We start from the raw sequence: 55,342 nt of genomic DNA, 5'->3' as shown, positions 1-55,342 counted from the left end.
CAGATTTTCATCAAACATTCACCTTGTTTGTTGTCTATTCTGGACAGAGGAGAGGTCAAAGGACTTCAGCAACCTCTCTGTCTTTTTGGTTAAAAAGCATAATTCATTTAGCTTATGAGACTGCTGGACAGCAGCCTCCTGAAGGGATTACAGCTCATTCTACTAGAGCTGTGGTTTTCACTTGGGCCTTTTTTAAATGTGGCTTCTGTTGAACAGATTTACAAGACGGAGTCTTGGTCTGCGCTTCATACTTTTTCAAATTTAACAAATTTGATACCTTGCTTCTTCGGAGGCTATTTTTGGGAGAAAGGGTTTTTTACAGGCAGTGGTAACTTCCGTTTAAGTACCTGCCTTGTCCCTCCCATCATCCGTGTACTTTAGCTTTGGTATTGGTATCCCATAAGTAATGGATGATCCGTGGACTGGATACACTTAACAAGAGAAAACATAATTTATGCTTACCTGATACATTTATTTATCTTGTAGTGTATCCAGTCCACGGCCCGCCCTGTCACTTTAAGGCAGGTAATTTTTCCATTAAACTACAGTCACCACGGCACCCTATGGTTTTCCTTTCTCTGCATGTTTTCGGTCGAATGACTGGTAATGGCAGTTAGGGGAGGAGCTATATAGCAGCTTTGCTGTGGGTGGACTCTTGCAACTTCCTGTTGGGAAGGAGAATATATCCCATAAGTAATGGATGATCCGTGGACTGGATACACTACAAGAGAAATAAATTTATCAGGTAAGCATAAATTATGTTTTTTTTTTTACAATTTTAAAAGTTATGTCTATTTCCACTCCCCCTGTACCATGTGACAGCATCAGCCAATCCCAGATGCATACACGTTTATTCTGTGATTTCTTGTACATGCTCAGTAGGAGCTGGTGACTCAAAAAGTTTAAATATAAAAACACTGTGCATATTTTGGTAAAGGAAGTAAATTGGAAAGTTGTTTAAAATTGCCTGCTCTATCTGAATAATGAAAGTTTAATTTTGATTTGAGTGTCCCTTCAATAGTTTATTTTGCGCTAAAATATTTTAAATAGGTATAATATACTTTATAACATTAAAACCTCTAAATATCTGCTTGTTTCTAAGCCACTACAGACAGCCTCCTATCACATGCTTTTTTTATTTGCTTTTCACAACAGGAGACTGCTAATTCATGTTGGCCATATAGATAACATTGTGTTCTCTCCCGTTGGAGTTGTGCAGGACACTGCACTAATTGGTTAAAATGCAAGTCAATAGATAATAGCCATATGATCAGGGGGCTGTCAAAAGAGGCTTAGATACATGGTGATCACAGAGGTAAAAAGTAAATTAATATAACCATGTTGTCTGTGCAAAACTGGGGAATGAGTTATAAAGAGATTATCTTTTTTTAACTATAAATATTAAGGAGTAGACTGTCCCTTTTAAGGAAAAAGATAATCCGCTGCAGAAGAACTGATTATGTTTTGTTACCATTTTTTCAGGTCTATACACCTCAAGCTTCAAACGATTGTATTGTAATTAAAGGGCGAACATTTGTAGTTTTAAAACAAATTGGCACAGGTGGATCTAGTAAGGTAAGACATGTAGTTTTCTTCTTACTATGTAATATTATATAATATGTTGTGTTTTTGAATGAAATGTTAGTTGTCCTGTTTTTTTTTTTTTTTTTTGTGGGTTATTAAGCTGCTTTCAAAAATGTTTATTCAATGTATGTATATAAAGATACAAATGTAAAGAAAACAGGAAATAAATCAAAACAGAGTTGACATGCACAGCTATTGGTTTAAAGGTGGAAACATCACCTCATTGAAGAAAGTGCTGTGCCATGGGTGGCAGGATGCGTGGAGTTAGCGATATACGTTCCTCACAGATAGGGTGAGTTTAATGCCGTTTTTTAGGAAACTATGACAGAAACTGTTTATTCTTAATGATGGTAAATCCAAACGTATAACAATTGCCAGGATTTACCATCACTTTTAAGCAACCAGTTAAAAGAATTTATACATTTTTAGGCATCCCCCCAAATAGCTATCTTTCTCCAACATAGGTGTGTCCGGTCCATGGCGTCATCCTTACTTGTGGGATATTCTCTTCCCCAACAGGAAATGGCAAAGAGCCCAGCAAAGCTGGTCACATGATCCCTCCTAGGCTCCGCCTACCCCAGTCATTCTCTTTGCCGTTGTACAGGCAACATCTCCACGGAGATGGCTTAGAGTTTTTTAGTGTTTAACTGTAGTTTTTATTATTCAATCAAGAGTTTGTTATTTTGAAATAGTGCTGGTATGTACTATTTACTCAGAAACAGAAAAGAGATGAAGATTTCTGTTTGTATGAGGAAAATGATTTTAGCAACCGTAACTAAAATCCATGGCTGTTCCACACAGGACTGTTGAGAGCAATTAACTTCAGTTGGGGGAACAGTGTGCAGCCTCTTGCTGCTTGAGGTATGACACATTCTAACAAGACGATGTAATGCTGGAAGCTGTCATTTTCCCTATGGGATCCGGTAAGCCATGTTTATTACGATTGTAAATAAGGGCTTCACAAGGGCTTATTAAGACTGTAGACTTTTTCTGGGCTAAATCGATTCATTATTAACACACATTTAGCCTTGAGGAATCATTTATCTGGGTATTTTGATATAATAATATCGGCAGGCACTGTATTAGACACCTTATTCTTAGGGGCTTTCCCAAAGCATAAGCAGAGCCTCATTTTCGCGCCGGTGTGGCGCACTTGTTTTTGAGAGGCATGGCATGCAGTCGCATGTGAGAGGAGCTCTGATACTTAGAAAAGACTTTCTGAAGGCGTCATTTGGTATCGTATTCCCCTTTGGGCTTGGTTGGGTCTCAGCAAAGCAGATACCAGGGACTGTAAAGGGGTTAAAGTTTAAAACGGCTCCGGTTCCGTTATTTTAAGGGTTAAAGCTTCCAAATTTGGTGTGCAATACTTTTAAGGCTTTAAGACACTGTGGTGAAAATTTGGTGAATTTTGAACAATTCCTTCATGTTTTTTCGCAATTGCAGTAATAAAGTGTGTTCAGTTTAAAATTTAAAGTGACAGTAACGGTTTTATTTTAAAACGTTTTTGTACTTTGTTATCAAGTTTATGCCTGTTTAACATGTCTGAACTACCAGATAGACTGTGTTCTGAATGTGGGGAAGCCAGAATTCCTATTCATTTAAATAAATGTGATTTATGTGATAATGACAATGATGCCCAAGATGATTCCTCAAGTGAGGGGAGTAAGCATGGTACTGCATCATTCCCTCCTTCGTCTACACGAGTCTTGCCCACTCAGGAGGCCCCTAGTACATCTAGCGCGCCAATACTCCTTACTATGCAACAATTAACGGCTGTAATGGACAATTCTGTCAAAAACATTTTAGCCAAAATGAACACTTGTCAGCGTAAGCGCGGCTGCTCTGTTTTAGATACTGAAGAGCATGACGACGCTGATATTAATATTTCTGAAGGGCCCCTAACCCAGTCTGATGGGGCCAGGGAGGTTTTGTCTGAGGGAGAAATTACTGAGAACATTTCTCAACAGGCTGAACCTGATGTGATTGCATTTAAATTTAAGTTGGAACATCTCCGCATTCTGCTTAAGGAGGTATTATCCACTCTGGATGATTGTGACAAGTTGGTCATCCCAGAGAAACTATGTAAAATGGACAAGTTCCTAGAGGTGCCGGGGCTCCCAGAAGCTTTTCCTATACCCAAGCGGGTGGCGGACATTGTTAATAAAGAATGGGAAAGGCCCGGTATTCCTTTCGTCCCTCCCCCCATATTTAAAAAATTGTTTCCTATGGTCGACCCCAGAAAGGACTTATGGCAGACAGTCCCCAAGGTCGAGGGAGCGGTTTCCACTTTAAACAAACGCACCACTATACCCATAGAGGATAGTTGTGCTTTCAAAGATCCTATGGATAAAAAATTAGAAGGTTTGCTTAAAAAGATGTTTGTTCAGCAAGGTTACCTTCTACAACCAATTTCATGCATTGTCCCTGTCGCTACAGCCGCATGTTTCTGGTTCGATGATCTGATAAAGGCGGTCGATAGTGATTCTCCTCCTTTTGAGGAGATTATGGACAGAATCAATGCTCTCAAATTGGCTAATTCTTTCACCCTAGACGCCACTTTGCAATTGGCTAGGTTAGCGGCTAAGAATTCTGGGTTTGCTATTGTGGCGCGCAGAGCGCTTTGGTTGAAATCTTGGTCGGCTGATGCGTCTTCCAAGAACAAGCTACTTAACATTCCTTTCAAGGGGAAAACGCTGTTTGGCCCTGACTTGAAAGAGATTATCTCTGATATCACTGGGGGTAAGGGCCACGCCCTTCCTCAGGATCGGCCTTTCAAGGCAAAAAATAAACCTAATTTTCGTCCCTTTCGTAGAAACGGACCAGCCCAAGGTGCTACGTCCTCTAAGCAAGAGGGTAATACTTCTCAAGCCAAGCCAGCTTGGAGACCAATGCAAGGCTGGAACAAGGGAAAGCAGGCCAAGAAACCTGCCACTGCTACCAAGACTGCATGAAATGTTGGCCCCCGATCCGGGACCGGATCTGGTGGGGGGCAGACTCTCTCTCTTCGCTCAGGCTTGGGCAAGAGATGTTCTGGATCCTTGGGCGCTAGAAATAGTCTCCCAAGGTTATCTTCTGGAATTCAAGGGACTTCCCCCAAGGGGGAGGTTCCACAGGTCTGTTGTCTTCGGACCACATAAAAAGACAGGCATTCTTACATTGTGTAGAAGACCTGTCAAAAATGGGAGTGATTCATCCTGTTCCATTAAGAGAACAAGGGATGGGGTTCTACTCCAATCTGTTCATAGTTCCCAAAAAAGAGGGAACGTTCAGACCAATCTTAGATCTCAAGATCTTAAACAAGTTTCTCAAGGTTCCATCGTTCAAGATGGAAACCATTCGAACTATTCTTCCTTCCATCCAGGAAGGTCAATTCATGACCACGGTGGATTTAAAGGATGCGTATCTACATATTCCTATCCACAAGGAACATCATCGGTTCCTAAGGTTCGCATTCCTGGACAAACATTACCAGTTCGTGGCGCTTCCTTTCGGATTAGCCACTGCTCCAAGGATTTTCACAAAGGTACTAGGGTCCCTTCTAGCTGTGCTAAGACCAAGGGGCATTGCTGTAGTACCTTACTTGGACGACATTCTGATTCAAGCGTCGTCCCTTCCTCAAGCAAGGGCTCACACGGACATTGTCCTGGCCTTTCTCAGATCTCACGGATGGAAAGTGAACGTGGAAAAGAGTTCTCTATCCCCGTCAACAAGGGTTCCCTTCCTGGGAACAATAATAGACTCCTTAGAAATGAGGATTTTTCTGACAGAGGCCAGAAAAACAAAACTTCTAGACTCTTGTCGAATACTTCATTCCGTTCCTCTTCCTTCCATAGCTCAGTGCATGGAAGTGATCGGGTTGATGGTAGCGGCAATGGACATAGTTCCTTTTGCGCGCATTCATCTAAGACCATTACAACTGTGCATGCTCAGTCAGTGGAATGGGGACTATACAGACTTGTCTCCGAAGATACAAGTAAATCAGAGGACCAGAGACTCACTCCGTTGGTGGCTGTCCCTGGACAACCTGTCACAAGGGATGACATTCCGCAGACCAGAGTGGGTCATTGTCACGACCGACGCCAGTCTGATAGGCTGGGGCGCGGTCTGGGAATCCCTGAAAGCTCAGGGTCTTTGGTCTCGGGAAGAATCTCTTCTACCGATAAATATTCTGGAACTGAGAGCGATATTCAATGCTCTCAAGGCTTGGCCTCAGCTAGCGAGGGCCAAGTTCATACGGTTTCAATCAGACAACATGACAACTGTTGCGTACATCAACCATCAGGGGGGAACAAGGAGTTCCCTAGCGATGGAAGAAGTGACCAAAATCATTCTATGGGCGGAGTCTCACTCCTGCCACCTGTCTGCTATCCACATCCCAGGAGTGGAAAATTGGGAAGCGGATTTTCTGAGTCGTCAGACATTGCATCCGGGGGAGTGGGAACTCCATCCGGAAATCTTTGCCCAAGTCACTCAGCTGTGGGGCATTCCAGACATGGATCTGATGGCCTCTCGTCAGAACTTCAAAGTTCCTTGCTACGGGTCCAGATCCAGGGATCCCAAGGCGGCCCTAGTGGATGCACTAGTAGCACCTTGGACCTTCAAACTAGCCTATGTGTTCCCGCCGTTTCCTCTCATCCCCAGGCTGGTAGCCAGGATCAATCAGGAGAGGGCGTCGGTGATCTTGATAGCTCCTGCGTGGCCACGCAGGACTTGGTATGCAGATCTGGTGAATATGTCATCGGCTCCACCTTGGAAGCTACCTTTGAGACGAGACCTTCTTGTTCAGGGTCCGTTCGAACATCCGAATCTGGTTTCACTCCAGCTGACTGCTTGGAGATTGAACGCTTGATTTTATCGAAGCGAGGGTTCTCAGATTCTGTTATCGATACTCTTGTTCAGGCCAGAAAGCCTGTAACTAGAAAGATTTACCACAAAATTTGGAAAAAATATATCTGTTGGTGTGAATCTAAAGGATTCCCTTGGGACAAGGTTAAGATTCCTAGGATTCTATCCTTCCTTCAAGAAGGATTGGAAAAAGGATTATCTGCAAGTTCCCTGAAGGGACAGATTTCTGCCTTGTCGGTGTTACTTCACAAAAAACTGGCTGCTGTGCCAGATGTTCAAGCCTTTGTTCAGGCTCTGGTTAGAATTAAGCCTGTTTACAAATTTTTGACTCCTCCTTGGAGTCTCAATTTAGTTCTTTCAGTTCTTCAGGGGGTTCCGTTTGAACCCTTGCATTCCGTTGATATTAAGTTATTATCTTGGAAAGTTTTGTTTTTAGTTGCAATTTCTTCTGCCAGAAGAGTTTCAGAATTATCTGCTCTGCAGTGTTCTCCTCCTTATCTGGTGTTCCATGCAGCTAAGGTGGTTTTACGTACTAAACCTGGTTTTCTTCCAAAAGTTGTTTCTAACAAAAACATTAACCAGGAGATTATCGTACCTTCTCTGTGTCCGAAACCAGTTTCAAAGAAGGAACGTTTGTTGCACAATTTGGATGTTGTTCGCGCTCTAAAATTCTATTTAGATGCTACAAAGGATTTTAGACAAACATCTTCCTTGTTTGTTGTTTATTCCGGTAAAAGGAGAGGTCAAAAAGCAACTTCTACCTCTCTCTCTTTTTGGATTAAAAGCATCATCAGATTGGCTTACGAGACTGCCGGACGGCAGCCTCCCGAAAGAATCACAGCTCATTCCACTAGGGCTGTGGCTTCCACATGGGCCTTCAAGAACGAGGCTTCTGTTGATCAGATATGTAGGGCAGCGACTTGGTCTTCACTGCACACTTTTACCAAATTTTACAAGTTTGATACTTTTGCTTCTTCTGAGGCTATTTTTGGGAGAAAGGTTTTGCAAGCCGTGGTGCCTTCCATTTAGGTGACCTGATTTGCTCCCTCCCTTCATCCGTGTCCTAAAGCTTTGGTATTGGTTCCCACAAGTAAGGATGACGCCGTGGACCGGACACACCTATGTTGGAGAAAACAGAATTTATGTTTACCTGATAAATTACTTTCTCCAACGGTGTGTCCGGTCCACGGCCCGCCCTGGTTTTTTAATCAGGTCTGATAATTTATTTTTTTAACTACAGTCACCACGGTACCATATGGTTTCTCCTATGCAAATATTCCTCCTTAACGTCGGTCGAATGACTGGGGTAGGCGGAGCCTAGGAGGGATCATGTGACCAGCTTTGCTGGGCTCTTTGCCATTTCCTGTTGGGGAAGAGAATATCCCACAAGTAAGGATGACGCCGTGGACCGGACACACCGTTGGAGAAAGTAATTTATCAGGTAAACATAAATTCTGTTTTTCTTGTGCATAATTCAGTTTCTGAACTAATTTCTAAAGAATGGTAGAAGCCAGGTATTACTTTTCTTCCTTCTGCTAAGTTTAAATTTGTTCCTTCTCTCTCCTTTTTTTTTTTTTATACAGAGATTTGTGAAAGGTAGATGCCGCTATTTTCACTCTTGCCAGGTATGCTACTATTCCTTTGAATGATATTTCCTCTCTTAAGGATCTTTTGGATAGAAAACTTGAGGGATTTCAGATGGTCTTTCAGAATGCAGCTGCAGCCTTTATGTTTAAAACTGCAGTCAGTGTTGCACATGTCACTACCACTACTGCTGTTTGGTATGACAACTTCTCAGAACTTGCTTCTGGGAAAACGACTCTGGATGAGCTTTAGGATTGCATTAATCTCAGTGTCCCTCTCTGCATCAGTGACATTCTGCCCTGCTATTTCTGCACTAAGAGTGGTCTCCTTCAGAGGCAAGGTTACCCATAAATATTCTGGAAGTCTGTATGATCGTCGGGGTTCTCCAGAGGTGACCTGATCTCACACAGGTATTTTTTCTTCGATTCCACTAAGACAATGTCACAGAGGTAGCTAACATCAGCTATCAAGGAGAAACTCGCAGTTCCTTAGCAATGATGGAAGTGTTCCGAATCATCGGTTTGGTAGAACATTTTCAATGCAGGATTTCTGACCTTCACATTTCGGGTATAAACAATTGGGAGGCAGACTTTTAGTCATCAGTCTCTTCACACAGCAGAGTGGTCTCTAAGTCCAAAAGGAAGTTTTCAACGAGATTGTGAGACTTTGGGGTCTGGCTGAGATCTTATGGCCTCCAACTTGAATCACAAAGTACCCCACTGTGCCTGGTCTCGGGGACCCTTAGGTTCCCCCGGATCGTTCAGTCTGATTTACATCTTTCCTCTGTTTGATACTATACAGAGTGATATTCATAACCAAGCAGTAACAAGCTTCAGTAATGTTTGGTTTACAGACCTATTTCAGACGTCCTTGTCCCCACCTTGAAAGCTTCCTCTAAGAAGGGATCTTCTTTTTCAGTGTCCTCTTTTTTTATCAGGATCTCAAAATTCTTAAGTTGGTGGCCTGGTGATTTAACGTTTAGTGCTCTCTCTCTAAGTTTTTCTGACAAAGTTATTGACACCTTGATTCAGGCTAGGAAATCTTTAACCAGATGTATTTATCATAAGGTATCGAAAACCTTTTTCTCTTGTAAGATGTATCGAGTCCACTGATTCATCCTTACTTGTGGGATATTCTCCTCCCCTACAGGAAGTGGCAAAGAGAGCACCCACAGCAGAGCTGCCTATATAGCTCCACCCCCCAGTCATTCTCTTTGCCTACTCTAAGTAACTAGGAAGTGCAGAGCGAGTGTGGTGACAAAAATGTTCGTTTTTTATTTCTCAAGCAAAAGTTTATTTTAAATGGTGCCCGTGTGTACTATTTACTCTTTGGCAGAAAAAGAGATGAAGATTTCTGCAAGGAGGTTTATGATCTTAGCACTTTGTAACTAAGATCCACTACTGTTCTCACAAGGGCTGAAGAGTACAGGAAAACTTCAGTTGGGGGAACGGTTTGCATGCTAAGCTGCATATGAGTTATGTTCAGTCTATGTTTTTCTAGACAGACTGTGTTTATTCTAGAAAGGGCTGGCAATATCCCCATGGAGAAAGGGTAAGCTGTATTTCAGACACTTGGATAGGAATTTCAGCTTGCTTGAAGGGCTCATTTGTTACTGGTGACACTGTTAAAAAAAACAAAAACGTTTTTTGTTTGTTTAAGTAAATGATGCAATTATAACGTTTTTGGAAGGGACTGAAGGGGTCTTTGTGGCTTTTGTTAGGGTTTTTTAACCCACATGGTTAATTAAGAGACACTCAGGTGTTTTTCTAATAGGCCTCAAAACATTGAGTGAGGTGGGAGGGGCCTATTTTTGAGCCTCAGTTGCGCAGTTTCTTTTCCTTAAGAGTCATCCAACGTTCTGAAGGGCAGGTAGGCGCCACAGCAGAGCTGTGGCAAGGTGCTGAAAGACTTTTTTTACCGGTTTTTTAATGTTTTTTCAATCCGGTTTTGCCATTAAAGGGGTTAATTGTTTATTTGCATAGTTGTGCAAAGTTACTAAGGCTGTAAGATAATACTGTAAACATTTTGTTAAGTTTACTGCTTTTTTACACTGTTTTGCAGAACTTGTGCAGCTTTTTTTCTCTTAAAGGCACAGTACCGTTTTATTTCTAAGTGTTATTTACTTTGATTACAGTGTTTTCCAAGCTTGCTTGTTACATTACTAGCCTGTTTAACATGTCTGATACCAAGGAAAATCCTTGTTCAATATGTTTGGATGCCATTGTGGAACCCCCTCTTAGAATGTGTCCCAAATGTACTGATATGTCTATTAATTATAAAGAACACATATTAGCACTTAAAAATAGAGCAATAGATGATTGTCAGTCATAAGTAAATGAGGGTTCGCCATCTAGCTCTCCCCAAGTGTCACAACCAGTAACGCCCGCACAAGTGACGCAAAGTACCTCTAGTGCGTCACATTAATTTACTTTACTGGACATGGCCACAGTTATGAATACAACCCTCACTGAGGTTTTGTCCAAACTGCCTGGTTTAAAAGGAAAGCGGGACAGCTCTGGGTTAAGGAAAAATGCTGAGCCGTCTCACGCTTTAGTAGCCGTTTCTGATATACCCTCACAATGCTCTGAAGGGGCGAGGGATTTGTTATCTGAGGGAGAAATTTCTGATTCAGGAAAGACGCATCCTCAGATTCTGATATGACGGCCTATAAATTTAAGCTTGAACACCTCCGTTTATTGCTTAGGGAGGTATTAGCAACTCTAGATGATTGTGACCCTATAGTGGTCCCAGAGAAATTGTGTAAAATGGATAGATACTTAGAGGTTCCTGTTTACACTGATGTTTTTCCAGTCCCTAAGAGGATTGTGAATATTATTGCTAAGGAGTGGGATAGACCAGGTATTCCGTTCACTCCCCCTCCTGTTTTTAAAAAAATGTTTCCCATATCTGATACCATAAGGGACTCATGGCAGACAGTTCCTAAGGTGGAGGGAGCTATTTCTACTCTGTCTAAGCGTACAACTATACCTATCGAGGACAGTTTTGCTTTCAAAGATCCTATGGATAAAAAATTGGAGGGTCTCCTGAAGAAAATTTTTGTTCATCAAGGTTTTTCTCTCCAACCTATTGCGTGCATTGTTCCTGTAACAACTGCAGCTGCTTTCTGGTTTGCAGCTCTAGAAGAGGCTCTTCAAATGGAGACTCCATTAGAGGAAATTATGGACAGAATTAAGGCACTTAAGTAGGCTAATTCTATTATTACAGATGCCACTTTTCAACTGGCTAAATTAGCAGCAAAGAATTCAGGTTTTGCCATTTTAGCACGCAGGGGGTTATGGCTTAAGTCCTGGTCTGCTGATGTGTCATCTAAATCTAAACTTTTGAACATCCCTTTCAAGGGTAAAACCCTATTCGGGCCTGAACTGAAGGAGATTATTTCAGACATCACTGGAGGGAAGGGTCATGCCCTCCCTCAGGATAGATCAAATAAGATGAGGGCCAAACAAAATAATTTTCGTTCCTTTCAGAACTTTAAGAGTGGTCCCGCTTCAGCTTCCTCTGCTACAAAGCAAGAGGGGAATTTTGCCCAATCCAAGTCAGTCTGGAGACCTAACCAGGCTTAGAACAAGGGTAAACAAGCCAAGAAGCCTGCAGCTGCCTCTAAGACAGCATGAAGGGGTAGCCCCCGATCCGGGACCGGATCTAGTAGGGGGCAGACTCTCTCTCTTCGCTCAGGCTTGGGCGAGAGATGTTCAGGATCCCTGGGCTTTAGAAATTGTGTCCCAGGGATATCTTCTGGAATTCAAGGGCTCCCTTCCAAGGGGGAGATTTCACATTTCTCGATTGTCTGTAAACCAGACAAAGAGAGAGGCGTTCTTACGCTGTGTAGAAGACCTACATACCATGGGGGTGATTCGCCCAGTCCCAAAGGAGGAACAGGGGCTAGGGTTTTATTCAAACCTGTTTGTGGTTCCCAAGAAAGAGGGAACTTTCAGACCAATCTTGGATCTCAAAATTCTAAACAAGTTCCTCAAAGTTCCATCATTCAAGATGGAGACTATTCGGACTATTCTACCTCTGATCCAGGAGGGTCAATATATGACTACCGTAGACTTAAAGGATGCGTATCTACACATCACTATTCACAGAGATCATCGTCAGTTCCTCAGATTCGCCTTTCTGGACAGGCATTACCAGTTTGTGGCCCTTCCCTTCGGGTTGGCCACGGCTCCCAGAATTTTCACAAAAGTGCTAGGGTCCCTTCTGGCGGTTCTACGACCACGGGGCATAGCAGTGGCTCCTTATCTAGACTACATCTTAATTCAGGCGTCGACTTTCCAGCTAGCCAAGTCTCACACAGACATTGTGTTGGCTTTTCTGACATCTCACGGGTGGAAGGTGAACATAAAAAAAGAGTTCTCTCTTCCCTCTTACAAGAGTTTCCTTCCTAGGGACTCTGATAGACTCGGTAGAAATGAGAATATTTCTGGCGGAGGTCAGAAAGTTAAAACTCTTATCCACTTGCCGAGCTCTTCATTCCATTCCTCGGCCATCAGTGGCTCAGTGTATGGAGGTAATCGGACTCATGGTAGCGGCAATGGACATAGTTCCTTTTGCCCGTCTACACCTCAGACCACTGCAACTATGCATGCTCAATCAGTGGAATGGGGATTATGCAGACTTATCTCCTCAACTGCATCTGGACCAGGAGACCAGAGATTCTCTTCTCTGGTGGTTGTCTCAGGACCACCTGTCTCAGGGAATGTTCTTCCGCAGGCCAGAGTAGCTCATTGTAAAGACAGATGTCAGCCTGCTAGGCTGGGGTGCAGTCTGGAACTCCCTGAAAGCACAGGACTTATGGTCTCGGGAGGAAGCTCTTCTCCCGATAAACATTTTAGAACTGAGAGCGATTTTCAATGCGCTTCAGGTGTGGCCTCAGCTTGCTGCGGCTAAATTCATCAGGTTTCAGTCGGACAACATCACGACTGTAGGACTTGGTATGCAGTCCTAGTGGACATGTCCTCGATTCCATCGTGGACTCTGCCAATGAGGCGGGACCTTCTAATTCAAGGCCCGTTCACGCATCCAAATCTAATTTCTCTGCATCTGACTGCTTGGAGATTGAACGCATGGTTTTATCAAAGCGTGGTTTCTCTGAGTCGGTCATTGATACCCTGATTCAGGCTAGAAAGCCTGTCACCAGGAAGATTTATCATAAGATTTGGCGCAAATATCTTTATTGGTGTGAATCCAAGGGTTACTCATGGAGTAAGATTAGGATTCCTAGAATACTGTCTTTTCTCCAAGAAGGTTTGGAGAAGTGATTATCTGCTAGGTCAAATATCTGCTTTGTCTATTCTACTTCACAAACGTCTGGCAGTTGTCCCAGACGTTCAAGCATTTAGTCAGGCTTTGGTCAGAATCAAGCCTGTATTTAAACCTGTTGCTCCGCCATGGAGCCTAAACTTAGTTCTTAATGTTCTTCAAGGGGTTCCGTTTGAACCTATGCATTCCATAGATATTAAGCTTTTATTTTGGAAAGTTTTGTTTTTTGTAGCTATCTCTTCGGCTCGAAGAGTTTCTGAGCTATCTGCTTTACAATGTGATTCCCCCTACCTTGTTTTCCATGCAGATAAGGTGGTTTTACGTACCAAACCTGGGTTTCTTCCTAATGTTGTTTCTAATAAGAATATCAATCAAGAGATTGTGGTTCCTTCTTTGTGTCCTAAGCCTTCTTCTAAGAAGGAACGTCTTTTACACAATCTTGATGTGGTTTGTGCTTTAAAATTCTACTTACAAGCAACTAAAGATATCCGTCAAACATCTTCTTTGTTTGTTGTTTATTCTGGTAAGCGGAGAGGTCAAAGGGCTACCTCTCTTTCCTTTTGGCTGAAAAGCATCATCCGTTTAGCCTATGAGACTGCTGGACGGCAGCCTCCTGAAAGGATTACTGCTCATTCTACTAAAGCTGTTGCTTCCACATGGGATTTTAAAAATGAGGCTTCTGTTGAACAGATTTGTAAGGCGCTGCGATTTGGTCTTCGCTTCATACTTTTTCCAAATTTTCCAAATTCGATACTTTTGCTTCTTCAGAGGCTATTTTTGGGAGAAAGGTTCTACAAGCAGTGGTGCCTTCCGTTTAAGGTCCCTGTCTTGTCCCTCCCTTCATCCGTGTCCTAAAGCTTTGGTATTGGTATCCCACAAGTAAGGATGAATCCGTGGACTTGATACATCTTACAAGTGAAAACATAATTTATGCTTACCTGATAAATTTATTTCTCTTGTGATGTATCAAGTCCACGGCCCACCCTGTTTTTTTAAGACAGGCATATATATTTTTATTTTTAAACTTTCATTCACCACTGCACCCTATTGTTTCTCCTTTTTCTTCCTAGCCTTCGGTCGAATGACTCGGGGATGGAGCTAAGGGGGGAGCTATATAGGCAGCTCTGCTGTGGGTGCTCTCTTTGCCACTTCCTGTAGGGGAGGAGAATATCCCACAAGTAAGGATGAATCTGTGGACTCGATACATCACAAGAGAAATAAATTTATCAGGTAAGCATAAATTATGTTTTTACTTGGTGTGCTTACAAAGGTTAAAGCTGGAATTCTTTTAGAAATCCTAGAGCTCTTGAGTTCTTGGAGGAGTGTTTGTATAAGGAATTGCTAAAATTCCAGGTTTTCAGACCCTTTGTTCAGGCTCTGATCCAACCAGCTATTCATCAGTATCTCCTCACTGGAATCTGGTTTTGAGGGTTTTTCAAACTCATCCTTTTGAGTCTGTGCACGGCTTAGACAGTCAGCTTCTGTTTTGTAAAGTTATTTTTCTTTTGACTATTTCTTCTGCCAGACACATTTTTTGAGCTTTCAGCTTTATCTTGCAAACCTTCTCTTCTGATATTTCATCAGGATAAGGCTGTACTTATCCTGATGAAATATCAGAAGAGATACTTGCTAAAGTAGTATCTATGGATACTATCAGTCAGGAAATTGTAGCTTTCTTTGTGTCCAGCTCCTAAGAATTTTAAGCAGCATGTTAACAATCTGGATGTCGTGGAAGCTACAAAAGAATTTAGATTTTTTTTTCTTCTCTTTTTGTTAATTTTTCTTGGCTTCACAAATGGCAGAAAGCTATGGCTGTTATTTTAGCTGCTTAGCTTGAAGCCTTAATTCGTAAACCATATTTGGTTGCATGAAAGACTCCCCCTGTGCGTATTGCTGCTCATTCTACTAGAGCAGTTGCCATTTATTGGGCCTTTTGTAATGAAGCTTCTGTTGATCAAATTTACATGTCAGCTACCTGGTCTTCTTTGCACACTTTTTCAATGTTTGATTAGTTTGATCTGTATGCCTCTTCTGAGGCTGCTATTGGCAGGAAACGTCTGCGGTCTGTGTATGCCTGATCAGTAATGTACCTGCCTTCACTGTCTGTCCCTACCTATTTCATAGTGATCTACTGGACTTCACTGCTTAGGTATTGATTCCAAAACGTGATGATTTGTGGACTCTCAACATATTATGAAAGAAAACAAAATGTATGCTTACTTGCTAAATTAATTTTGTTCATGATGGTGAGCCTCCATGAGCTCTGCCCTTTTATTTTCTTCAGGTGGTGTCAGGACTTGCTTTGTTTTTCCAGCTTTTTTTTTCCTTGTCTACTTGGCTCTATATGTGAATGAGGATTCAGGGGAAGTAGAAGGGATTTAAAGGGACATGAAACCCAATTTTTTTTTTCTGTCGTGATTCAGATAAAGCATGCAATTTTAAACAAATCTCCAATTTACTTATTTTATCTAATTTGCTTTGTTTACTTGGTATCCTTTGTTTAAAAGAATACTTAGGTAGACTTGGGGGAGCAATGCATTACTGGGAGCTAGCTGCTGATTGGTGGCCGAAAAAATATGCCTCTTCTCATTGGTTCACCTGATGCACTAACTACCTCATAGTAGTGCATTGCTGCTCCTTCAACAAAGGATATTAAGAGAACGAAGACAATTTGATAATAGAAGTAACTTGGAAAGTTGTTTAAAATGTATATGCTCTGTCTGAATCATGAAAGGGAAAAAAAAGGGTTTCATATCTCTTTAAATCTCTGGTATTTTAGGGTGTCTTTTGGCTCTTCCTAGTGGTCAGGGGAATTCTCACAAGTAATGACTCGTGGACTGTCACCATCATGTGTAAGATGAATTTATCAGGTTGCATAAATTATTTAATGCATTAATAACATTATTTACACATTGCTAGTATTTTTGAGCAAATACGTAAATCCTTAATTTTAGTGTTTTATGAGGATAGCTTATTTTGAATATATACTGATCATTAAAGTGATTATAAAAGAAACCACTTTATATTTAGCCATTCACTGTGAAATATAAAAATATTACTTTCATTGATGAAAAAACACATATTTAAAACTTACTGTAGTAACTTTTATATAACTGCTAGATTGTAAGTTCCCATGGGAATAGGGGCCCTCAATTCCCCCTGTGTTTGTCTGTAAAATGTTGTCTCTTATTGTATTGTTTCTCCGTTGTACTTTTATCCTTGTACCCATGGGCAGTGCTGCAGAATCTGTTGGCGCTTTATAAATAAAGAATAATAATAATACTTTGCTACCGCACCCTCTGGCAGCCCTGACACTAAGACACTTTCCTCCCCCATGACGTTTTCACTTTTGTCCAATCAAAATCATGGCATTTTGACATGTTTCACTGGGGGGAAAAAAGCAACTGGATCTTTTGCGCATGCGTTGCCAACGTCATGCGCAAAGATCCATGTGTTGTTTTTTTTTTTACATTGAAGCATACCACAATTTGGATTGGACCACCGCAAAACTTCGGGGGGGGGGGGGGAATTGTCTTAGTGTTGGGGCTGCCAGAGCGTGCAGTAGCAAAGTAGCAGTTATATAAAAATTACTACAGTAATTTTTTTTAAATCTGTTTTTTCATCAATGAAAGTAATATTATTTTTACATTTCACATCGAATGTCTAAATATAAAGTGGTTTCATTTACCATCACTTTAATACATCCCTACATTCGGATTACAGAAATATAAATTCATTTTTAGCTGTTTTCTCCCAAATAGATTTCATAAAACAGCAAAGGGAAAGGAGGACACTATCATGTGACAATGGTCCAAATCGGTTTAAAATAATTTTAGAAATTTTGGGGACAAAAAGTGAATCTGGTTTTCTGATGGGATGAAAAAGGGTTTTTGTGAAAGGTCTCAATTATAAGTAGCAGACGAGTTGTTTTTTTTTGTTTTGTTTTTTTTTGTTATAGATTTTCACACCACAAGGTGAGCTATATATTGATTTAAATGTGTTTGAACAATATTTCATAACCTAAAATGCATTAAAGGGGCATCAGTTAAATGGCCCTTATAGTGCAAACATTACATTCTCTAATTTGTTAGAGTATGTCATTTTATTACTAGCGGCCCTGCAGCACCAGGAGTTAAACACTTTTTTAAAGTATTGCTCTGGAGTCTCAGAACTACTGGTCTCGAGCGGAAATTTCCAGTGAACCTATTAGCAGCGCTAGTTTCACAGCTAGAAACTTTTCCGGAGTTAAATGCTGAGTTGCTCGGCCAATAGGGATGAAATTACATGCTTTAACGAATTAGAACATTTATTTTTTTAATGATGCTTACTTAAAAAAAAAAAAAAAAAAAAAAAAATAGTAGTTTAGGCAATTTAAATCTGAAAATGAGAGGCTGTGTGGATCCTGTAACTTTGACACTAAACATTCTACACAGTGAATGCCAGTTTCATGGCTCCTAATTGGCCACAGCAAAGGAAATAAGATGAACAATATGAAGACAATGCTATATCCATGAACTGTAAAACAGTGCACATTTCCCTAACAAAAGGACAGTTTTAAGTGAATTAAAAACATTAGCTCAGTGCTTAATTGTTGATACATGCCATGTATATGTAAATAAATGCTGTAATGTCACTAATGCAAACTATACTCTCTTATAAATAAAGGTGTTTCAAGTAATGGATGAGAAAAAACAATTATATGCCATCAAGTATGTGAACTTAGAAGAAGCTGACCGACAGACCATTGAAAGCTATCAGAATGAAATTTCACATTTAAAGAAACTACAGCAACACTGCGATAAGATTATTCGGCTATTTGATTAGTATGTTCAATTATTTTGTATTTACTTAAATTTTTTTTGTTTGTTTGCATATTTTAATAGCTACTTGCCTTTTTTTCAGTGAAATCACAGACAAACATATATACATGGTTATGGAGTGTGGAAATATTGATCTTAATTCATGGCTAAGGAAAAAAAAGACCATCAATGCTTGGGAACGTAAGAGCTACTGGAAGAATATGCTTGAAGCTGTCCATACAATACATCAACATGGTATAATACATTGTATTAGTCTTAGACCCTGCTTAAATATATTAATAATAATATTAGTGTAACTCTGGATGTTTTTTGTTTTTTTGTATACTTAATCTTTAATTTTGATGCTTGTAATATTTTTCGTTATTAAAAAAAAGACATTGAATATGGTTTCCTGTTTGTTCATTAAAGGGACATGAAATCCAATTTTTTTTTTCACAGTTTCATTTTAAACAACTTTTCCAATTTATTATTAAATGTACTTCATTCTCTTAGTATCCTGTGTTGAAGGAGCAACAATACACTACTGAGAGCTAACTGAACACATCTGGTGAGCAAATGACAGGAAGCATAGATGTGCTGCCACCAATCAGCAGCTAGTTCCCAGTAGTGCTGCTTCTGAATTTACCTAGGTATGATTTTAAACAAGATACCAAGAGAAAGAAGCAAATTAAATATTAGAAGTACATTGGGAAGTTGATTAAAATGACATGTTCTATCTGAATCATGAACGTTTGTTTACAAAATGAATGAATACAAAATGTGTTACTTTGTTCATCTCAGTTTTTCTGCCTGATAGATTTAGAAGCCATTTATGTTCTGCTTTGTCTTTTTACATAGTAATGGTAAAAACCGCTGTCACATGTTTGGTCATTTTGGTTAACTTGTGCAACAAACGCCTACATCTAAACTTGTTTCCATCTGTAGGTATTGTTCATAGTGACTTGAAGCCTGCAAACTTTCTGATTGTTGATGGGATGCTTAAGCTAATAGACTTTGGCATTGCAAACCAAATACAGCCTGATGTCACTAGCATTGTTAAAGATTCACAGGTATTTATGCATTTATTTCTATTATATGCCTGTGCTTTAGATACAAATTCATATTTTGACTTTGCTTTAGAGTCGTGCAGTTAATAAAATCAACTGTGTATGTCACACTAAATCCTTACTGTATTCTGTGGGTATTGTTAGCTTGGCGTTGTGAGCTGAAGACAATATTTTCTTTCTAATGACACGTTGAGTCCACGGATCATCATCAATTACTGTTGGGAATATCACTCCTGGCTAGCAGGAGGCGGCAAAGAGCACCACAGCAAAGCTGTTAAATATCACCTCCCTTCTATCCAACCACCAGTCATTCTCTTTGCCTACATTAGTGTAAGGAAGTGGTAAAGTTAGGTGTCTGAAAAGATTCTTCAATCAAGAGTTTATTATTTTATTTGCAGTACTAGTATGTGCTGTTTTTCCTCCAGGGTGTAGCTGTAGTCCATTTCAGTCTCTTCAGTAGAGCATTGGTGGCTTTTAAGCAAAGGGAACTTGTGGGACATAATTCTCACTGCGCCTCCCTCATATTTAAATAAAAGTTGCTGCTCTTATTATTTTCCACAGGTCAATGTGAGGGAAAGGACCTCTCCAAACCTAGTGAGCTGCCTTGCTGCCAGGCAGATTTATTGATGTAAGTGCTAATTTATTTTCTTAAGCTGCTTTAAGGAAAAGACATGGTACTTTACTATTTCCCTGACAGAGATTTTTAATACATTACTCCTAGTGTTGTAAGGGGGATTATGTTTGGCAGTATTGCAGGCACTGGGGACTTGATGAGAACTTGGCTCATTTTGGTGGTTTTGTTAATGTTTTTCGTATTAAGATGTCTGCTGAGACGTTATTTTTGACACACCCACGATGGGCGGGGCTTGTGTGAGGTAAAAAATTATCTATTGCGCATTTATTTTCTCACTTCCTGTGTATGGAGGAGAGATCTGCATCTTATCGGGTTTTTTTTTCAAGTTTACCTGTCAATTGTTAGCCTGTCATTACTGAAACAGCTCCAGTTTGGATTTCGGTTTTAAAAAATAAAGCAGTTTCTTTTTAAATAGGCACCTCAGCAAAGCTATTGCTGAGGTGTAGAGGCTGTTTGAGGTGTTAAAGGGGACAGTAAACCTTAAAAATAATGTTATATAATTCTGCACATAGTGCAGAATAATATAACATTATTTAGGTGCTATAGCCATAAAACCCTTTTTTACCTTTTAAAATGTAAAAATGACAGCGCTTTTACAGACCCGCTCTCTGCTGAGGGGGTCTGTAATATTTAGTCTGCGCATCGGGCCAGCTGTATAGTCACAGCCCGGCCCGACCGCGCCATAGCACTAAGTGCAGCTCGCTCCTGTGACAGGAGCGAGCTGCACTTAGTCTTATGGCGCGATCAGGCCGGGCAGTGACTATACAGCTGGCCCGATGCGCTGACTAAATATTACAGACCCGCTCAGCAGAGAGCAGAGAGCGGGTCTGTAAAAGCGCTGTCATTTCTTCTGTTAAGTGTGATCAGTCCACGGGTCATCATTACTTGTGGGATATTATCTGCTCCCCTACAGGAAGTGCAAGAGGATTCACCCAGCAGAGTTGCTATATAGCTCCTCCCCTCTACGTCACCTCCAGTCATTCTCTTGCACCCAGCAACTAGATAGGTCGTGTGAGAGGACTATGGTGATTATACTTAGTTTTATATCTTCAATCAAAAGTTTGTTATTTTAAAATAACACCGGAGTGTGTTATTACCTCTCTGGCAGAGTTTGAGGAAGAATCTACCAGAGTTTTGCTATGATTTTAGCCGGAGTAGTTAAGATCATATTGCTGTTCTCGGCCATCTGAGGAGTGAGGTAAACTTCAGATCAGGGGACAGCGGGCAGATGAATCTGCATAGAGGTATGTAGCAGTTTTTATTTTCTGACAATGGAATTGATGAGAAAATCCTGCCATACCGATATAATGTCATGTATGTATACTTTACACTTCAGTGTTCTGGGAGAATGGTAATTCACTAGAATTACACTGTAAGAAAGACATAAAGCTGTTTAATAACTAGAGATTATGTTTAACGTTTTTGCTGGAATGTAAAATCGTTTTCATTTACTGAGGTACTGAGTGAATAAATGTTTGGGCACTATTTTTCCACTTGGCAGTTGCTTAAATCTGTTTTTTTCTGTCAGTTTCTGTTCTCCCTCACTGCTGTGTGTGTGGGGGAGGGGCGCTTTTACTATGCATCAAATATTTCAGTCAGCACAGCAGAGCTGTGAGAATTATAGTTTGACTGAGATAAAAACGTTTATTCTGTAATTTGTTTCCTGCTTTCAGAAATTGTTATCTTTGCTAATGGGATTAAACCTTTGCTAAAGTTGTGTTGTTTAATTGCTGAGGGGAACAATCCTTTGCTAAAACTGTATATTCTGACAAAGATTGATGCTATAACTTAATTATTTTAACTGTTATAATTTTTTTCTGTGCTTCTTAAAGGCACAGTTCGTTTTCATATTATTTGTAAATTACTTTGAAAAGTATTTTCAAGTTGCTGTTTATTTGCTAGTGTGTTAAACATGTCTGATTCAGAGGAATATCTCTGTGCTATATGTGTTAATGCCAAAGTGGAGCCCAATAGAAATTTATGTACTAAATGTATTGATGCTACTTTAAAAAACAGTCAATCTGTACAAATTGAACATATTTCACCAAACAACGAGGGGAGAGTTATGCCGACTAACTCGCCTCACTTGTCAGTACCTGCATCTCCCGCTCAGGAGGTGCGTGATATTGTAGCGCCGAGTACATCTGGGCGGCCATTACAAATCACATTACAAGATATGGCTACTGTTATGACTGAAGTTTTGGCTAAACTACCAGAACTAAGAGGTAAACGTGATCACTCTGGGGTGAGAACAGAGTGCGCTGATAATGCAAGGGCCATGTCTGATACTGCGTCACAGTTTGCAGAACGTGAAGACGGAGAGCTTCATTCTGTGGGTGACGGTTCTGATCCAAATAAACTGGACTCAGACATTTCAAATTTTAAATTTAAGCTTGAGAACCTCCGTGTGTTACTAGGGGAGGTATTAGCGGCTCTGAATGATTGTAACACAGTTGCAATCCCAGAGAAAATGTGTAGGTTGGATAAATATTTTGCGGTACCGACGAGTACTGACGTTTTTCCTATACCTAAGAGACTTACTGACATTGTTACTAAGGAGTGGGATAGACCCGGTGTGCCTTTCTCACCCCCTCCTATATTCAGAAAGATGTTTCCAATAGACGCCGCCACACGGGACTTATGGCAAATGGTCCCTAAGGTGGAGGGAGCAGTTTCTACTTTAGCTAAGCGTACCACTATCCCAGTGGAGGATAGCTGTGCTTTTTCAGATCCAATGGATAAAAAATTAGAGGGTTACCTTAAGAAAATGTTTGTTCAACAAGGGTTTATATTGCAACCTCTTGCATGCATTGCGCCTGTCACGGCTGCAGCAGCATTTTGGTTTGAGTCTCTGGAAGAGACACTTCAATCATCCACACTAGATGACATCACACACAAACTTAAATTCCTTAAGTTAGCTAATTCATTTATTTCAGATGCCGTAGTACATTTAACTAAACGTGCGGCTAAAAATTCAGGATTCGCCATTCAGGCACGCAGAGCTCTGTGGCTGAAATCCTGGTCAGCTGATGTTACGTCTAAATCTAAATTGCTTAATATTCCTTTCAAAGGGCAGACCTTATTCGGGCCCGGCTTGAAAGAGATTATTGCTGACATTACAGGAGGTAAAGGTCATGCCCTGCCTCAGGACAAGGCCAAAGCCAAGGCTAGACAGTCCAATTTTCGTTCCTTTCGTAATTTCAAAGCAGGAGCAGCATCAACTTCCTCTGCACCAAAACAGGAAGGAGCTGTTGCTCGCTACAGACAAGGCTGGAAACCTAACCAGTCCTGGAACAGGGGCAAACAGGCCAGAAAACCTGCTGCTGCCCCTAAGACAGCATGAATTGAGGGCCCCCGATCCGGGACCGGATCTAGTGGGGGGCAGACTTTCCCTCTTCGCCCAGGCTTGGGCAAGAGATGTTCAGGATCCCTGGGCGTTAGAGATCATATCTCAGGGATACCTTCTGGACTTCAAATCCTCTCCCCCAAGAGGGAGATTTCATCTGTCAAGGTTGTCAACAAACCTAACAAAGAAGGAAGCGTTTCTACGCTGCGTACAAGATCTTTTATTAATGGGAGTGATCCATCCAGTTCCGCGGTAGGAACAAGGACAAGGGTTTTACTCAAATCTGTTTGTAGTTCCCAAAAAAGAGGGAACCTTCAGGTCAATCTTGGATTTAAAGATCCTAAACAAATTCCTAAGAGTTCCATCGTTCAAGATGGAAACTATTCGAACAATTTTGCCCATGATCCAAGAGGGTCAGTACATGACCACAGTGGATTTAAAGGATGCTTACCTTCACATACCGATTCACAAAAGCCATTACCGGTATCTAAGGTTTGCCTTTTTAGACAGTTTTTACCAGTTTGTAGCTCTTCCATTCGGACTGGCTACGGCTCCAAGAATCTTCACAAAGGTTCTGGGCACTCTTCTGGCGGTACTAAGACCGCGAGGAATTTCAGTAGCTCCGTACTTAGACGACATACTGATACAAGCTTCAAGCCTTCAAACTGCCAAATCTCATACAGAGATAGTACTGGCATTTCTAAGGTCGCATGGATGGAAAGTGAACGAAGAGAAAAGTTCTCTCTTTCCACTCACAAGAGTTCCCTTCCTGGGGACTCCGATAGATTCTGTAGAAATGAAGATTTACCTGACAGAGGACAGGTTAACAAAACTTCAAAGTGCATGCCGTGTCCTTCATTCTATTCAACACCCGTCAGTAGCTCAATGCATGGAGGTAATCGGACTAATGGTAGCAGCAATGGACATAGTTCCTTTTGCACGCCTACATCTCAGACCACTGCAACTGTGCATGCTAAGTCAGTGGAATGGGGATTACTCAGATTTGTCCCCCACTCTAAATCTGAATCAAGAGACCAGAAATTCTCTTCTATGGTGGCTTTATCGGCCACATCTGTCCAGGGGAATGCCATTCAGCAGGCCAGACTGGTCAATTGTAACAACAGACGCCAGCCTACTAGGTTGGGGCGCTGTCTGGAATTCTCTGAAGGCTCAGGGACTATGGAATCAGGAGGAGAGTCTTCTTCCAATAAACATTCTGGAATTGAGAGCAGTCCTCAATGCTCTTCTGGCTTGGCCCCAGTTAACAACTCGGGGGTTCATCAGGTTCCAGTCGGACAACATCACGACTGTAGCTTATATCAACCATCAGGGAGGGACAAGAAGCTCCCTAGCAATGATGGAAGTATCGAAGATAATTCGCTGGGCAGAGTCTCACTCTTGCCACCTGTCTGCAATCCACATCCCGGGAGTGGAGAACTGGGAGGCGGATTTCTTAAGTCGTCAGACTTTTCATCCGGGGGAGTGGGAACTTCATCCAGAGGTCTTTGCCCAAATACTTCGACGTTGGGGCAAAACAGAGATAGATCTCATGGCGTCTCGACAGAACGCCAAGCTTCCGCGCTACGGGTCCAGATCCAGGGATCCGGGAGCGGTCCTGATAGATGCCTTGACAGCACCATGGACCTTCAGGATGGCTTATGTGTTTCCACCTTTCCCGATGCTTCCTCGATTGATTGCCAGAATCAAATAGGAGAAAGCATCAGTGATTCTAATAGCGCCTGCATGGCCACGCAGGACTTGGTATACAGATCTGGTGGACATGTCATTCTGTCCACCTTGGTCGTTACCTCTGAAACAGGACCTTCTGATTCAGGGTCCTTTCAAACATCAAAATCTAACTTCTCTGAAGCTGACTGCTTGGAAATTGAACGCTTGATCTTATCAAAGCGTGGTTTTTCTGAGTCAGTTATTGATACCTTAATACAGGCTAGGAAGCCTGTTACCAGAAAGATTTACCATAAAATATGGCGTAAATACCTATATTGGTGCGAATCCAAAGGTTACTCTTGGAGTAAGGTTAGGATTCCTAGGATATTGTCTTTTCTACAAGAAGGTTTAGAAAAGGGGTTATCCGCTAGTTCCTTAAAGGGACAGATCTCAGCTCTGTCCATTCTGTTACACAAGCGTCTGTCAGAAGTTCCAGACATTCAGGCTTTTTGTCAGGCTTTGGCCAGGATTAAAGCTGTGGCTCCACCATGGAGTTTAAACCTTGTTCTTAACGTTTTACAGGGTGTTCCGTTTGAACTCCTTCATTCCATTGTTATAAAGTTGTTATCTTGGAAAGTTCTATTTTTAATGGCTATTTCCTCGGCTCGAAGAGTCTCTGAGTTATCAGCCTTACATTGTGATTCTCCTTATTTGATTTTTCACTCGGATAAGGTAGTTCTGCGTACTAAACCTGGGTTCTTACCTAAGGTAGTCACTAACAGGAATATCAATCAGGAGATTGTTGTTCCATCCTTGTGCCCAAATCCTTCTTCGAGGAAGGAACGTCTTTTGCACAATCTGGATGTAGTTCGTGCCCTTAAATTTTATTTACAGGCAACTAAAGATTTTCGACAAACGTCTTCCCTGTTTGTCGTTTACTCTGGTCAGAGGAGAGGTCAAAAAGCTTCTGCTACCTCTCTCTCTTTTTGGCTTCGTAGCATAATTCGTTTAGCTTATGAGACTGCTGGACAGCAGCCTCCTGAAAGAATTACAGCTCATTCCACTAGAGCTGTGGCTTCCACTTGGGCCTTTAAGAATGAGGCCTCTGTTGAACAGATTTGCAAGGCTGCAACTTGGTCTTCGCTTCATACTTTTTCCAAATTTTACAAATTTGACACTTTTGCTTCCTCGGAGGCTATTTTTGGGAGAAAGGTTCTTCAGGCAGTGGTTCCTTCTGTATAAAGAGCCTGCCTATCCCTCCCGTCATCCGTGTACTTTTGCTTTGGTATTGGTATCCCACAAGTAATGATGACCCGTGGACTGATCACACTTAACAGAAGAAAACATAATTTATGCTTACCTGATAAATTCCTTTCTTCTGTAGTGTGATCAGTCCACGGCCCGCCCTGTTTTTTAAGGCAGGTAAATATTTTTTAAATTATACTCCAGTCACCACTACACCCTTGGCTTCTCCTTTCTCGTTGGTCCTTGGTCGAATGACTGGAGGTGACGTAGAGGGGAGGAGCTATATAGCAACTCTGCTGGGTGAATCCTCTTGCACTTCCTGTAGGGGAGCAGATAATATCCCACAAGTAATGATGACCCGTGGACTGATCACACTACAGAAGAAAGGAATTTATCAGGTAAGCATAAATTATGTTTTTTACATTTTAAAAGGTAAAAAAGGGTTTTATGGCTATAGCACCTAAATAATGTTATATAATTCTGCACTATGTGCAGAATTATATAACATTATTTTTAAGGTTTACTGTCCCTTTAATATGTTTTTATTACTCAATATCTTGTAAAATAAGGCAGTTTCTTTTTGTTAAAAAAAATAAAGCAGTTTTATTTTTGCATTGCATCAAAAATAAAGCAGTTTCATTTTAAATTTTTAAATAAACAGTAACTTTTTTTTTCTTTTTTAAATTGTTCATAATTTAATTATTTATATTTATTCTGTTAAGGTGGACCAAGACTCTGTTACAGATTACAGATGTCATTTATGTTTGAATGCTAATATTGAACCACCAATTCCTTTTTGTTCCTCGTGTTGAGAGAACATTTAATCTTAAGGATAGATTTTTTGAGCTTATATTGTCTAAGATGGATTCTGTCCAGGAGTCTTCTGACAATGTGCAAGATATGCCGCTTTTTTCTTCTCAGGTGTTCCAAATTTTAGTACCCATTAATTCCAGTGCCCTGCGCTTCCTCTCAAGCTCCGGCTGGGGTTTCCTTGCAAGACATTGCTTCCCTCATTTCTTATGCAGTTTCTGATGCATTGTCTGCTTTTCCCATGCTACAGGGAAAGCGCAAGAGGAAGTCTAAAGATTCAGTGCGTAAGGTATCTGACTCGGTCGTGGCATACCAAATGTTTCCTCTCATAAATCTGATAAGGAGGATTTTTCAGTAGCATCTGAGGATGAAATCTCAGATTCTGACAGTGTAATTCCTTTCTCTGATGCTGAAGTTGTATCCTTCAGGTTAAAGCTGGAACACCTCAGTTTACTACTCAAGGAGGTTTTGGCTCCTCTGGACGACTCTGACTCTACTGTCATTGTCAACCCTAAAAAGTCTAGTAAACTTAAAGGGACAGTCTACACCAGAATTGTTATTGTTTTAAAAGATAACCAAGTTAATGCCCATGTTTTGCATAACCACCCTAGTTATATTAATATATGTTTCTCCAACATAGGTGTGTCCGGTCCACGGCGTCATCCTTACTTGTGGGATATTCTCTTCCCCAACAGGAAATGGCAAAGAGCCCAGCAAAGCTGGTCACATGATCCCTCCTAGGCTCCGCCTACCCCAGTCATTCTCTTTGCCGTTGTACAGGCAACATCTCCACGGAGATGGCTTAGAGTTTTTTAGTGTTTAACTGTAGTTTTTATTATTCAATCAAGAGTTTGTTATTTTGAAATAGTGCTGGTATGTACTATTTACTCAGAAACAGAAAAGAGATGAAGATTTCTGTTTGTATGAGGAAAATGATTTTAGCAACCGTCACTAAAATCCATGGCTGTTCCACACAGGACTGTTGAGAGCAATTAACTTCAGTTGGGGGAACGGTGAGCAGTCTCTTGCTGCTTGAGGTATGACACATTCTAACAAGACGATGTAATGCTGGAAGCTGTCATTTTCCCTATGGGATCCGGTAAGCCATGTTTATTAAGATCGTAAATAAGGGCTTCACAAGGGCTTATTAAGACTGTAGACTTTTTCTGGGCTAAATCGATTCATTATTAACACATATTTAGCCTTGAGGAATCATTTATTCTGAGTATTTTGATATAATAATATCGGCAGGCACTGTTTTAGACACCTTATTCTTTAGGGGCTTTCCCAAATCATAGACAGAGCCTCATTTTCGCGCCGGTGTTGCGCACTTGTTTTTGAGAGGCATGACATGCAGTCGCATGTGAGAGGAGCTCTGATACTTAGAAAAGACTTTCTGAAGGCGTCATTTGGTATCGTATTCCCCTTTGGGCTTGGTTGGGTCTCAGCAAAGCAGATACCAGGGACTGTAAAGGGGTTAAAGTTAAAAACGGCTCCGGTTCCGTTATTTTAAGGGTTAAAGCTTCCAAATTTGGTGTGCAATACTTTTAAGGCTTTAAGACACTGTGGTGAAAATTTGGTGAATTTTGAACAATTCCTTCATGTTTTTTCGCAATTGCAGTAATAAAGTGTGTTCAGTTTAAAATTTAAAGTGACAGTAACGGTTTTATTTTAAAACGTTTTTTGTACTTTGTTATCAAGTTTATGCCTGTTTAACATGTCTGAACTACCAGATAGACTGTGTTCTGAATGTGGGGAAGCCAGAATTCCCATTCATTTAAATAAATGTGATTTATGTGACAATGACAATGATGCCCAAGATGATTCCTCAAGTGAGGGGAGTAAGCATGGTACTGCATCATTCCCTCCTTCGTCTACACGAGTCTTGCCCACTCAGGAGGCCCCTAGTACATCTAGCGCGCCAATACTCCTTACTATGCAACAATTAACGGCTGTAATGGATAATTCTGTCAAAAACATTTTAGCCAAAATGAACACTTATCAGCGTAAGCGCGACTGCTCTGTTTTAGATACTGAAGAGCATGACGACGCTGATAATAATGGTTCTGAAGGGCCCCTAACCCAGTCTGATGGGGCCAGGGAGGTTTTGTCTGAGGGAGAAATTACTGATTCAGGGAACATTTCTCAACAAGCTGAACCTGATGTGATTACGTTTAAATTTAAGTTGGAACATCTCCGCATTCTGCTCAAGGAGGTATTATCCACTCTGGATGATTGTGACAAGTTGGTCATCCCAGAGAAACTATGTAAAATGGACAAGTTCCTAGAGGTCCCGGGGCTCCCAGAAGCTTTTCCTATACCCAAGCGGGTGGCGGACATTGTTAATAAAGAATGGGAAAGGCCCGGTATTCCTTTCGTCCCTCCCCCCATATTTAAAAAATTGTTTCCTATGGTCGACCCCAGAAAGGACTTATGGCAGACAGTCCCCAAGGTCGAGGGAGCGGTTTCCACTTTAAACAAACGCACCACTATACCCATAGAGGATAGTTGTGCTTTCAAAGATCCTATGGATAAAAAATTAGAAGGTTTACTTAAAAAGATGTTTGTTCAGCAGGGTTACCTTCTACAACCAATTTCATGCATTGTCCCTGTAGCTACAGCCGCATGTTTCTGGTTCGATGAGCTGATAAAGGCGGTCGATAGTGATTCTCCTCCTTATGAGGAGATTATGGACAGAATCAATGCTCTCAAATTGGCTAATTCTTTCACCCTAGACGCCACCTTGCAATTGGCTAGGTTAGCGGCTAAGAATTCTGGGTTTGCTATTGTGGCGCGCAGAGCGCTTTGGTTGAAATCTTGGTCAGCTGATGCGTCTTCCAAGAACAAGCTACTTAACATTCCTTTCAAGGGGAAAACGCTGTTTGGCCCTGACTTGAAAGAGATTATCTCTGATATCACTGGGGGTAAGGGCCACGCCCTTCCTCAAGATCGGCCTTTCAAGGCAAAAAATAAACCTAATTTTCGTCCCTTTCGTAGAAATGGACCAGCCCAAAGTGCTACGTCCTCTAAGCAAGAGGGTAATACTTCTCAAGCCAAGCCAGCTTGGAGACCAATGCAAGGCTGGAACAAGGGAAAGCAGGCCAAGAAACCTGCCACTGCTACCAAGACAGCATGAAATGTTGGCCCCCGATCCGGGACCGGATCTGGTGGGGGGCAGACTCTCTCTCTTCGCTCAGGCTTGGGCAAGAGATGTTCTGGATCCTTGGGCGCTAGAAATAGTCTCCCAAGGTTATCTTCTGGAATTCAAGGGGCTTCCCCCAAGGGGGAGGTTCCACAGGTCTCAGTTGTCTTCAGACCACATAAAAAGACAGGCATTCTTACATTGTGTAGAAGACCTGTTAAAAATGGGAGTGATTCATCCTGTTCCATTAAGAGAACAAGGGATGGGGTTCTACTCCAATCTGTTCATAGTTCCCAAAAAAGAGGGAACGTTCAGACCAATCTTAGATCTCAAGATCCTAAACAAGTTTCTCAAGGTTCCATCGTTCAAGATGGAAACCATTCGAACTATTCTTCCTTCCATCCAGGAAGGTCAATTCATGACCACAGTGGATTTAAAGGATGCGTATCTACATATTCCTATCCACAAGGAACATCATCGGTTCCTAAGGTTCGCATTCCTGGACAAGCATTACCAGTTCGTGGCGCTTCCTTTCGGATTAGCCACTGCTCCAAGGATTTTCACAAAGGTACTAGGGTCCCTTCTAGCTGTGCTAAGACCAAGGGGCATTGCTGTAGTACCTTACTTGGACGACATTCTGATTCAAGCGTCGTCCCTTCCTCAAGCAAAGGCTCACACGGACATTGTCCTGGCCTTTCTCAGATCTCACGGATGGAAAGTGAACGTGGAAAAGAGTTCTCTATCTCCGTCAACAAGGGTTCCCTTCTTGGGAACAATAATAGACTCCTTAGAAATGAGGATTTTTCTGACAGAGGCCAGAAAAACAAAACTTCTAGACTCTTGTCGGATACTTCATTCCGTTCCTCTTCCTTCCATAGCGCAGTGCATGGAAGTGATCGGTTTGATGGTAGCGGCAATGGACATAGTTCCTTTTGCGCGCATTCATCTAAGACCATTACAACTGTGCATGCTCAGTCAGTGGAATGGGGATTATACAGACTTGTCTCCGAAGATACAAGTAAATCAGAGGACCAGAGACTCACTCCGTTGGTGGCTGTCCCTGGACAACCTGTCACAAGGGATGACATTCCGCAGACCGGAGTGGGTCATCGTCACGACCGACGCCAGTCTGATGGGCTGGGGCGCGGTCTGGGGATCCCTGAAAGCTTAGGGTCTTTGGTCTCGGGAAGAATCTCTTCTACCGATAAATATTCTGGAACTGAGAGCGATATTCAATGCTCTCAAGGCTTGGCCTCAGCTAGCGAGGGCCAAGTTCATACGGTTTCAATCAGACAACATGACAACTGTTGCGTACATCAACCATCAGGGGGGAACAAGGAGTTCCCTAGCGATGGAAGAAGTGACCAAAATCATTCTATGGGCGGAGTCTCACTCCTGCCACCTGTCTGCTATCCACATCCCAGGAGTGGAAAATTGGGAAGCGGATTTTCTGAGTCGTCAGACATTGCATCCGGGGGAGTGGGAACTCCATCCGGAAATCTTTGCCCAAGTCACTCAGCTGTGGGGCATTCCAGACATGGATCTGATGGCCTCTCGTCAGAACTTCAAAGTTCCTTGCTACGGGTCCAGATCCAGGGATCCCAAGGCGGCTCTAGTGGATGCACTAGTAGCACCTTGGACCTTCAAACTAGCTTATGTGTTCCCGCCGTTTCCTCTCATCCCCAGGCTGGTAGCCAGGATCAATCAGGAGAGGGCGTCGGTGATCTTGATAGCTCCTGCGTGGCCACGCAGGACTTGGTATGCAGATCTGGTGAATATGTCATCGGCTCCACCTTGGAAGCTACCTTTGAGACGAGACCTTCTTGTTCAGGGTCCGTTCGAACATCCGAATCTGGTTTCACTCCAGCTGACTGCTTGGAGATTGAACGCTTGATCTTATCGAAGCGAGGGTTCTCAGATTCTGTTATCGATACTCTTGTTCAGGCCAGAAAGCCTGTAACTAGAAAGATTTACCACAAAATTTGGAAAAAATATATCTGTTGGTGTGAATCTAAAGGATTCCCTTGGGACAAGGTTAAGATTCCTAAGATTCTATCCTTCCTTCAAGAAGGATTGGAAAAAGGATTATCTGCTAGTTCCCTGAAGGGACAGATTTCTGCCTTGTCTGTGTTACTTCACAAAAAGCTGGCAGCTGTGCCAGATGTTCAAGCCTTTGTTCAGGCTCTGGTTAGAATTAAGCCTGTTTACAAACCTTTGACTCCTCCTTGGAGTCTCAACTTAGTTCTTTCAGTTCTTCAGGGGGTTCCGTTTGAACCCTTACATTCCGTTGATATTAAGTTATTATCTTGGAAAGTTTTGTTTTTAGTTGCAATTTCTTCTGCTAGAAGAGTTTCAGAATTATCTGCTCTGCAGTGCTCTCCTCCTTATCTGGTGTTCCATGCAGATAAGGTGGTTTTGCGTACTAAACCTGGTTTTCTTCCAAAAGTTGTTTCTAACAAAAACATTAACCAGGAGATTATCGTACCTTCTCTGTGTCCGAAACCAGTTTCAAAGAAGGAACGTTTGTTGCACAATTTGGATGTTGTTCGCGCTCTAAAATTCTATTTAGATGCTACAAAGGATTTTAGACAAACATCTTCCTTGTTTGTTGTTTATTCCGGTAAAAGGAGAGGTCAAAAAGCAACTTCTACCTCTCTCTCCTTTTGGATTAAAAGCATCATCAGATTGGCTTACGAGACTGCCGGACGGCAGCCTCCCGAAAGAATCACGGCTCATTCCACTAGGGCTGTGGCTTCCACATGGGCCTTCAAGAACGAGGCTTCTGTTGATCAGATATGTAGGGCAGCGACTTGGTCTTCACTGCACACTTTTACCAAATTTTACAAGTTTGATACTTTTGCTTCTTCTGAGGCTATTTTTGGGAGAAAGGTTTTGCAAGCCGTGGTGCCTTCCATTTAGGTGACCTGATTTGCTCCCTCCCTTCATCCGTGTCCTAAAGCTTTGGTATTGGTTCCCACAAGTAAGGATGACGCCGTGGACCGGACACACCTATGTTGGAGAAAACAGAATTTATGTTTACCTGATAAATTACTTTCTCCAACGGTGTGTCCGGTCCACGGCCCGCCCTGGTTTTTTTAATCAGGTCTGATAATTTATTTTCTTTAACTACAGTCACCACGGTACCATATGGTTTCTCCTATGCAAATATTCCTCCTTAACGTCGGTCGAATGACTGGGGTAGGCGGAGCCTAGGAGGGATCATGTGACCAGCTTTGCTGGGCTCTTTGCCATTTCCTGTTGGGGAAGAGAATATCCCACAAGTAAGGATGACGCCGTGGACCGGACACACCGTTGGAGAAAGTAATTTATCAGGTAAACATAAATTCTGTTTTTCTCCTTCTTCTCCTCCTATTTTTAAGAAGATGTTTCCCATTGATGAATCTATCATGGAGTCTTGGCAAACGGTCCCCAAGTTGGAAGGGGCAATTTCCACTTCAGCTAAGAGAACTACTATTCCCATAGAGGATAGCTGTTCTTTTAGGTTTACTCAGTTTTTCTCTTCACAGGTCCATGTGAGGTGCTGCAACCTCTCAAACCAGGTGAGCTGTCCTGCTGCCGGACAGCACTTTCAGGTAAGTGCCATTTTAATTTTCTTTTGCAAGGAGATGGCTGGCACTTGTTACAGCTATAAGCTGTGTTATTTAATATGAGACTTTATTAAACCTTCATGTTTGGGGTTTCTTTTAGGCAGTTTGGGCATTGAGACACTGAGGTGATTTATGGTGGCTCAGTGTGTTATAGTAGTTTTTATACTTTAACTTCTGGTCATGGAGATTAATGTTGTAAGCCATTTTTTTCGGCAGTTAGGGCTCTGTAACTGCTCTGTATTTGAAAATGAGCTGCAGGACAGGTAGGCACCTCAGTAAACTACTGAGGTGTATAGGTAGCCTGAGGCCTATTTGGTTTGTTGCGATAACGCACATTTCTATTTAAAGACACAGTACACTTATTTTTTATTTTCAAATTAATAATTTTTACACTGTATCCTTATTTATTACATAAGATCGATCAAGAGGCTTTTCAAACCATTATCACAGGCGAAGTTGCTGCTTGTCAGTTATGTTTTGATGCTCAGGTGGAACCCCTAGTTCCTTTTTGTTCCTCATGCATTAAGAGAACTTTGTTATAGAGATAAAATATTTGACTATGAGCCACCATTTACCAGGCAAATGCTGTTCAGGTGTCTCCTGTTGCAGATATGCCGCAGTTTTCTCCTCAAGCGTCCCAACTTTTTCAGTCTCCACATACAGTGCCCTCTGTTTCCTCTTGCAATCCTGTAGGATTTTCTTTATAAGACATTGCTTCCCAGGTATCCCTTGCGGTATCTGAGGCCTTGTCAGCTTTCCCTATGTTGCAGGGAAGGCGTAAAAGGAAATTTAAGGAAACGGTAAGGTTTCTGATCACGTTCTGGCTATCCAGAGTGTCCCTTCCCATAAGCCTGAGGAAGAAGACATGTCGATAGCATCTGAGGAGGAAATCTCAGTCTCAGACAGTGTAATTCCTTTTTCTGATGCTGAAGTGGTATCCTTCAGATTTAAGCTAGAACACCTTCACTTAATACTTAAAAAGGTTTTGGCTACTTTGGACGACTCCAACAGAACTATCGTAGTCGATCCTAAAAAGTCTAGTAAATTGAACAAATACTTTGATGTTCCCTCCGCAGTGGAGATTTTTCCAGTTCCTGACCGTACTGCAGAGATTATTGTTCGAGAATGGGAAAGACCTGGTATTGCCTTTTCTCCATCTCCTATTTTTAAGAAGATGTTTCCTATAGTGGATTCTATTAAGGAGTCGTGGCAGACGGTTCCTAAGGTAGAAGGAGCTTTCTCCACTTTGGCCAAGAGGACTACTATTCCCATAGAGGATAGTTGTTCTTTTAAAGATCCAATGGATAAAAAATTGGAGGCTTTACTAAAAAAGATGCATGTCCACCAGGGTCTACAATGGCAACCAGCGGTGTGCATCGCCACTGTTACCAGCGCTGCAGCTTACTGGTTTGATGCTGAATTTGATCTGAATCTCTTCAGACAGATACCCCTCTTGATGAGATCCAGGACAAGATTAAGGCTCTCAAGTTAGCCAATTCCTTTATTACAGATGCTTCCTTACAGGTTATTAAACTGGGAACCAAAATTTCTGGTTTTGCGGTCCTAGCCCATAGGGCCTTGTTGTTGAAGTCCTGGTCTGTGGATATGTCATCTAAATGTAAGCTCATGGCTATTTCTTACAAGGGTAAGGCCTTGTTTGGACCTGGTTTGGCGGAAATTATCTCAGATATTACTGGAGGGAAGGGTTCTTTTCTTCCTCAAGATAAAAAGAATAAGCAGAAGGGACGTCAGTAATTTTCGTTCCTTTTGTAACTTTAAAGGCAAGTCTCCCCCCCCCCCCCTTCCTCGAAGCAAGATCAAGCCAAGCCTTCCTGGAAGCCCAACCAGTCCTGGAATAAGGGAAAGCAATCTAAAAAGCCTTCAGCTGATTCCAAGTCCGATCTGGGAGCGGATCCTGTAGGGGGCAGACTCTCTCTTTTCCCAGGCTTGGATAAGAGATGTACCGGTTCCCTTGGCGGTGGACATTGTCTCCCAGGGATTCAAAATAGACTATTTATTATCTGTAGACCAGATAAAAAGAGGCGTTCTTACATTGTGTCAAGGACCTTGCTGCCCTGGGGGTAATAGTTCCAGTTCCCTTTCAGGAAAGGGGTCTGGGATTTTACTTGAATCTGTTTGTAGCTCCCAAAAAGGAGGGGACTTTTCGACCAATCCTAGATCTAAAATGTTTAAACAAGTTTCTCAGAGTGCCATCCTTCAAGAGGGAGACTATACGCTCCTTTCTTCCCTTGGTACAAGAGGGTCGGTTCATAACAACCATAGACCTAAAGGATGCATACCTTCATGTTCCCATTCACAGGGACCATCACAAGTTTCTGAGATACGCCTTTTTGGACAATCATTTCCAGTTCGTGGCCCTTTCATTCGGCCTTGCCACAATGGAGCTGTGCTTCAATCTCGGGGCATTGCAGTGGCACCTTATCTGGACGACATTCTGGTTCAGGCGCCATCTTTTCAACAAGCAGAATCTCATACGGAGATCTTGTTGTCTTTTCTTCAATCCCACGGATGGAAGGTGAATCGGGAAAAAAGTTCTCTGGTTCCAGCTACAAGGGTCGTTTTTTTGGGGACCATAATAGACTCCCTGTTAATGAAGTTTTTTCTGTCTTGCCCTTCAATCCTCTCCATGGCCGTCAGTGGCTCAATGTATGGAGGTAATCAGTTTGATGGTGGTGTCCATGGACATCATTCCGTTTGCTCCATTCCATCTCAGACCTCTGCAGTTATGCATGCTCAGACAATGAAACAGGGACTATGCGGACCTGTCTCCACGTGTAGATCTAGATCAGGCGTCAGTAGACTCTCTTCCTTGGTGGCTTTCTTAGGATCATCTCTCCCAGGGTACTTGCTTCCGCAGACCCTCCTGGGTGATTGTGACCACAGATTCCAGCATTCTAGGTTGGGGAGCAGTATGGGGCTCGTTGAAGGCTCAGGGCTTATGGACCCAGGAGTAGTCAGTCCTGCCCATAAACATCTTGGAGCTGAGAGTAATCTTCAATGCTCGCCTGGCCTCAGTTAGCCTTAGACCGGTTTATCAGATTCCAGTCGGACAACATAACCTTGGTGGCCTACATCAACCACCAGGGGGGAACTCTAAGTTCCTTGGCCATGACAGAGGTGGCCCAAATTATTGAGTGGGCGGAGACCCACAACTGCTTTTTTTCTGCGATCCACATCCCAGGAGTGGACAATTGGGAAGCGGATATTCTGAGCAGACAAACTTTTAATCCCGGGGAGTGGGAACTTCATTCGAATGTGTTTTCCAGCTTGACCCTCAAGTGGGGGCAGCCGGAGTTGGATTTCATGGCTTCTCGTCAGAATGCCAAACTTCCGAGATACGACTTGAGGTCAAGAGATCCACAGGCATTTCTGATCGATGCTCTGGCAGTTCCTTGGAACTTCAGTCTAGCAAACCTGTTTTCTCCGTTCGCTCTCTTTTCAAGGGTCATTGCTCAAATCAAGCAGGAGAGGGTGTCTGTAATTCTCATAGCCCCGGCGTTGCCTTGCAGGATTTGCTATGCAGACCTAGTGGAAATGTCATCCTTTCCACCTTGGAGACTGCCTCTGAGGGAAGGACCTTTTACTTCAAGGTCCCTTCCTTCATCCAAATCTCGTTTCTCTGAAGCTGACTGCTTGGAGATTGAACGCTTAGTTTTATCTAAGCATGGATTTTCAGAGTCGGTCATTGAGACCTTGATTCAGGCTCGTAAGCCTGTGACTCGCGGTATTTACCATAAAATCTGGCGTAAATACTTGTATTGGTGTGAATCTAAAGGATACTCTTGGAGTAGAGTAAGGATTCCTCGGATTTTGTCCTTTCTCCAGGATGGTCTGGAGAAGGGTTTGTCGGCAAGTATTGTAAAGGGTCAGATTTTGGTATTGTCTATTTTGTTACATAAGCGCTTGGCGGATGTGCCAGTCGTGCAATCGTTTTGTCAGGCCTTGGTTAGATTTCGGCCTGTGCTTAAACCTGTTACTCCTCCATGGAGTCTTAACCTTGTTCTTAAAGTTTTACAACAGGCTCCGTTTGAGCCTATGCATTCTTTAGATATTAAGATGTTATCTTGGAAAGTTTTTTTTTTTTTTCTTGTTGCTCTTTCCTCTACTCGGATAGTTTCTGAACTCTCTGCTTTACAGTGTGATTCCCCTTATCTTATATTTCACTCTGATAAGTTGGTTCTGCGTACTAAGTTTGGTTTCCTGCCCAAAGAATATTAATCAGGAAATCATTGTACCTTCTTTATGTCCTAATCCTTCTCACAAAGAATGCTTGTTGCATAATCTGGATGTTGTGCGAGCGCTAAAATCTTATTTGCAGGCAACTAAGGACTTTCGTCAGTCTTCTGCATTGTTTGCTTTTCTGGGAAACGCAAGGGTCAGAAAGCTACGGCTACTTCACTTTCCTTTTGGCTGAAGAGTGTTATTCGCTTAGCATATGAGACTGCTGTACAGCAACCTCCTGAGAAAATCACAGGTCATTCCACAATGGCTGTTCTTCCTGTGCCTTCAAAAATGAAGCTTCTGTGGAACAGATTTGCAAGGCTGCAACTTGGTCATCTTTGCACACTTTTTCCAAATTCTATAAATTTGATACTGTTGCCTCGGCTGAGGTTTCTTCAAGCAGTGGTGCCTTCTGTTTAGGTTCCTGTCTTGTCCCTCCCTTATCATCTGTGTCCTCTGGCTTGGGTATTGGTTCCAAACAGTAATTGATGATGAGCTGTGGACTCACCGTGTCATTAGAAAGAAAACAAAATTTATGCTTACCTGATAAATTTCTTTCTTTCTTGACACAGTGAGTCCATGGCCCGCCCTATATTCAGACAGTTTATTTTTATATAAACCTCAGGCACCTCTGCACTGTTACTTCCTTTCTCTCCTTTCCCTTTGGTCGAATGACTGATGGATTGTGGGTAGGGGAATGATATTTAACAGCTTTGCTGTGGTGCTCTTTGCCGCCTCCTGCTGGTCAGGAGTGATATTCCCAACAGTAATTGATGATGATCCGTGGACTCACTGTGTCAAGAAAGAAATGAATTTATCAGGTAAGCATAAATGTCTTTTTTTAGTATAGTTGTGTGACAAAATGTGTCAGTGATGCTTATTGAGAGAACTTGTGATATGTCTCCAGGCCTCTGTGCTACATAGTAGACAACTCTAAAGTGACGACAAAAGTTGTAACTGAAATGCAAGCTTTAGATTTCAGTGAAAATTATAATTTTTGCAAGCTGTTTGCTTGCAAAAATGATTGTTAAAAGCTATTCTTTCAACTGCAATAACTTTTGACATTCCTGTGGTGTGCTGTAGATATCGTTGTAGGCTGTCTGCATGTGTATTTCTGTGTACATATTTAACTGCTGTTGATGGTATGTCATATGACATCTGCAGCTCTTGGACTATGCTAAGACATGTGCAGGCCCCATGGGGGGCACATGGACCATGGTACTCCTGTATAGGCAAGTGGGTAGCATATTTGCTAAGTTAACACTCTTGTTTCCAGTGCCTACGTCTTTCCTGAAATACATGCTCTTGTGCTCTGCTACTTTATACAGTTAAGTAGCTGCAGTGACAGTACAAATATATGTGTCTAATTCATGGAAATGCTCATTTTAGGGCTGTGGAAAGAACCAACTTTGTCAGTGCCCTCGATGTTTTCAGAAGAGACCCGTCGCAATTCTAGATTTTATGATCTTTAACTATAGTGAATGTTGTGTAAATGTTTTTTTTTTCCCTTTTAAAAAGGCCTGATTTTAGCCTAAATGGATGATCAGTGACCATGGCCAGATTTAACATACCCACCTATACCTATAGGTCTTAAAGTTCTCTTCTATTATAGTGTTCCATTGACTAGAGCTTCCAATACCTGATTCTGATCTTTTAGTAAATGCATAGTAAAGAATGTTAACTAGCACTACACTTATAATTTGTGAAAGTTTGTTTTTGTTCAAAAGAGACAAAGGAGACTAAGGACCAATAGTGAACCTGAACATTATGATATTAGAAGTACAGACACCATTTGAGTTCCCATACTGATAATATATTGTCAGTCTAAGCCAAGTTAGTTTTATATATATATATATATATATATATATATATATTTATATATATATATATATATATATATATATATATTAGCACTGCATGATTAATCGCGGGTGTGGTTTTAAACCGTGATTAATCGCTGCGGTTTTAAAACTGCAAGAGTATGCACTTTTTAGCCCTGCCCTCTTTGACGTCCCCTATGATGTACAGGAGGGCCGCTGACTGGCTGTGCCTGCCTTGTGACATTGAGCCGACTTACCGAGGAGCGCTGTAGCTGATGCGGGTTACAGGGAGGGGGTTCACGCTCTGTGGTTGATGCGGGTTTACAGGGAGGGGGGTGTGCAGGGACTTATGTGGGTTGGGGGCTGATGGTGGTTACAGGCGGTGTGGTGCTTATGATGTTAAAGGGGGTGCTTATTGGGGGGTTACAGTGGGAGCTGATGGGACTTATGTAGGTTACACAGGGGGTGCTATTGGGGTTTACAGTGGGAGCTGATGGCGCTGTGGCTGATGCGGTTTACAGGGAGGGTGGAGCGCACGCAGTGGCTGATGCAGGTTACAGGGAGGGGGGTGCGCTGGGACTTATGTGGGTTGGGGGCTGATGGTGGTTACATGCGGTGTGCTGCTTATGTTAAAGGGGGTGCTTATTGAGGGGTTACAGTGGGAGCCGATGGGACTTATGGGGGTTACAGTGGGAGCTGATGGGGCTTATGTAGGTTTCAGGGGTGTTGGTTTACAGTGGTAGCTGATGGGGCTTATTTAGGTTACAGAGGGGGTCTTATGGGGGGTTACAGGGGTGCTGACATGAAAATGGTGATTAAATCACAATCACGATTACCACCCAAACCCCGCCCCCAGCCCCCCCCCCCCCATATTGCCTAGCCCTAATATATATATATTTATATTGTTTGTGGCTTTAGGTTAAATAATCAAACAACTGCCCAGTAGTCTCCTTTAGAAGAAGAGCCAGTTGGTAATGTGGAAGCGATTAATTATAAAGCTGCAAAACCTTTAATCATTTATATTAAAGAGCACTATGTTTATAGTAAACTTTTTGTTTTTTACATATTTTTTTTTAAATAAACCTAACTGGACATGCAGCTGGACAATAAGGCCTGGTTGTTTGCTGGCTGATAAGCAGCAGTTGCTTAATTAATCCTTGAATCTCTGTTACATCTGTAAGTAAATATTATAATTCTTTATTTATAAAGCGCCAACAGATTCCGCAGCGCTGCCCATGGGTACAGGGATAAAAGTACAACGGAGAAACAATGCAATAAAAGGCAACATTTTACAGACAAATACAGGGGGAATTGAGGGTCCTATTTCCGTGGGTTCTTACAATCATGTAAAATATTCATAACATTTATCTAAACTAGTGAATCACAAAAACACAGCACTCATCTGACTTATAAAATATGAATTCATTTGCAACATTTTGGCCTTAGGAAGAGGATGTTGTTGCTATGAAAGGTCACTAATAAAATTTATATTTTATAATGTGTGAAGTCGGGTGTCATGGCTGGTGATGAGTTGTCTACACTAGAATATGCCCCCTGACCCCTGGATTTTGTCAAGTCTTATAAAATATATGGGTCACAGGAGGGGGTTAATCAATGATCAATATATAGCTGCCTTAAAGGGACATTAAACACTTTGAGATGGTAATATAAAATGATAAATTGTATATATATAAAACAGCTCTGCAATACACTTTCATTATTTATTTTGTCCTCTTTGCCTGTAATTCCATTCTGAAATTGTGAGCTTTTCAGTTCCTGTTAGAAATGGAAGTGCAGAACACTGTTAAATCCAGCACAACCATTGGCTGCACACTCTAGTGAACTATTTATAACTGTCTCTAATTGGCCACAGAAGAGAAGGTAACACAAGTTACAACATGGCAGCTCCCAGTGTTTTATAGACACTAAAACTTTACACTTATTTTGTCACTTTTTAAACAACTAATGAAACTTTAAAAAATACATCTACATGTTACTCATGGACTAATCTTTTTTTTGACTGCATCATTCTATCTAGCATGTATGTAGTGTTTAATGTCCCTTTAAAAGGCTATAACCGATTGGTTGTGAGTTTCTAGAAGGATTTATCACTGCTCTGTATTTGTCTAACTATATGGGGTTATTAGGTGCTCAGTAATATTTAATAAAAAAGCAAATATGACACAAAATAGATGGGGCTGAAGGAGCAACCGATTTCTCTGGTCACTGATTTACACATTCTGTTTTTTGACTGCTTATGTTTTATTTTTTGTCTGAGATATTAGAGAAATAATATGAAATATGTTGCATCTCCAATATTGCCTTGTAAATACTGGTTTTGTTTATACCTTAGGTAGGAACAATCAACTACATGCCACCCGAGGCAATTAAAGATAACACTTCATATGCAGACAACGGGAAACACAGATCAAAGGTAGTATAAAATAGTTTTTTTATCATCTTGGGACAGTTTCTAATTTGTTTCAGATTCTCCCCTTTGTAAATAGCCTAGAATGACCTCCCAAACTAAAGATGTTTACCTCTATCATCTCATACTTGGTTTGCCTGATGTTTTTCCCCTGTTGCATTCAATGTATTCTCTTTAGAAACTGAAAATAATGGATAAACAGAAGTCATCAGTGTTGCTTGTTATAAATAACTAAATTCATTAATTTCAGTGCCCAGTCATACATGTGAGCACATTTAGTCTTGTGTTGATTGCTCTTCTTATAGTAAATAACACCTTTTCTCCAACATAGGTGTGTCCGGTCCACGGCGTCATCCTTACTTGTGGGATATTCTCTTCCCCAACAGGAAATGGCAAAGAGCCCAGCAAAGCTGGTCACATGATCCCTCCTAGGCTCCGCCTTCCCCAGTCATTCTCTTTGCCGTTGTACAGGCAACATCTCCACGGAGATGGCTTAGAGTTTTTGGTTGCAATTTCTTCTGCTAGAAGAGTTTCAGAGTTATCTGCTCTGCAGTGTTCTCCTCCTTATCTGGTGTTCCATGCAGATAAGGTGGTTTTGCGTACTAAACCTGGTTTTCTTCCGAAAGTTGTTTCTAACAAAAACATTAACCAGGAGATAGTTGTACCTTCTTTGTGTCCGAATCCAGTTTCAAAGAAGGAACGTTTGTTGCACAATTTGGATGTAGTTCGTGCTCTAAAATTCTATTTAGATGCTACAAAGGATTTTAGACAAACATCTTCCTTGTTTGTTGTTTATTCTGGTAAAAGGAGAGGTCAAAAAGCAACTTCTACCTCTCTCTCTTTTTGGCTTAAAAGCATCATCAGATTGGCTTACGAGACTGCCGGACGGCAGCCTCCTGAAAGAATCACAGCTCATTCCACTAGGGCCGTGCCTTCCACATGGGCCTTCAAGAACGAGGCTTCTGTTGATCAGATATGTAAGGCAGCGACTTGGTCTTCACTGCACACTTTTACTAAATTTTACAAATTTGATACTTTTGCTTCTTCTGAGGCTATTTTTGGGAGAAAGGTTTTGCAAGCCGTGGTGCCTTCCATCTAGGTGACCTGATTTGCTCCCTCCCTTCATCCGTGTCCTAAAGCTTTGGTATTGGTTCCCACAAGTAAGGATGACGCCGTGGACCGGACACACCTATGTTGGAGAAAACAGAATTTATGTTTACCTGATAAATTACTTTCTCCAACGGTGTGTCCGGTCCACGGCCCGCCCTGGTTTTTTAATCAGGTCTGATAATTTATTTTCTTTAACTACAGTCACCACGGTATCATATGATTTCTCCTATGCAAATATTCCTCCTTTACGTCGGTCGAATGACTGGGGAAGGCGGAGCCTAGGAGGGATCATGTGACCAGCTTTGCTGGGCTCTTTGCCATTTCCTGTTGGGGAAGAGAATATCCCACAAGTAAGGATGACGCCGTGGACCGGACACACCGTTGGAGAAAGTAATTTATCAGGTAAACATAAATTCTGTTTTTGTCATGTTATTGCCATTAATTCATTTGATATTAATCTGTTAAGCACTAAGAACTATTAAGCTAATTTGCATTTTCCTTTACCTAATAAAATGTCACAGCTATCTATAATGTTTCAACCAAATACATAATTTCTTTGCAGATTAGTCCCAAAGGTGATGTCTGGTCTTTGGGATGTATTTTGTATTGCATGACATATGGAAAAACTCCCTTTCAGCACATAACAAATCAGATTGCTAAACTACATGCAATTCTAGACCCTGGTTATGAAATAGAAGTGCCTGATATACCAGAGAAGGACCTCCAAGATGTACTCCGGGTAAGCTTGGTTTCTTTCTTTACTTGATGTATTTCAATGTCCATTACATTAAAATCAACTTCTAATACATAAAGAAGCACTCAATGTATTTTATGCAAATAAAGTGTTACTTCTTTTTGCAATATTTGTGCTATTTTCAAATGTAAATATTCTTCCTTCATTCTCCATTGGTCATCCAAGTCTGTATGATATATATATAAAAAAAGATTTTAATTTTGTATTACTATTTTATTGTATTTTTGTAGAAATGTTTGGTGAGGAATCCTAAGGAAAGAATATCCATTCAAGAGCTCTTGATGCATCCATATGTTCACTTACAACCTTATCCACAACAACAAGGTACATAAAAAATGTTTAATATCACATGACTTGCAATCCAAGGCAGAATTACTCTACTATTCTTGGTTGAAGTGTTGGATGCCAATCTGTAATTGTTAGAGCAGGAGTTACTAGTTACTACTGTAGTTATCTAGGTAATGGAAGTGTTACTCCTTTGCATGTTAATTTCTTTTCTCTCTTTTTTTCTACACTTACATTTCTTAGGATATTCCTTTTTCTGATTAGTCATTTTAGAGATCATCGGAACTCTATCATTTTTTATTTAGCCTATCATTTCCTTGCTGTTCTATGCTTTTTGTTACATAACGATAGTCATACCTGTAAAAAAATAACGAAAATAAACATTTAAGCCCCCAAAAGTTTACTTACCTGCATTGCGTCTTCTTTGGCACTGCATTTTTTTTAATTTTTTTATTGTCTCATGGGCTCTGTCTAATCAAAGCTTATCCGATCATAACGTTCGACTAAATGTAACTAACAATGTTTTTGATAGTTTTGTGGCCACTGGAAAAGCAAAGCTAAAAATGTTTGCTCTGAGGTGAGGGTGACCAAATCCCAAATGATTGTTCTGGAGGGGAGAACAGCGTATAGTGTCTGCCTTGCAACCTTGCCTGAATCCCATGTGCCATTAGTCATTTTTAGGAAGAATATTATTGTATATAATAATCATGAATTTGTATGGGGCTCTTTAGTCTTCTACAATATTGACATGGGCCCCCCATGTGTTAGGAAGTTGGCCATCACTGATTTAAATACATATAGATTGTATTTGTGTTTTAATGTTTCTAATGTTATGTGCTTTGTTTTCTGACTCTGTGAAAACTGTATTTAAAAAAAAAAAATGAGGTAAATAACATACAAGATAAGGTTATGTTTTGTGTAGAACAAGCAGGCTTCAGGCACATGCAGGGCAAGCAAACCCAGTGATAACTTTTCTAAAAAGTATTTCTCCAACATTGTGTCCGGTCCACGGCGTCATCCTTACTTGTGGGATATTCTCTTCCCCAACAGGAAATGGCAAAGAGTCCCAGCACAGCTGGTCACATGATCCCTCCTAGGCTCCGCCCACCCCAGTCATTCTCTTTGCCGTTGCACAGGCAACATCTCCACGGAGATGGTTAAGAGTTTTTTGGTGTTTAAATGTAGTTTTTATTCTTCTATCAAGTGTTTGTTATTTTAAAATAGTGCTGGTATGTACTATTTACTCTGAAACAGAAAAGGATGAAGATTTCTGTTTGTAAGAGGAAGATGATTTTAGCAGACAGTAACTAAAATCGATTGCTGTTTCCACATAGGACTGTTGAGATGAAGTAACTTCAGTTGGGGGAAACAGCAGACTTTTCTGCTTAAGGTATGACTAGCCATATTTCTAACAAGACTGTGTAATGCTGGAAGGCTGTCATTTCCCCTCATGGGGACCGGTAAGCCATTTTCTTAGTCAAAAACAAACAGAATAAAGGGCTTATTATGGGCTAAATCGATTGCTTTATTTGTTCATATTATTCAAATTTAGGCTAACTATTGACATTTATAATCTTGGGGAACGTTTATAAAACGGCAGGCACTGTATTGGACACCTTTCTCTTGTTAAGTGTATCCAGTCCACGGATCATCCATTACTTATGGGATATTAACTCCTCCCCAACAGGAAGTGCAAGAGGATTCACCCAGCAGAGCTGCTATATAGCTCCTCCCCTAACTGCCATTACCAGTCATTCTCTTGCACCCAACGAATAGATAGGATGTGTGAGAGGACTGTGGTGATTATACTTAGTTTCATACCTTCAATCAAAAGTTTGTTATTTTATAATAGCACCGGAGTGTGTTATTCCTTCTCTGGTAGAATTTGAAGAAGAATCTACCTGAGTTTTTCTATGATTTTAGCCGGAGTAGTTAAGATCATATTGCTGTTTCTCGGCCATCTGAGGAGAGGTAAACTTCAGATCAGGGACAGCGGGCAGATTAATCTGCAAAGAGGTATGTAGCAGCTTATTATTTTCTGACAATGGAATTGATGAGAAAATTCTGCCATACCGATATAATGTAAACTCAGCCTTAAATGCAGTAGCAGCAACTGGTATCAGGCTGTCATGTATGTATATTTTACACTTCAGTATTCTGGGGAATGGCACTTCACTGGAATTATACTGTATGCATAAAACTTTAGCCTAATTTGCAGGGACTAGCAACAGGCTTTTTAATAACACTCAATTTATTAATGTTAAACGTTTTTTGCTGGCATGTAAAATCGTTTAATTTCTTCTGTTATGTGTGATCAGTCCACGGGTCATCATTACTTCTGGGATATAACTCCTCCCCAACAGGAAATGCAAGAGGATTCACCCAGCAGAGCTGCATATAGCTCCTCCCCTCTACGTCAGTCCCAGTCATTCTCTTGCACCCAACGACTAGATAGGATGTGTGAGAGGACTATGGTGATTATACTTAGTTTTTATGACTTCAATCAAAAGTTTGTTATTTTACAATAGCACCGGAGCGTGTTATTACTTCTCTGGCAGAGTTTGAGGAAGAATCTACCAGAGTTTTTTACTATGATTTTAACCGGAGTAGTTAAGATCATATTGCTGTTCTCGGCCATCTGAGGGAGGTAAAAGCTTCAGATCAGGGGACAGCGGGCAGATGAATCTGCATTGAGGTATGTAGCAGTTTTTATTTTCTGAATGGAATTGATGAGAAAATCCTGCCATACCGTTATAATGTCATGTATGTATACACTTCAGTATTCTGGGGATGGTATTTCACCGGAACTACTCTGTTAAAAGTCACTAATCCTTTTAATAAGTATTTATCATGTTAAACGTTTTTGCTGGAATGTAGAATCGTTTACATTTCTGAGGTACTGAGTGAATAAATATTTGGGCATTATTTTCCACTTGGCAGTTGTTTGGTTTTAATTATGACAGTTTCGTTTCTCTTCACTGCTGTGTGTGAGGGGGAGGGGCCGTTTTTGGCGCTCTTTGCTACGCATCAAAAAATTCCAGTCAGTTACTCTTATATTTCCTGCATGATCCGGTTCATCTCTGACAGATCTCAGGGGTCTTCAAACTTCTTTAGAGGGAGGTAGATTCTCTCAGCAGAGCTGTGAGAATTTTATATTGACTGTGAATAAAAACGTTGCTCTGTAATTTTTATGTCAAATTTAATTATTGTTATTTTTCTAATGGGAACAAACCTTTGCTAAAAGTTGTGTTGTTTTAAAGTTTGATGCTATAACTGTTTTTCAGTTCATTATTTCAACTGTCATTTAATCATTTAATCGTTTAGTACTTCTTTGAGGCACAGTACGTTTTTGCTAAAAAAGATTATAACCAAGTTGCAAGTTTATTGCTAGTGTGTTAAACATGTCTGACTCAGAGGAAGATATCTGTGTCATTTGTTCCAATGCCAAGGTGGAGCCCAATAGAAATTTATGTACTAACTGTATTGATGCTACTTTAAATAAAAGTCAATCTGTACAATTTGAACAAATTTCACCAAACAGCGAGGGGAGAGTTATGCCGACTAACTCGCCTCACGCGGCAGTACCTGCATCTCCCGCCCGGGAGGTGCGTGATATTATGGCGCCTAGTACATCTGGGCGGCCATTACAGATAACATTACAAGATATGGCTACTGTTATGACTGAAGTTTTGTCTAAATTACCAGAACTAAGAGGCAAGCGTGATCACTCTGGGGTGAGAACAGAGTGCGCTGACAATACTAGGGCCATGTCTGATACTGCGTCACAGCTTGCAGAGCATGAGGACGGAGAGCTTCATTCTGTAGGTGACGGTTCTGATCCAAACAGATTGGATTCAGATATTTCAAATTTTAAATTTAAATTGGAGAACCTCCGTGTATTACTAGGGGAGGTCTTAGCAGCTCTCAATGATTGTAACACCGTTGCAATACCAGAGAAACTGTGTAGGTTGGATAAATACTTTGCGGTACCGGCGAGTACTGACGTGTTTCCTATACCTAAGAGACTAACTGAAATTGTTACTAAGGAGTGGGATAGACCCGGTGTGCCGTTCTCACCCCCTCCAATATTTAGAAAGATGTTTCCAATAGACACCACCACTCGGGACTTATGGCAAACGGTCCCTAAGGTGGAGGGAGCAGTTTCTACTTTAGCTAAGCGTACCACTATCCCGGTGGAGGATAGCTGTGCTTTTTCAGATCCAATGGATAAAAAATTAGAGGGTTACCTTAAGAAAATGTTTGTTCAACAAGGTTTTATATTGCAACCCCTTGCATGTATCGCGCCGATTACGGCTGCGGCAGCATTTTGGATTGAGTCTCTGGAAGAGAACCTTAGTTCATCTACGCTAGACGACATTACGGACAGGCTTAGAGTCCTTAAACTAGCTAATTCATTCATTTCGGAGGCCGTAGTACATTTAACCAAACTTACGGCTAAGAACTCAGGATTCGCCATACAGGCACGTAGGGCGCTGTGGCTAAAATCCTGGTCAGCTGATGTTACTTCTAAGTCCAAATTACTTAATATACCTTTCAAGGGGCAGTCTTTATTTGGGCCCGGTTTGAAAGAAATTATCGCTGACATTACAGGAGGTAAGGGCCACGCCCTACCTCAAGACAAAGCCAAAGCTAAGGCTAGACAGTCTAATTTTCGTCCCTTTCGGAATTTCAAAACAGGAGCAGCATCAACCTCCACTGCACCAAAACAGGAGGGAGCTGTTGCTCGTTACAGGCAAGGCTGGAAGCCTAACCAGTCCTGGAACAAGAGCAAGCAGGCCAGGAAACCTGCTGCTGCCCCAAAGACAGCATGAACCGAGAGCCCCCGATCCGGGACCGGATCTAGTGGGGGGCAGACTTTCTCTCTTCGCCCAGGCCTGGGCAAGAGATGTTCAGGATCCCTGGGCGCTAGAGATCATATCTCAGGGATACCTTCTAGACTTCAAATTATCTCCCCCAAGAGGGAGATTTCATCTGTCAAGGTTGTCAACAAACCAGATAAAGAAAGAAGCGTTTCTACGCTGTGTACAAGATCTGTTATTAATGGGAGTGATCCATCCGGTTCCGCGGTCGGAACAAGGACAAGGGTTCTACTCAAACCTGTTTGTGGTTCCCAAAAAAGAGGGAACTTTCAGGCCAATCTTAGATTTAAAGATTCTAAACAAATTCCTAAGAGTTCCATCGTTCAAAATGGAAACTATTCGGACAATCTTACCCATGATCCAAAAGGGTCAGTACATGACCACAGTGGATTTAAAAGATGCTTACCTTCACATACCGATTCACAAAGATCATCACCGGTATCTAAGGTTTGCCTTCTTAGACAGGCACTACCAGTTTGTAGCTCTTCCATTCGGATTGGCTACGGCTCCAAGAATCTTCACAAAGGTTCTGGGTGCCCTTCTGGCGGTACTAAGACCGCGAGGGATTTCGGTAGCTCCGTACCTAGACGACATTCTAATACAAGCTTCAAGCTTTCAAACTGCCAAGTCTCATACAGAGTTAGTTCTGGCATTTCTAAGGTCGCATGGATGGAAAGTGAACGAAAAGAAGAGTTCTCTTTTTCCTCTCACAAGAGTTCCATTCTTGGGGACTCTTATAGATTCTGTAGAAATGAAGATTTACCTGACAGAAGACAGGTTAACAAAGCTTCAAAATGCATGCCGTGTCCTTCATTCCATTCAACACCCGTCAGTAGCTCAATGCATGGAGGTGATCGGCTTAATGGTAGCGGCAATGGACATAGTACCTTTTGCACGCCTACACCTCAGACCGCTGCAATTGTGCATGCTAAGTCAGTGGAATGGGGATTACTCAGATTTGTCCCCTACTCTGAATCTGAATCAAGAGACCAGAAATTCTCTTCTATGGTGGCTTTATCGACCACACCTGTCCAGGGGGATGCCATTCAGCAGGCCAGACTGGACAATTGTAACAACAGACGCCAGCCTACTAGGTTGGGGCGCTGTCTGGAATTCTCTGAAGGCTCAGGGACTATGGAATCAGGAGGAGAGTCTCCTTCCAATAAACATCCTGGAATTGAGAGCAGTTCTCAATGCCCTTCTGGCTTGGCCCCAATTAACAACTCGGGGGTTCATCAGGTTTCAGTCGGACAACATCACGACTGTAGCTTACATCAACCATCAGGGAGGGACAAGAAGCTCCCTAGCAATGATGGAAGTATCAAAGATAATTCGCTGGGCAGAGTCTCACTCTTGCCACCTGTCAGCAATCCACATCCCGGGAGTGGAGAACTGGGAGGCGGATTTCTTGAGTCGCCAGACTTTTCATCCGGGGGAGTGGGAACTTCATCCGGAGGTCTTTGCCCAAATACTTCGACGTTGGGGCAAACCAGAGATAGATCTCATGGCGTCTCGCCAGAACGCCAAACTTCCTCTCTACGGGTCCAGATCCAGGGATCCGGGAGCGGTTCTGATAGATGCTTTGACAGCACCTTGGAACTTCGGGATGGCTTATGTGTTTCCACCCTTCCCGCTGCTTCCTCGATTGATTGCCAAAATCAAACAGGAGAGAGCATCAGTGATTCTAATAGCGCCTGCATGGCCACGCAGGACTTGGTATGCAGATCTAGTGGACATGTCATCCTGTCCGCCTTGGTCTCTACCTCTAAGACAGGACCTTCTGATACAGGGTCCATTCAAACATCAAAATCTAACTTCTCTGAAGCTGACTGCTTGGAAATTGAACGCTTGATTTTATCAAAACGTGGTTTTTCTGAGTCGGTTATTGATACCCTGATACAGGCTAGGAAGCCTGTTACCAGAAGGATTTACCATAAAATATGGCGTAAATACCTATACTGGTGCGAATCCAAAGGTTACTCCTGGAGTAAGGTTAGGATCGCTAGGATATTGTCCTTTCTACAAGAAGGTTTAGAAAAGGGTTTATCAGCTAGTTCATTAAAGGGACAGATTTCAGCTCTGTCCATCTTGTTACACAGGCGTCTGTCAGAAAATCCAGACGTCCAGGCCTTTTGTCAGGCTTTAGCTAGGATCAAGCCTGTGTTTAAAGCTGTTGCTCCGCCATGGAGTTTAAACTTAGTTCTTAACGTTTTACAGGGTGTTCCGTTTGAACCCCTTCATTCCATTGATATAAAATTGTTATCTTGGAAAGTTCTGTTTTTAATGGCTATTTCCTCGGCTCGAAGAGTCTCTGAGTTATCAGCCTTACATTGTGATTCTCCTTATCTGATTTTTCACTCAGACAAGGTAGTTCTGCGTACTAAACCTGGGTTCTTACCTAAGGTAGTCACTAACAGGAATATCAATCAAGAGATTGTTGTTCCATCCTTGTGTCCAAATCCTCCTTCAAAGAAGGAACGTCTTCTACACAATCTGGATGTAGTTCGTGCCCTCAAGTTCTACTTGCAGGCAACTAAAGATTTTCGCCAAACTTCTTCCCTGTTTGTCGTTTATTCTGGACAGAGGAGAGGTCAAAAAGCTTCTGCTACCTCTCTCTCTTTTTGGCTTCGTAGCATAATACGTTTAGCCTATGAGACTGCTGGACAGCAGCCTCCTGAAAGAATTACAGCTCACTCCACTAGAGCTGTGGCTTCCACTTGGGCCTTTAAGAATGAGGCCTCTGTTGAACAGATTTGCAAGGCTGCAACTTGGTCTTCGCTTCATACTTTTTCCAAATTTTACAAATTTGACACTTTTGCTTCTTCGGAGGCTATTTTTGGGAGAAAGGTTCTTCAGGCAGTGGTTCCTTCTGTATAATGAGCCTGCCTATCCCTCCCGTCATCCGTGTACTTTTGCTTTGGTATTGGTATCCCAGAAGTAATGATGACCCGTGGACTTATCACACTTAACAGAAGAAAACATAATTTATGCTTACCTGATAAATTCCTTTCTTCTGTTGTGTGATCAGTCCACGGCCCGCCCTGTTTTAAGGCAGGTAAATATCTTTTAAATTATACTCCAGTCACCACTTCACCCTTGGTTACTCCTTTCTCGTTGATTCTTGGTCGAATGACTGGGACTGACGTAGAGGGGAGGAGCTATATGCAGCTCTGCTGGGTGAATCCTCTTGCATTTCCTGTTGGGGAGGAGTTATATCCCAGAAGTAATGATGACCCGTGGACTGATCACACAACAGAAGAAAGGAATTTATCAGGTAAGCATAAATTATGTTTTTCTGAGGTACTGGGTGAAAAAATGTTTTGGGCACTATTTTTTTCCACTTGGCAGTCGTTTTATTTAATTTATGACAGTTTACTGATCTCTCTCTCACTGTTATGTGTGAGGGGGAGGGACCTTTTTTGGTGCTTTTGCTACGCATCAAAAAATTCAGTCAAAAGTTTATTGTCTTCCCTGCATGATCCGGTTCATCTCTACAGAACTCAGGGGTCTTCAAAACTTGTTTTGAGGGAGGTAATCACTCACAGCAGAGCTATGAGTATGTAGTTGACTGTGATAAAAAAACGTTTATTTCTGTATTTTTTTTTTTTTTTTTTCTGCTATCAGGGTTAGTTATCCTTTGCTAATGGGAGCAATCCTTTGCTAAAATTGTGTTTTTTACAAAGATTTGATGCTATAACTTTTCAGTTTATTAATTTTCAACTGTCATAACTTTTTCTGTGCTTCTTATAGGCACAGTACGTTTTCATATTATAGTAAATTACTTGAAAAGTATTTTCAAGTTGCTAGTTTATTTGCTAGTGTGTTTAACATGTCTGATTCAGAGGAAGATATCTGTGCTATATGTGCTAAAGCCAAAGTGGAGCCCAATAGAAATTTATGTACTAACTGTATTGATGCTACTTTAAATAAAAGTCAATCTGTACAAATTGAACATATTTCACCAAACAACGAGGGGAGAGTTATGCCGACTAACTCGCCTCACGTGTCAGTACCTGCATCTCCCGCTCGGGAGGTGCGTGATATTGTAGCGCAGAGTACATCTGGGCGGCCATTACAAATCACATTACAGGATATGGCTACTGTTATGACTGAAGTTTTGGCTAAATTACCAGAACTAGGAGGTAAGCGTGATCACTCTGGGGTGAGAACAGAGTGCGCTGATAATATTAGGGCCATGTCAGACACAATAGCTTCATTCTGCGGGTGACGGTTCTGATCCAAACAAACTGGATTCAGATATTTCATATTTTAAATTTAAGCTGGAAAACCTCCGTGTATTACTAGGGGAGGTGTTAGCGGCTCTGAATGATTGTAACACAGTTGCAATACCAGAGAAAATGTGTAGGTTGGATAAATATTTTGCGGTACCGGCGAGTACTGACGTTTTTCCTATACCTAAGAGACTTACTGAAATTGTTACTAAAGAGTGGGATAGACCCGGTGTGCCGTTCTCACCCCCTCCGATATTTAGAAAGATGTTTCCAATAGACGCCACCACACGGGACTTATGGCAAACGGTCCCTAAGGTGGAGGGAGCAGTTTCTACTTTAGCTAAGCGTACCACTATCCCGGTGGAGGATAGCTGTGCCTTTTCAGATCCAATGGATAAAAAGTTAGAGGGTTACCTTAAGAAAATGTTTGTTCAACAAGGTTTTATATTGCAACCTCTTGCATGCATTGCGCCTGTCACGGCTGCAGCAGTATTTTGGTTTGAGTCTCTGGAAGAGACACTTGAATCAGCTCCATTAGATGAGATTACACACAAGCTTAAAGCCCTTAAGTTAGCTAACTCATTTATTTCAGATGCCGTAGTACATTTAACTAAACTTACGGCTAAGAATTCCGGATTCGCCATTCAGGCATGCAGAGCACTGTGGCTAAAATCCTGGTCAGCTGACGTTACTTCTAAATCTAAATTGCTTAATATACCTTTCAAAGGGCAGACCTTATTCGGGCCCGGGTTGAAAGAAATTATCGCTGACATTACAGGAGGTAAAGGCCATGCCCTGTCTCAAGACAGAGCCAAACCTAAGGCTAGACAGTCTAATTTCTCCAACATAGGTGTGTCCGGTCCACGGCGTCATCCTTACTTGTGGGATATTCTCCTCCCCAACAGGAAATGGCAAAGAGCCCAGCAAAGCTGGTCACATGATCCCTCCTAGGCTCCGCCTACCCCAGTTATTCTCTTTGCCGTTGTACAGGCAACATCTCCACGGAGATGGCTTAGAGTTTTTTAGTGTTTAACTGTAGTTTTTATTATTCAATCAAGAGTTTGTTATTTTAAAATAGTGCTGGTATGTACTATTTACTCAGAAACAGAAAAGAGAAGAAGATTTCTGTTTGTATGAGGAAAATGATTTTAGCAACCGTTACTAAAATCCATGGCTGTTCCACACAGGACTGTTGAGAGGAATTAACTTCAGTTGGGGGAACAGTGAGCAGTCTCTTGCTGCTTGAGGTATGACACATTCTAACAAGACGATGTAATGCTGGAAGCTGTCATTTTCCCTATGGGATCCGGTAAGCCATGTTTATTAAGATAGTAAATAAGGGCTTCACAAGGGCTTATTAAGACTGTAGACTTTTTCTGGGCTAAATCGATTCATTATTAACACATATTTAGCCTTGAGGAATCATTTAATCTGGGTATTTTGATAAGATTATATCGGCAGGCACTTTTTTAGACACCTTATTCTTTAGGGGCTTTCCCAAATCATAGGCAGAGCCTCATTTTCGCGCCGGTGTTGCGCACTTGTTTTTGAGAGGCATGACATGCAGTCGCATGTGTGAGGAGCTCTGATACATAGAAAAGACTTTCTGAAGGCGTCATTTGGTATCGTATTCCCCTTTGGGCTTGGTTGGGTCTCAGCAAAGCAGATACCAGGGACTGTAAAAGGGTTAATAAATTTGGTGTGCAATACTTTTAAGGCTTTAAGACACTGTGGTGAAATTTTGGTGAATTTTGAACAATTCCTTCATATTTTTTCGCAATTGCAGTAATAAAGTGTGTTCAGTTTAAAATTTAAAGTGACAGTAACGGTTTTATTTTAAAACGTTTTTTGTACTTTGTTATCAAGTTTATGCCTGTTTAACATGTCTGAACTACCAGATAGACTGTGTTCTGAATGTGGGGAAGCCAGAGTTCCTTCTCATTTAAATAAATGTGATTTATGTGACAATGACA

General features: G+C 41.6%; 1 protein-coding gene across 1 annotated transcript; it reads left to right on the top strand.

The window, feature by feature from the left end:
- Positions 1-1,481: 1,481 nt before the first annotated feature.
- Positions 1,482-44,296, top strand: LOC128643769 (dual specificity protein kinase TTK; the record flags this gene model as incomplete). Its single annotated transcript, XM_053696587.1, has 7 exons — positions 1,482-1,575; positions 17,965-18,122; positions 18,202-18,353; positions 19,044-19,168; positions 42,034-42,114; positions 43,781-43,957; positions 44,203-44,296. Coding segments are annotated over exons 2-7 (775 nt in total), but the record flags the coding sequence as incomplete, so codon positions are not given.
- Positions 44,297-55,342: the final 11,046 nt, after the last annotated feature.

The sequence above is a fragment of the Bombina bombina genome, unplaced genomic scaffold (genome assembly GCF_027579735.1).
Source record: "Bombina bombina isolate aBomBom1 unplaced genomic scaffold, aBomBom1.pri scaffold_1598, whole genome shotgun sequence".
Classification (NCBI taxonomy): domain Eukaryota; kingdom Metazoa; phylum Chordata; class Amphibia; order Anura; family Bombinatoridae; genus Bombina; species Bombina bombina.
This window is presented reverse-complemented; position numbering and strand designations above follow the sequence as displayed.